The sequence below is a fragment of the Balaenoptera musculus genome, chromosome X (assembly GCF_009873245.2).
Source record: "Balaenoptera musculus isolate JJ_BM4_2016_0621 chromosome X, mBalMus1.pri.v3, whole genome shotgun sequence".
NCBI classification, from domain to species: domain Eukaryota; kingdom Metazoa; phylum Chordata; class Mammalia; order Artiodactyla; family Balaenopteridae; genus Balaenoptera; species Balaenoptera musculus.
Genome location: NC_045806.1, coordinates 126,686,782 through 126,757,683, shown reverse-complemented (window position 1 = coordinate 126,757,683; position 70,902 = coordinate 126,686,782). Strand labels below are relative to the sequence as shown.

The 70,902-nt window shown below is 46.5% G+C and overlaps 2 protein-coding genes across 4 annotated transcripts; one reads left to right on the top strand and one right to left on the bottom strand.

Moving 5' to 3' along the window:
- Nucleotides 1-20,745: 20,745 nt before the first annotated feature.
- On the bottom strand, nt 20,746-47,541 carry NSDHL (NAD(P) dependent steroid dehydrogenase-like). Of its 3 annotated transcripts, none has more exons than XR_005018416.1 (9): nt 47,444-47,541; nt 40,826-40,940; nt 36,980-37,138; nt 30,108-30,254; nt 26,770-26,898; nt 24,269-24,411; nt 22,925-23,027; nt 21,716-22,106; nt 20,746-21,147 (listed from the first exon to the last, which is right to left on the bottom strand). XR_005018416.1 is itself a non-coding variant. In XM_036840759.1 (9 exons), the coding sequence occupies exons 3-9, from the start codon at nt 40,895-40,897 to the stop codon at nt 21,774-21,776; spliced, it is 1,086 nt and encodes a 361-aa protein (XP_036696654.1). In that variant the 5' UTR covers nt 40,898-40,940; nt 41,917-42,009; nt 47,444-47,537; the 3' UTR covers nt 20,746-21,773. The 3 variants fall into 3 exon arrangements, 2 of the variants coding, with proteins under 2 accessions (XP_036696654.1, XP_036696653.1); XM_036840759.1 differs by adding an exon at nt 41,917-42,009 and having other exon boundaries at nt 20,746-22,106; nt 47,444-47,537; XM_036840758.1 differs by having other exon boundaries at nt 20,746-22,106.
- A 201-nt stretch (nt 47,542-47,742) lies between these two features.
- CETN2 (centrin 2) lies at nt 47,743-51,796 on the top strand. The gene is made up of 5 exons (XM_036839068.1): nt 47,743-47,845; nt 48,706-48,864; nt 49,123-49,251; nt 50,599-50,736; nt 51,170-51,796. Exons 1-5 carry the CDS (start codon nt 47,747-47,749, stop codon nt 51,257-51,259), a joined length of 615 nt encoding a protein of 204 aa, XP_036694963.1. The 5' UTR covers nt 47,743-47,746; the 3' UTR covers nt 51,260-51,796.
- The last annotated feature ends 19,106 nt before the right edge of the window (nt 51,797-70,902 follow it).

Sequence of the window (70,902 nt, the reverse complement as noted above, 5' to 3'; positions counted from 1 at the left end):
GCCCCAGGCCAGGCCTCCGGAGCACGAGTGCACAAGCCGAGCCAAGGCCTCGCTGGCAGATAATCCCCACATGCCCTGAAGAATGGCTTTTTGCTGCTTTAAGAATCATCCACAGATCGGAAAAAGAATGTTCTAATTGGAAAACCTCCCCGCCATGGTTTTCCGGAGTTTTAGTACAGTTGGCCGGCAAGGAGGCTCCTGGGATGAGGAGGAAGGGAAGTCATGAGGAGGAGAAAGTGGGCTGGCTGCCCAGCGCCCCCTCGTCCCCCGAGCTCAGCAGCCTGGGGAATCTGGAGGCTGTCTGGTCCTGCTGGGAGGCCCTCCCCCGAGCCGGGCCCACGCCCTTTCCCCCAGGGACCCCACTGTTGCCCCAGAAGCTGCCCAGGCCCCCAGGACCCTCTGGCAGGACCGATGCCCACTGGGCATTGTGAGCATGGGCCGAGAAGAGGAAAGGTGTGGAAGCAACCATCTGCTCAAGAAACAGGAAGGTGCCCCAGACCTGACTGGGGCCCTGGGCTGCGACACCTAGCCGAGGATGCAGGATGCATGGGAAAACTGACTTCTGAACAGCTAGATCTGTCTGGAGAGGGAGGACTCTCTCGCTCAGGGGCCCTGCTAAGCCTGGCCTGGCTAAACCACTCGTGGCGGGAGCCGAGGCCACAGCGACCTGAAGGGCTGTCCAGCTCCAAGAGTTGCTGATTTGTTCCTTTGGGTCAAGCATTGACCTTGCCCTTGGGCAATGCCCACCTGGGAAGGGGAAATGCAGTGGATCCTTGAAACTCCTTCACACGGGAGCGCCAGGTTACTGAGACTCACCTTAGTTTTCCCAGAAACCTCCCTGTGTGCTTAGACAGTAACCTGTACTTGGGGACTATGAACTTGAGCACATGGCTCTAGGCTCCCTGGCACTGTGCCCTCCACCGCTCCCCTTTCTCCCCCACTTGCCCCCTTTGTGACCTTGAAGACTGCAGCTCGCTCACCAGCACACCTCTGTAGAGCTCCACTGGCCACACGTGGCTATTTAAATTTAAATGAATTACAATGGAATAAAATTGAACCTTCAGTTCTTCAGTCACAATAGCCACATTTAGCCCCATGGGGCCAGTGGCCCCTGGAATGGACAGCACAGATAGAGAACAGTTCATCACCGCAGAAAGTTCTATTGGACATCGCCACTCTAGCTGCTTCACTTCTCCTTAGAGGGAAGCTCTCAACTTCCTCCTTAACTGAAGCCGGGGTCCCTCCACTAAGCGAGGTGCCCCCGTAACCTGACCCAAAGGACGCATTTCCTTCTCCCATACCGCACCTACTTTGGGGTAGACTAGTCTGTCCTTGGATGAAAACCTCTCCTCCTTCGAGGCTCAGGCCAACTGGCTAACGCACTCTCCAACATTCAGTCAAGTCTTTGCAGCGGGCTCATTCTTCTTTTCCACCCAGAGGTCACTGCATGTGAGAAAGTGATTGGGAGAATGGGACAGGACAGCAGTGATGTGGCCTCCCAGTTCTTCGAACCTGACATCTCTGAAGACCCTGTCAAGTCCACTGCAGCTGCCTCTTCCCACAGGCGCAGCCTACATCTTGTTGTCGCCTCTGGAGACTCTATGCGGGGCTTCCACTTTCTGACCCCTGTCTCCTCTCTTTCTGCTGGGCTTGTTCAGCTACCTCCTGATGAAAGATACCACCAACTGTCTTTCCAGCTCATGGGGACCTCCTGTCTGTTGGTCTGCTTTCTCCCCATCCATTAGCCCTTACTTCCCTTCCTTTCTCTCCCTATCCAGCATAGAGTCAATGGCCCATCACTTCAACACCTCTTTTGCTAACATCTGAATTTCCCTTGCTTTGCTGTCCCTCTGTCACCTCCACCTGACACTGCATCGAATCTGGACAAATCTAAACATCTGCTTTCCTCCTGCCTGCCCCAAGGTGATGAAGGTGCTGGCAAAGTTCACACAATCATGCAGAATGGTGCCAATGTAAATTCCTGGATCCCACCCCTTCTCACCTCCGCAATGACTTTGTCTTTGTAATTATCCCTTTCTCTTCTGCATCATAAGAAGGTCCATTTTATTTGGAGAAGAAGAGTCTCACTTGACCCCACTCCCACCTCCAGTTAGTGCCCCATTTCTCTGCTCCTCTACTGAGCAGAACTCCATGAAAGAGTTGTCTACACTCTCTGTCCCTGCTTCTTCTCATTCTCTCATAAACCCATTCCCATCAGGATTTCAACCCTACTGCTCCCTTAAAATCGTTCTCGTCAAGGTTACCAGTGATCTCCATGTTGCCAAGCCTGGTGCTCACACCTCTGTCTTCGCTTAACCTCTAAACCACAGTTGATCACTCCTTCATTCTGGAAAAACATGCTTCTCTTGGCTTCCCTGACACTCCACTTCCCCAAAGGTATTGAAGGTTAGGAGCACAAACTCTGGAACTGGACTGTCTACGTGCAAATCCTGGCTGTGCCAATTAATAGCTGTGTGACCTTGGGCAAGTTACTTTCCCTCTCTAGGTTTCCATTTCTCACCTGTACAAAGGACGTGAGAATACCAGCATCTACCTCCTGGGGTTGTTGTGAAGGTTATACTGGTAACAGATAAAAGTACTAACAATAGAGCTTGTTACATGGAGAGATGCTCAATGAAATCACCGCATGGCTGTTGATGGGGTTCAAGACACACTACCCCCAAACATGGCACCTTGGCATGTTGACTATTTTAAGATGAAGGAGTTTGAAAAAATGGCAGAAGCAAGAAGGTCTCTCTGACCTTCCCCACACTCCTGCCCTTCTCCCTGGAAGCAGGTCATAAGACCCTCATGTGAGAGGTGCCCTCCCCATACCTGGAGAGAAGGAGTATCTTTATCTCTAAGACAGGGGTAATGCCAGGAAGAATCCACACAAACAGGCCTTGCTAAGTTCCCCCCAGTTTACTACACTTTGCTCAAACTCTTCATCAAACCTAGCATCAAAACACTCAGGATTAACCATTCCTTCAGGTCTTCATTTCCTTATGAAGGCTCCCAAGCTTATGTTAAATAGATGTGTGTGCTTTTGTCCTGTCAATCTTTCTTTGTCAGTCTAGTTTTCAGACCTAGCCGGGGACCCTGAGAAAGTCGAGGAAACCTTTTTCCTCCCCTACAATGTCCAAGGGTTGACTCAAACTAAAGACATACAGATAGAGCTCTTGTGCCCTATTCCACACCCTCCAAACCTCTCTTCTCTAGGTCTTCCTCATCTCCATCAGTGGCACCTCCCAGATGTGCACGTCCAAAGGCCCAGGTGGCAAACTTGATTTTCTTTCCTTCCCTCATCGCCTACATCCCATCAATCAGCAAGTCCTGATCCCGGCTCTACCTCCAAGATATACCCAGAGCTTGACCACTTTTGCCCACTTCCACTGCCACCACCATCCTAGTCCAAGCCATCACTCTCACTCACCTCCTCCCTCGTCTTCTGGCTTCCACTCTTGCCCCGCTGCATCTACTCTCCTCGAATCAGCCAGAGCAATCTCCCCCTGTGCTCTCAGTCTGAGCGATACGGTGACTTAATTCACCCAGCTCTCCAAGCTGGAAATTGGGGTACCATCTGAGACTCCTCTTTCCCTCTCTCCCTCCAGCCTCTTCTCCCAACTCTCAAGCTCCAAGGTCCCGTCACACTGGACTTCTTGCTGATCCCCACATAAGCCTTGTTCTCTGTCTCCAAACCTTAGTGTTGACTGAGTTCTCCCTGCCCTGGTTAACTCCTACTATGTGCACACCTCTAGCACGAAGTCATCCCTAACCACCAAGACCCAGCACTCATTACCCTGCAGTGTCACTGTCTCCTGTCTCTCTCCTCCCTTCCACTTGGATGTAGGAAACATGTCTCCTCCATGCTCACCTGCTCACCCAAGCACCTGGTAGGGTTCCTGAGCGGGCACACAAGAAATATTTGCCAAATGAATGAAAAAAGGGATAAACGTTCATGTCAAATGCGGTGTATTATCAAATAATGCACTGGCTTTTCAAATCAGTGAACTAAAAGTGTATCACTCAGTAGATGACGTTGGAATGACTGGCCATGTGGAAAAACAAGCTGGATTTCCTACCTCATACTCCACACCGAAATAAACTCCAGATGGCTCAGAAATTTCATGTAAAAAAAAATGAAACCATAAAAGTACTAGAAGGAATCCTGGGGTGGGGACGGCCTTTCTAAGTATGTCATGAAAACCAGAAACCATAAAAGAAAAGACAGAGAAATTAAAAACTTCTGTATGGCAAAACCCATCATAACTGTAGTTAGACAAATGACAAACAAAGATGAGTTATTTGCACTGCATGTGACAGGGAAAGACTTAATTTTCCTAAAATAAAAAAGGGCTCCTTTCAAAGCGAGGAAAATGGGCCAGCAAAGAAGGGAACAGACAATTCACAAAAGAAGACTTGCGGGAGCCTCCATTAACATCATGTGAAGGAAATACAAGTACAGTCTCAGAGAAGTTCAAGTTAAATTAGATCTGCAAAACCCGGGGTTACCTGAGGTGTGGGAAAATGGTCACCCAGGGGCCCTAGAGGTGGGAGGATTAATTGTTGTGACCTTTCTAGAAATACATAACAAAAAGAACGTTGAAGACTCCCTTTGACCTAGCAATGCCAACATTCAAAAATTCCTTCTGGGACTCCCCTGGCGGCCCAGTGGTTAAGACTCCGCGCTTCCACTGCAGGGGGCACGGGTTCGATTCCTGGTCCAGGAACTAAGATCCCGCATCCTGCATGCCGTGCGGCGCAGCCAAAGAAACAAAACAAAACAAAATAAAACCGATTCATTGTGCTGTACACCTGAAACTAACACGACATTGTAAATCAACTAGACTTCAATAAAATTAAATTTAAAAAAAATTTTTAAAAATCTTTTTATTATCTGATATATATATAAAATGACATATATGTATATTATATAAAATGTGATGCATCTAAACATCTACCCACCAGCCAGTGCCATTATCTACACCTTCTGCCCTCTGTCCTAGTACTTGGGATGACCTGTCCTGGCTTGGGCCCTTGATTCCATCTCCTGCCACCTAGTCATTCTGATCAGCATGCAAACATGCTGTAATTCTTCCCGCCATCAAAAAGCTTTTCCTTGCTTGCATCTTTCCCTCCAGCTACTCTCCATTTATTTCCCTTGTCCGTTTCTCCGTAGCAATCCTGGAGAGAACTACCTACACTTCCTGTCTCTGACTCCTCTATCTCACGGCCAGCACTTCACAGAAATGGCTCTTGTCAAGGCCACCGGTGCTCTCCATCTTGCGAAATCCAATGGTCAGCTTTCAGTTTTCATCTTACTGGATATGTCAGCAGCATTGGACACAGGAAACACTCCTTCTGGAAACACTTTTCACTTGACCCCTTCTCATTGTCCCCACCCTGTCCAACCTCTTCACTTTGGAGGGTCCCAGGACTCAGTCCTTGGAACTCTTCTCAATGATATTCATTTTTATGGTGTTTTCTATCCATCTTGTGCCTTTAAACACCATCTGAAGACTGGCGACTCCCAAATTTACATCTCCAACTCAGGCCTTTCCCCTTAATTTCAGATTCCTATATCCCAAGACCTATTACAGAAATGAAATCACACTATACATGCTGTCACGTATCTCATGGAAACTGCTTTTCCCTATTCTATGCATGCCTATTAGGCACTGTACTTGGTGTCCCAAATGAAACTCCTTATCGGCCCCTCCAAACCTGCTCCTTCCACAGTTGTCCCCACCAAAGTTAGGGATACAGAAATCTGGCCACTTTTCCCCATCTCTTCTATTTGGTGGTTTTGCTGTTAAGAACAAGGCTGCTCTGGAATTCTTGTACACATCTGACCACCTGAGGGCCACGAGAAGGGGCTATTTCCTCCTCACAGTAGCCCCTCTGAGCTACTGGCCACTGCCATGTCAACACACATGGCTCAGTCCCTTCACAGAGCACGTCACGTGGTGGTCGTGTGGTTTGCCTCTGTTTCCCCCACAGCCCGTGAGCTCTAGAAGGCAGAAACCAGCTCCCATTCATACCCCTCCTCTTCGCGACAGGCCTGGGGCCTGGCACACAGTCAGTGCTCAGTAAGTGTTGGGTCAACGGAGTGGAATCATCTCCAGTATAGAAAGAAAATGGAGATGCCATTTTGCAAATGCTCAGTTTCAAAAGTCAAGGTAGAGTCACAGCTGGAGGTGTCCCAGCGTCACTGTCCAATCCGTCAAGTGGGGCCCTCCCCAGGGAGTGGCTTGGAGGAGGTGACACTCTCTTGGACATATACCTTCTCCTTAATAGAACAGCCACACAAAACACAAAGCGTATGGGACTTCACAGTGCCCACCTTCCTCCCCTCCCCCACTGTGGGCGGCAGGTACCCAGCCTTCAGCTGTCCTTGCATGATTACTGAGTTTGGCCACTCTGAACACTTGTGTGAGGATAATATTTGTAGGAGCCCAGTAAATACTTGGTATGTTTTTTAAAACAGGTTAAATTGTGCTTTTTCAAGTTACATCTTAAAAGTCATACATACTTGCTCTAAAATATCAAAATTGCGTAGGATTGTATGAAGTCGCCCCAGAAGGTGATCCTGGAGCCTCCTCCCCTGCCCTCTCCCCATGACACAGGACAGAGGGAAATGACATTGGGAGGCAGGCTTCAGGTGGCCTGCACATTTGTCTCGTACGGGAGACAAAACTGCAACAAGTCACTGAGTCCTGAGGCAAGAACTAGTGCCAGTTGGGAGGGGGCAGAGGGCTGTTGGGGGAAAAGTGAAAGAGATGGTCGTGGGAAGAGTGGACTTCAGGGGAGCCTGGCCACGGCAGAGGCCCATTTACAAAGGAGTTCCAAGCTCCCTTGAGCCTCAGGCCTCAGGGAAGGAGGAGACAGAGATGGCAGGTGAAATCATGTCCTCCTGGGGTGGCAGAGAGCTCCTTCAGGTCATAGGTCTGGGCCCCTGGCTACACCACAAGGGACATGGGCTGCTCGGTCGATGTTTGCAAAAAGATGGAGAGAGGGAGAAAGGGAAGGAAGTGGGAAATGTCCTGTCGATGAAATGCCACCAGCATCAAGGTTCTTTGCTGTTTATTCCCTACATGTAAAAGCTGGACTCACAGCAGCTTTTCCAAGCCCCCCCTCACTATGAAATCAAGACTCCATGTAAAACTAAGTAAACGTGGAGTCACATTTGTCCGTCTTCAATTAGCTCATCTTGTGGCCACTTTGGTGCAGGTTTCTTGCAGCAGCAGGAACATTCCTATGTGGCTGGGATAGACTTTCATCTCCTCTTTCCCTGGCCCCCACTCCCAGCTTTGACAAGGGAGACCGCCACCAGCCCTGTCCTCCCTAGGTTCAGAGGAGCTGAACCGTGTGGCCCATCCACAAAGAGAGAGGCAGGTGTTTGGGGGCATTAGAACAAGAAATGGGCCGAGCCCAGAGGGAGTTTGGGTCGGGAATGGGAGAGACACAGAGAGGGTGCCTGCTTGCTTCAGTTGCTTGCGCAAATGTTTTATTTGGGACTTAGAGAAGCCTCGTTAAATAATTGAGGAAGGGCGTGAGACTGAGGGGCCTGTGCAACAACCAGGTGGAGAAGACTGACTGACACTCAGATATTACAGGGCTGGGGCTCGGAGGCACTGTCCAGGGTGGAGGCCAAGCGTCTGCGGGCAGAGGTAGCTTGCGATGGCCGCTGGGCAGTAGGGGAGGGTTGAGTGTGTAGAATGATAAGGAAGGCCAGGGAGGAGCCCCACCCAGCTAAACTGAAAGGGAGCCCCCATGAGGAAAGAGCCTTTGAAGAAGGGGTCAGAGATCAGGCATCGGCAGCCACATTTGTCAAGACTCATCCAGCTGTCAGGAGCAGCATACTCAAGGCAGCCTGAGCAGAGGGGAACAGGATGCCTGCAGCTCTGACCTGCTTGCTCCCAGGGGCTATTCGCCAATGATTGATTTGTTCCCATTAAGAGCCGGGCACTATTCTAGCCCCCCGCTGAAAATGAAACATGCGACATTAAGTGTCCTCACAGTCTAAAGGCATCCACCAACAGTGGCAGCCAGATACCTTCCACTGAGATGTTCAAAATGTGGCAGTACAGGCCTTGCCATTGTCACCAGCCACTGCCACAGCCCCTCCCCACCCCCCAGGGGCTGGCTTGCCCATGACAGGGGACTGACAGTGGAGATGCTCCCAAAGCACCCTTAAAAGAACTCACAACACCTCCCCCCGCCCATGAAAGCGCCAGCATCCCTTAATTTTCCCAAAGAGGGTACAGTGGCAGGAGGGTCTCAGCCAGCCAGGGTCTCAGGGAGGATGCACTGGGCGGGAGGTGGGGAGGGGAGAGTTAAATCCAGTCTGAGATTGACATTTTAGTCTCCTCTGAATTTCAATAACCAAAAAGGAGAAACTTCTGAAACCTCACCTCTGAGGGCAATACTATGATTATCCCCATTTTACAGATGAGGAGACCGAGGTCCAAGGTCACACAGCTAGTGCATGGTAGAGGTAGGGTTTGAGCCTGGGCTGTCTGCAGAGCCTGGACTCCTAACTTCCACATCTATCACCTCACTGGGTTCAAACAAATAACCCTGGAGGACTGCGTGGGGAGTTTCAGGAAGTTGGAAAGGATACCAAGGATATGAAGGTAATTGAAGGACGTGCATTGAGTTCAAATGCATTTCATTAGAAAGTTTGACTGTTGGTGTGCTACCAAATTGAATTTCATTATTTATATTAATATGAATTGGCCCTGCAAGACCCAGTGTGCAACTGCACTCTGGTGCCAACATGCTTGGTCATGATATAAGATCCTTTGACTGTGGCCACTTGGCTAATATTTTGTTGAGGGTTTGTGTGTGTGTGTGTGTGTGTGTGTGTGTGTGTGTGTGTGTGTGTATTTATGGCGAGTGGGATCGGTCTGTCATTTTTCTTTTCCATTCTGTTCCTATTAGGGAGCCTTCCTTCTTTTCCTAGTCTCTGGAAAGTATTGTTTTTGTCAGACTGGAATTTTTTTCTTGGATGGTTGATAGAATTCACTACTGAAACCATCTTTGCCTGGAAGTTGTGTTTGGGCGGGGAGTGTATCAGTCAGGGTTCAACCAGAGAAACAGAGTCAGTAGGAGATATATAAAGATACGTATTGTCAGGAATTGAGGGCTGGCTAGGAAGCCCAAAATCTGTAGGGCAGGCTGTGAGGAAGGACAGGCTAGAACTCTCTACTCTTAAAGCTTTTCAATGGATTGAATCAGGCCCACCCAGATTATCCAGGATAATCTCCCTTAAAGTCTACCGATTATGGGCTTTAATCACATCTATAAAATACCTTCACAGCAACACCTAGAAGAGTGATTGAGTAACTGGGGACTGTAGCCTAGTCAAGCTGGCACATAAAATTGGCCATCACGGGGTGGGGGGACTTCTAATTGCTGATTCAATTTTTAAATGGTTCTAAGACTATTTGGACTTTTCTAAGTTGCATTTTTTTCTATGAATTGTATTTTATTTCAAACTTTCTGTTTTTGCTCATAATTTCCTCTTATTATCATTTAAAGTCCATAGCATTTAAAATTACAGCCTCTTTTCTATTCTTGTGCTTTCTGTCTTTTTTCTTGATTAATCTCACCAAAGTTTTGCTAATTTTATTAGTCTTTTCAAAGAGTAAATTTTGGTTTTGTTGACCCTCTGTATTGAGTTTTTTTTCTTTTTAATTAATTTCTGTTCTTATCTTCATTCATTCATTCTTTTGGGGGGTTTATTTTGCTCTTCTTTTGCTAATTTCTTGAGGGGAATACTTAGCTCATTAATTTTAGCCTTCTTTCTTTTTGAACCACACACATCTGTGGCTAAAATTTCCCTCTAAGCACGACCTTGACTGTATCCCACAAATTTTGGTATGTAGTATTTTCCCTATCAAAACATTCAAAATATTTTCAACTTTCTATTATGAAATTTTGACCTACAGTTATTTAGAAGCATGTTGCTTAATTTCCAAACATGCCACAATTTTTCCAGCTATTTTTTGTTACCAATTTGTAGCTTAATTGCATTTTTGTCACAGGGTATATACTTCATATGATTTCAGTCCTGCTCCCTGTAGATATTTTTCAAGTTTTTCATTCATTTCCTTAAACATAATAAATGTAGTTCTTTTATAGTATGTGCCTGATAAGTAATGGTGTTTGGGGGGTACCTGCCACAGGGGAGCCTAGGAAGATGGGCAAGTATCATACTGCGGAGGATATTGAATATCTCACTACGAGCTAGAACATATTATTGGAGGTCAGTATTGCCCACCCTTTAGTCACTTGCATGCTATTTTCACCAATTTTTGCCATAAAAAGAAACATTACAATAAAAAGGAAATAATATGACAAATCATCTAAAATATTATTATCTGATGAATGCTTTAAGGCTGAGGTCTGCTCTCTTATTGTTAAAAATAGAAGATTTAGCAATCTTCTATTGTTTGAGGACCTAGTGAAACGCTAGCACCACAGTGCAAGTCAGTAGGAAAAGGATGGATTTTCCAATAAATATTATCTGTAACATGACATTAAAAACACTTTTCTCAACATTTTGCAAAATCATCATTGCAAAAATCATCAATGGATGCTAAATATAGGGGAGGGGGCAAGTTTCATGAAAATTATTTGCATGGTCCTGAAGTGTCTCTTGCAGATTGCTTATTAGTTGTAAGGGGGGAAAGTGTAACTACACAGGGGAGAAATTGGCTATCACTTTGACTGGGCAATCAAAATTAATATCATCTAGATGACACACTTATAAGGACACAACGTCACCTAGTTGTGTATTCATACGCAAAAAAATGCTGATGAATCCCCACTGCACATCACATAAAAAAATTAGTTCCAGACAGGCTACAGATCTAAATGTGAAAGATAAAACAACAAAGCTTTTTGAAGAAAAACATAGGAGAATATCTTTGTGAACTTAGAGTAATCAAGGGTTTCTTAAACACAACAAGAAAAGTGCAAAGTATAAAATAAAAAATTGATAAATTGAACTACTTGAACATGAAGAACTTCTGTTCATCAAAACACACTGTTAAGAAAATGAAAGGCCACCCCCAATATGGAAATCTTCACAATACAGAAATCCAGCGAAACACTCGTCCAGAATATATTAAACAAATAACTACTATAAATCAACAAGAAAGACAGACAACCCAATAGGAGAGTGGGTAAAAGATCTGAACAGGTATTTCACCAAAGAGCCTAACCAAATGGTTCAACATATGGAAAGGTGGTCAGTCTCATTCATTCTCAGGAAATGCAAATTAAAACCATGAGATCTAAAATTAAAAAAGACAGAGAATACCAAGTGTTAGCGAGGATGTGAGGGCAACTAGAGCACTCATGCGTGGCTGGAGGGAGGGTAAATGGGTACAAGAACTTTAAAAGACTGTTTGACCTTGTCTACTAAAGTTGAATATGCATGTTCTCTGACTGTTATAGAAGCTTGACGTTTTCACTCACCATACCTCAGAATGTGACTGTAGTATTTGGAGACAGGGTCTTTACAGAAGTAATTAAGTAAAAATGAGGTCATTAGGGAGGGCCCTAGTCCAATATGACTTCTTATGAGAAGAGGAAATGAGGACCCAGACACACAGAGAGGGAAGACCATATGAGGACACAAGGAGAAGACAGCTGTCTAAATGCCAAGGAAAGAGGCCTCAGGAGGAACCAGCCCTGTCCACACCTTGATCTCAGACTTCTAGTCTCCAGAACTGGGAGGAAATAAATTTCTGTTATTTAAGCCACTCAGCTTGTAGTACTTTGTCATGGCAGCCTGAGTAGACTAACACAGTATACATTCAACACAACTGCATATATATGTGCAACAAAAGGCACACACAAGGAATATCCATAGCAGCATTATTTATAATAGTCAAAAGCAACCCAATGTCCATCAGAGCATTTCTACAGAACTACAAACGTATGGATGAGGCTCTCAAACATAATGTTGAGTGAGAGAAGCCAGACATATAAGAGCACATACTGTGTGGTTTCATTTATGTAAAACATAAAAATGGGCAAACCTAATGTCTGCTACTAGATATCAAGAGAGTGGTTCCCCTCAGGGAGGGGACATGGCAGATGGACTTGTGGGGTGCTGGTAATATTCTGTTTCTTGATCTGGGTGCTTTCGTACAGATAGTGTCCTCTTTGTGAGCTGACATCAAGCTGCACACTTATGTATGATACGCATATTCTTTTCAGTGTCTATTTTGCTTCAGTACAAAGTAAAAAAACACAAGGGCACCAAACTTGGAGTTTTTGGTTTTTTAAAAAATAATCTGACGGATTGGAAGAGAATTGGGCAGGGATGGCCTTCCTTCCTTTGTTATTGGACAGCGATGGTTTTTTACCACCGATGGTGTCCCAGGGCACCCACTGGGACACACCTGTGAGGGCAGCAGGAAGCCTTTGCCTAGTGTTTGGTGGGGATTGGCAGGAGCCCCTGGTTGTTGGGTGGGGGACAAAGGGGAGCCTGTGCGGAGTCAGGGAGACCTGGGCCAGGGCTGCTTCCCTCCTCCAGGTTAATCAGTGGCGTGCCCACTGTCTAATCTATTGGGGCCCCCAGTGCTGCGGGGACAGCCCCAGCCCTGCCCCTCCCTGCCATGCCCAGCGGGCCTTGGTCTGAGTTTCTCCCCACTGACTCGGGGCAGGCTCCTGCCTCCAGGCCTTGCAAGCAGCTACTTGCCCGGCTCAAGTACTGATCGCCCGCTGAGGTCCTGAACATAAAGGGTGGAGGGATTCTTCTCTTTGGTTCAAGGCAGGGGGTGCCCAGACCCTGAGGGTCGCAGAACAACAGAGGGCCATCCTGTGGTGGAATACTTGAAGGTACACCTGAGTTTTTGTAGGCTGTTGTTTAGAACCTCCAGTAAGACCATTTCGGTGATGTGGAACAGTGCAGGGCTGTGTGATTCTCTCTCTCTCTCTCTCTCACACACACACACACACACACACACACACACACACACACACGTTTAATCACAGAAACCACCTGGGTCACATGTGCTTGACTGACCAAGAGTGCCCACAGCTGGCCGTTTTCTGAAGCCCGTGGAGCTGAGGGGTAGAGGGGCCTCCCAGAGTGCTGTTCCAGGGATGGTTGTGAAAGGCACAACATGTTACCACAAGATGAAGCTCACAGCCCAGCAGTCACCAGACTTCACTTGTGGCTAGATCTGGGCACAGAATGGAGATGATGTCATTAGAGCTTCACATTATTTCATCCAAATTAGCCGAGAGTTAATTAGTATGTCCGGAATGCTTTGAAGCCGAGGAGTGCTGTTTATTCACGATGAGCAAGGCTTCTGTCCCTCACTTGCTGTGAGGCCACTAGGAGATAAGCGTCAAAGCGCGTATAGGAGTGTCCTGGGGCTGCCACAATAAAGTGCCATACACAGGGCAGGGTGCGGGGGAGCTTTAAACAACAGACATTTACCTTCTCAAAGTTCCGGGGGCCAGAAATCTGAAATCAAGGTATGTGCAGGGCCGAGCTCCTTCAGAAACCTCTAGGAGAAAATACTTCCTGCCTCTTCCAGCTTCTGGTGGCCCTAGGCTTTCCTTGGCTTGTGGCCGCATCACTCCCACCTCTGCCTCCGTCTCCACATGGCAATCTGTGTCTCTCTTTCCTCTCCTCATTAGGACATCACCTTATCGCATTAGGGTCCCCCTGAATGCCCTCGTCTCAACTTGCTTATGCCTACTAAGACCCCATTTCCATATCACGTCACGTTCACAGGTACTGGGGGTTAAGGCTTCAACATGTCTTTTGGAGGAACACGAGGCAACTGGTGACAGTGCCCATCTGGTCTCCAGTGGCCAGTGAGAGCTTTATTCCAGTGACTTTCCCTCCCTCACTACTTTCCTCAGCACAGACTTCTAGAAGGAGCTGGATAGAAGACTCTAGGATGGGGTTATTGTTGTAATAGCTATTCTTTCATGAATAGGCTTTTCTTCTTAGACTAATCTCAGCCCTCCCTGAGTCTTGGCCCCTTATCTGAGCAATGAAGGGGCTGACCTAGGTGCCCTCACTCAGTTCCAGACCCTAGAGGAGGAAGCTCAGCCGACTGGGTGCTGGACTCTGGCCCCTGAAGACTGCTAGGCAGAGCCTGGCTGTTCCCAGGCAGTCTTAGGCCAACTTGGACTCATGGCACTTGGGTCCTGGAGAATTCCTTCAGCCCTGGGTAATTACTGCTTTCTCATTACTGTATTGCTGGGCTTTCATGCCAGCGGCCTACTACAGCAGAGGCCTCCTCTAGCTAACCCCCAAGGCAGCTTCTGCCTTCTCTTCAATTCCATTTAGCTCAGCTCTGTGGAACACTCATGCTGAGGTGGGGAGACGTAGGCTCCAGGGTGCCAATGCCTGTACTGGCAATTCAAGGGTCACAGGGAGGTTCTGAGTGGGCCCTGTCTTGGAGGACTCATTAGCCTAGAGGGATGCAGGTATAAGAGCCAGGAATCTTGGGCTAGTGCCAGTGGTAGAGGAAGCAGGCACAGTGGGAGCTTGGGGGAGGGCACAGCAGGACCTTCAACCGGCCAGGCTGCCAGCCCAGGCAAAGGGGACAGGAGGCATTCCAGAGAGAGGCCCTTACATGCTACCACGGGTCTCCCTCTAAAGCTCCTGAGCAGAGTGCGCGTGGAACCCCCCGGCCGTAGATGTCAAAGGTTACCTTGGGCCCCTCCACACCGAAATCAGCCTCTCAACATCCAGTGGTCTGAGCCAGAACTGGTTTGGAAAATTGAGCAATCAGACAGTCATGTAAACAGGACAGGGACCTCTGGAGCCCTTGGCGCTACAGGGCCCAGTCTCTACAGGTTTGGTATCAGCACCACATGGGCCCATATTGGGAGCCCCTTTAGTTGGCTATGGCTAGATGGCCTTTGGCTGGTTGGCCTTAGCTTAGCCTCTGAGCTTCATTCCCCTGAGTGCTAATCCCAGCCCCAGACAGGGCACAAAGGGCATGTCCAAATCCCAGTCCCTCCCCTACTGGGACCCAAGGCCCAGTCCAGGATCAGAGGCCCTGGGCCCGGGCCTGGAGGCAGTGCTGGAGCAAACACTTGCTCACCTGGGCCACTGGATTCTCACGCCTTTCTGAACCCACCCTACAGATCCACCCACATTTCTCAGCACCTCCTAAGCCAGTGCCATCCTATTAGTGACCTCTGTACAGGTTTTACAATCATCACTTGTGCCAAACTAGCCCAGTGAATGATCTGAATAATATTTGGCAGACAGGGCTCCAGGGATGTAGCAGTTTGCTCAAAGCCCTTGGCCCAGCAGAGGCAGGTTAGACCATTAGGTAGGCAGCCCTTTGGCGCTTTACCCAGGGCCTCGTCTCTTCCAGCCAGCTCTGCAGGAGCTGCCCCACACTGGATTCATGGCTGTTGAGCCTATCAGGACTTGTCTTCCCTTTGGCCCCCTCTTCCAGCTGGAGGCCTGCCACATACCTGGGCCCCAGTACCTCCCATGCCTCAATGGCCTGCTCAGCACCCTCTGTGTGCATCTACCCATAGTGTTGCAACTCTACCTGGCCGCCGCCTAAGCTAGTTGTCTCACTGCCTTGCACTTGGGTTCAGACAGAACTTCATGCTTGACTGGTTTTGCCAGACGAATCTTAGAGGACCAGGACACTCCTACCCTACTGACCACCAGCCCAGAGGAATCCCTTTCTAGATCCCACGTACCTCATTAGCCACTGTGGTAGGTTGATTAATGGCTCCCAAAGACGTCTACATCTTGAGGAGAACGAGATGTGGCAATGGAAACAGAGACTGGAGTGAAATAGGCAAGAAAATGGATTTTCCCCCCAGAGCCTCCAAAAGCAACCACCCTGTTGACACTTTGACTTTCTGTCAGTGTAACTGATTTTGAACTTCTGACTTCTAGAACTGTAAGAGAATAAGTTTCCATTGTTTTAAGCCACTAAGTTTGTGGTAATTGGTTACAGCAGCCACAGGAAACTCATACATCTAGTATTCCCATCCAGTGCAGGGGTTAGGAGCTCAGGCCACTCAGGATTATCCTGGGAGAGTGGAAAGCCATTGGGGAAAAGAATGTTGGGCCAGAGGGCAGCCAGCCTGGGGTTAAGGCACAACTGTGACTCCATCAGCTGTGTGTCTTGAGAAAACCCCTCTCCCCTGCCCAAGGCTTTGGGCTTCCCTGTACAAAGTGGGGCTCAGAATAAACAGGATTGTCGTGAGGATCAAAGGAGAGAACACTGATCTGTGTGTCTGTTCATCCGTATATTTGGGAATGTGCTGGCTGAGGAGGTGCTGAACAAAAGCCAGCCCTCTGCCCTCCTCCCCAAGACCCTGCTCCTGTCATCTTGCTCTGCATTCCTCTTTGGCCTTTTCTCCAGCCCCCTCCTATCAAAATCATTTAACAAATCTGGAGTGTCACTGGTGTGACTAGCATCATCTGGGTCAGGAGCTGGAGGGTTCTTTAAAGTCAAAGAAAATCTGCCCTTGAGAAGACGACCATCAAAGAAGAATATGGAGGGGAAGATGAAGGAAGGATTCGAGTTGCATGAGCAGGACATGGAAATCTGCCTTGGGTACAAGAGTACCACTGACTGACAATGCTTGCTGCCTCAGGCTGTAGCTTCTCTGTGACCACTGAGCCCAGTTGTAATGAATTGTGATTCTGTCATTAATAACTACCTCTTCCTCCCTCACCAGACCGTGAGCTCCATGTCACTCTCCAGGGGGCAAGAAAGTCAAAGCTCCTTGACCCCTGCAACCTCATGTCCTACCATTTCTAGCCAGAGCCCACGGTGGTTCCCTTAGCCTGGAAGGTGGAATGCTATTCTTCCTCAAGTTGGCCAAATCGGTCTCATTCTATTTTGCTTTGTTTTGTTTTGTTTTTCTGATAGTAGCCATCCTAATGGGTGTGAGGGGATATCTCATTGTGGTTTTGATGTGCATTTTCCTAACGATCAGTGATGTTGAGCAGCTTTTCATTTGCCTGTTGGCGTATTGGTCACTCTTAAGCAGAGGTTGGCAAACTTTTTCTGTAAAGACGAACTATTTTAGGCTTGTGGGTCACATGATGTCTGTCATAGCTGGTCAACTCTGCCGTGGTAGCACAAACACAGCCATTGACAATATGTAAAAGAATGGACGTGGCTGTGTGCCGATAAAACTATATTGACCAAACCAGGCAACAAGCAGGATGTGACCCTGACTTCACAGTTTGCAGACCTCTGCTCTTGAGGCAAGGAGCATTTGAGTTGTTACTTTCTCTGTGGGACCCACTGAGAGTAAGGGCTCTACCTTGGTCACTTCTGTATCCCTTTGGACTTAGCAGGTGGTCAGTTAATATTTTCTGCATTGATGGTCCCCGACTTCCCCCGCCACAGCCAATGGCACCTGTGTCTCCTAGTACCTGCTAGACAAGGCATATTGCAAGAGTTAGTTGGGAGACAGGCTGCAGTAGAGGACAAAAGGAGGGACCCTTTCCCCTCCTTTTCTCCCTTACCCAGGTCACTCTAGAAAGTTCTGTGGGCTGAAGCAGCTAATGTGAACAAAACTCCTGGGGCCGAGTGGGTGCGAGGCAGACACAACAAAGGCAAGTCTAATTTGTGTCCATCATAATTTGGAGTTTTCCGAGATCGACAACTAGGTAGTGCTTATGGAAAGAGGTGAATGCTGGTGATGGAAGGTTCTAGTGTCTCCCAATATGCCTCTTTTCTTTCTCTCCATTCCTAAATATCTGTTTGTGCCCTTTGAGTCCTTCACTTTGGAAAGCCTCAGATGAGAGCCTGTGTCCCTTTGTGGTGCGTTAAGCTGCCTGAATCTAGATGGTAACATGGGGTGCACTGGCCTGGGGAATCGGGAGCGCATGGTCCAGCCCTGGCTGTGCTCAGTGCCTGAGTGCCCTTGGCTGTGGCTGCTTCTCTCTGGGGCTCCCCCAGCTGGTCAGTGTGGGTGTTACTGGCTTTCTCCTCTCAATGCCCTTCCAGTCTGGTGACACTTACTGATCACCTTCTCGGGAGTAAGCACTACACAGGACTCCAGGGACAGAGAAATGAATCAAAAGCCCCTGGCCCTTGAGCAGTGTAGCGGCTCATAGGAGATCTGGGCAGCTGAGCCAGTGATTCCTGTATGATTGAGGAAGTGCTCAGACGGCAACGCGGGCCAGGATTTGTAGGAAAGCCAGAAGAGAGAGATCCTCATGGGGGAAAGCTGCGAGGAGGAAATGATGCTGCAGGTGAGGTTTGAAAGAAGAGGACGCGGGCCCAGCGGTGCAGAGGAGTGCTGCTGAGGAGACGCGAGGAGCTTAGAGGCTAACTTGCTGGGGTTGTGTGGAGGGAGGGAAGGCGAGCGAAGTCACATCGAGAGGCATTTCAGTTCAGTAGAAGGGAGAACTTTCTAGCACCAAGGCTGTCTCACCCAGCAAGTAGAGAGGAAGCCTAGAGCTCCTTGTCAGTGGGGAGAAATGCACGCCAGAGTTTAGAGGGCTGTGGCCAAAGGCCTCAACCATTCCTGTCCTGTCTGCTGAGCCAGCCTCTGCCTTGGTTCCAGTGCTTCCCTGGTGTGGAGTCATGGGCCCCACAGATGGAACAGCTGGCCACAGGCAACCCCTGTCCCAGGAACACACGCAGACGGGGATGCCCATGATGCCTGGGAGCCCCAGTCTGGGCCCTGCCCCCTCGGCTCGTCTCTCTTGGACCCTCCATTCAGGGCAGGCTTCTCTGCAGCTGCTGGCGCCCAGCCCACTGGCTCGAATTTTGTGTTGGGCCACAGTCATCTGTGAAAAGCTGATGACAGCTCTGTGCCTCTCCTGCCAAAAGACACACACTCACAGATGCCCCAAAGGCCATGTCCAATTTATGGGGTTCACAGACCTCCCGAGTCCACACACGCGTGCCAGGCCTGGAACCTCTGCCCCAACTAGGCCCGTTGGCTGCTGTTCCCCATTCCTTGGACTGTCTCCTCTGCTTGCAGCTGTCCCTCTAGGATTCTAGGCCAGGCAGGTGCTTACCCATGCTTCCTGACCTCCCCTCTGTGCTGTGGGGACACTGGTTGCCTCTGCCTCCAAGGAGCTCCTGCCTGGTGTGGGTAGGAGAAAGCACACAGAGGGAATACAGTAAACGACGTAAAGATCGAGAGCCTCGGGCTGGGAGCCCAGAGGAAAGAGATGGTTTCCAGTCGGGAGGATCGGGGCAGGCATTGGCGGGGGAAAGGGAGCTGGCTATTCTGGACTCGGGGCCATATGGGGGAGAGGACACTGCAGGCGGCGGGGGCAACCTGGGCAAGGGGATGGATGACAGGGCCAGAGAAGTCTGCCTGGAGCACAGCAGGTGGGAAGCCCAGGGGAAGAAGCTGGCAAGGCGGACCCGCTGAAGTGTTTTTGGCAGAGGAGAGGCAGGATCTAGTTGTGTTTTAGGAAGGACACCTGTATGGGCGTAGAGTCTGCATTGGAGGGGACAGACAGATCAGCTCAGCCGTCCCAGTACACCTGACCCAGGTGCGCACGGGGCCATGTGTGGAACTAGGTCAGCATGGATGGGGAGGTGAGAGGGCCTGAAACAAGAGAGCTCCCCAGTGAACATGCAGAACCGGGCCTGGGCTGGTAGCTGTCCCCAAGCTGGGAGACAACGGCTGTCCCTCAGGCCTGCTGCTGCACAGGGGTCGGTTATCCAGCGTGTCATTTTAGGGGCGTGCACCGCAAGGCTGTGGTCGGCAGGAAAGGGACACGGTGGGAAAGTGGAGGGAGGGCGGTGGTCCAGGGGTCCGGGCAAGCTCAGTCTTACGGGGGCTGACGCGAGGTTCTAGCTGTACTCAGTGACCTGGTGCGAGACCACTTCAGTTGTTCTGAACCATTGGGGGGCTTGTGAAACAGAGTGCCAGGCCTGCCATCCAAGTCTCAGTTCAGGTCTGCGGTGGGGCGCCAGTGTCTAACAACTTCCCAGGGCTGTGCAGGGTCTATGCTTTCCTGGCTGTCACACTTTCTTCAAACAGGTGGGGGGCCGAGAGCATTTTGGTCCTCGGTGCTCCTCAGCGAGACCCGCCAGCTTCAGTCTTCCCGGCCTGAGACCCTCCTTCCGGTAGCTCCAAAAGCGGAGTCTTCCCTTCAATGCCCTGGCCTCCTCCTCCCTCTCACTCCCCAGAGGAATCCTGACTCCTTTCCAGGCCCTTCCACTAAGGCTCCATTTCTAGTTCCATGGACAGCCGCATCATTGCTCAGAGTTTTGTTACTTCCTATCTGGTCTCTCAGGCTCCACATAGGGTGGCTGGCATGAGTTTGTGGGTTTTTGCTCCCCATTGCTGGAACTGTCAATGGTCTCCCAGGCCTACCAGATAAAGTTCAGCTCAACCAACCTCCAAGGCCAGCTGGACCTTTCTGTACTTCATTGAATCTGAGAGACAACACATTGCTAATGAAACTATGACAAGCCAATGCCTGTGAACCTTACCTTTTACCTTGAAACGCCATCTAGGGGCCTGCACCTACTTACTCTTTATCCATCCTTCAAGGCCTTGGCTGGAAGCCACGTATCCTTCCTCTGAACTTACACCACCTCGTCTCGAGTGTGTCTATCATTTCCTACCTGCTATTATAGGGGCTTGTGAACGTATCTGTCTTAACTCCTCTGTTCTAACTGCCTTAGGGGCAAAAACCCTGTTTTATTTCTGTTTGTGTCCCCCCCCCACCCCAGTAGCTCAGTTTCCCCCCAGGTGGGGGTCAAGTTCATATCACACAAACTGCACGGCATGTACAATACTTTCACTTTATTCCAGTCTCCCCACCCTTGCACAAAGGCAGAGAAGCAAACAGAAGTCTTTAAGGTTACATTTCAATGAGTCTGAGAAGAAACCAGATTCTGTAAGCAGAACATCAGAAAATAAAGAACGCTGAATCACTATATGTGCTGACTGTTGGAAACTGGCCTGAAGGGTTCTATGCGCATGAGCTGCAGGGAAGTAGCCCTTTCTGCATCATCTCGTGCTGTTTCTGCCCAAACTCCAAGCGGATAAAGGAGGCACTCTTCTCTCTGACCTTTTCCATGGCTTACTGTCAAACTGCCCAATGTCCCATGCTAGGAGAGGTGCTGAACAGCTTGAAACGGCATGCCACTCGGGCAGACCACCACCTTGCCATTAAAAGGACACAGGGCTCTGTGGATAGAGAGAAAGGTGTCCATGAAAGAATGTTGTATGAAAAAATACTGCAGGCAGGCACACCAGCTGTACCTGAGAGAGAACTTGGGAGCATGTAAGGAGATGAACAACCGGTAGCTTTTCTCCCCAGGGATTTGGGGGGTTTACAGTTATTCAAGCTTTTTAAAAGTTTTTGCTCTAAACTCTGGGTCCATTTAAAATGTACACTTGAAGCCTCACCATGTGTTTATAACTTCTGCTTTTCTCTAGGGTATCTGTCATCTGTGGCTCCTTGAACAGTCTGCATGGAAATAAGTCTAGGACCCCCTCCTCAATCAGCAAATGGCTTGTTTCTTCCCTACGGCTTGACTGTTTACAAAGCCACTGGAATAAGGAACCCAGGAGGAAGCGGGTGGGGGAGAGGGAGAGAATACAGAACAGTAGACTAGGAAGCTGCCCTATTTTAAGAAATCCAAATCCAGTCCTACGAAGAAACGTCTGCTGATTTCGCTGATTTTGCCACCCTCGGAGTCACAGAAGGGTGGGTGTGCTCTCATAGAACCGGCCGGAGGAGAAAGAAACTCACTGGAAGGAAAGAGTCGTCGGCTGGGGAACGCGTGGAAGGGCCCGGGCTCCAGGCCGCCTCACTCGACCTTCCGCAGGTGGTGAAAGCTCCGCACAGTCCTGTCCACGGCGTCATCCATGCTGACCAGTGGCCGGTAGCCCATGACCTTTTTGGCTTTCTCACAGCTGTAGTAGTGGAATGTGCCAGCCAGCGCGACCCGCATGGGTGTGAAAGTGGGCTGAAGCTGGATTATGGGACTGATTACCGTCACCAGGAGGGACACCAGGAGGGCTAGGTAGTAGGCCACCCAGTAGGGGATGTGGTACTTGGGGGCCTCGTAATTGAGGCCTGTCAGGATGCGGGACAGGAAAGTCCAAAAAGGGATGGGCTCATCGTTGGTGATGTGAAAAGCCTGCAGGGGGGAAGGAGAAGTTAGGAACTGCTCCCCAGCAGGATGGCGCAGCAGGCCATGCTTGGAGCTTGGAGCTCAGCCAGGACCAATATTTTGAGAAACCAGTGGCCACTCCCTGCCTGCCCGCCCCAGTTCCTTTGCAAGGCAGCTCAAAAGTGAGGCGGTTATTAAGCCTACACAGATCGCAGCATTTCACGTGGTCCTCAAATCTGCAAATATGAGCCAGTGGCTGACAGGCCTTTTTGATTTGCAGCTGCAGGCAGCTTTCAGGCGATGACAGGATTTCAAGCGAAGCTTAGATTGCACTTGGGAAGGTACATTTGTTAATTTAATAATTGTGTTAATCATGGTAAATGCAGTAAATCATCTTATCTTCAGATGCAACGAACGGGTCATATGACACTTCTGAAATGTGCTGTCTTTGGTGTAAACTAAAAGCCATACCCACCATACCCCCGCCACACTGAGAGTTACAGGAGTGGGAAAATGGCAGAGGTCCAGGAGAAAAAAATGAGGCCCAAATACGGGGGATTCCAAAGGTAGGAGTGAGAAACAAAGAAGACGGGGGCCCTAGGAGTGGGAGTGAAACGAGCCCGCGTGTGCTCTCTCATCTCTGCGTGAGAGCTGACCTCACCCTACCAGAGGGGCGCAACCGTGGCCCCGTGGGATCCTAAAGCAGGTTTGCCAGGATGCAGGGTCACAGAAGCCATTTGCCAGTGGGTCCGATCGCTGGGAGGAGAATTGTGAAGGCAGGCGGACACACGGGGCAGGGAAGGGTGGGCCGGCTGCTGCCGAGCAGGCAGAAGCAGGTGCCTTACCTTCCCACCCAAGGCTGTGTCTCTGGAGAGGTGCTCTGCAGCCAGGATGTGTCCGTGGACCACGTTCTCCACGAAGGTGAAGTCCACCAAGTTCTCCCCGTTCCTGCAGGTGCACAAGGAATGGGTTCCCTGCACCGGGAGCACGTAGCTGCACACCTGGTAGAGCCCCTGCACATGGACCCAGGGCCAGGGCCCGCCTTGGCAATGCCGGCCCCTGGCACACCTGGGCATCCACAACAGTTGAAGATGTGCAGGAGGCCAGGGCTCCTAGGCCCTCAGGGCCAGTGGGATATTTAAGGGCCCACCAATGAATCTGCAAGTCTCGTGCCCTGCGTGCTCCATCCCAGTGTGGCCAACACTGGTATTGTCTGCTCTGGGCTCTAATTAGGGCAGCAGCTCTGAACTCCCTCCAGGGCACTCTGGGCTAATGCCTTGCTCTGGCCTCAGAGTTTTCTACTATCTCTTTCTAATCCCACCGCAGGGAAGCCAAGTGAAAGGCAGGGAGGCAAAGTGGCAAGGCACAGGGATAAAGGGGGAAAGAAAGGGAGAAAAGAGAAGGAAGGAAGGAAGGAAGAAAGGAAGGGAGGGAGGGAGGGGGGAAGGAAAGGTATACTGGGGACACAGTCCCAGTCTCATCACCTGCAGCGGCCCTCCCACCTGCACTTGCCCAGAGGAGGAATATTAACACCTCCCCCACCTTCCTAGATGCAAGGAGAGCGAAGGGCTTGGCCCTTAACCCTGGGCCAATTGTTTCCCCTCTGAGCCTGTTTCCAGAATTTCCAAACAGGGACACAAATATTTTCGCAGCCTACCTGAGAGGGTTCATGGGGCAGAAGCGTGTCCTGCCACAATCCATGTCTCCCTGGAACTTGTGACTATGACCTTATCTGGAGATAAGGTCTGTGAATATGTAATTAGTTTAGATGATGTCACACTAGAGTAGGGTGGGCCTTAAACCCAATGACTGGTGTCCTCATAAGAGAAGGGACGTTTGGATACAGACACACAGAGAAAAGAATGTCATGTGAAGATGTAGGCAGAGACTGAAGTGACGGGTCTACGAGCCAAGGGACGCCAAGGGATGCTGGCAACCACCCGAGACTGGGAGAGAGGCCTGGAACAGACTCTCCCTCAGAGCCTCCGGTGGGGGCCAACCCTGTGCACACCTGGATTCTGGAGTCCTGGCCTCCATCACTGGGAGTGAATCCATTTCTGTTGTTCTAAGCCTCATTTGTTGTGGCAGCCCCCGGAAACGAACAGCGGGCAGTAGAGAAGGCCACGGAAGGAAAGAGCCGACTGTGTCCAGGGCGGGGGGTGCGGGTAGGAGGAGAGCAGCCAACTTACCCGATCATGAACTTCATCTTGCCTTTCCTGGCCGCCTCGATGAGAATGGGGACCAACTGGGGGTCCCTTGGGCCAAAAATGCCATGAGGGCGGATGGCTGTGGTTACGAAATTCTGGTCAGGATCGTTGGCACCCAGGACCGCCTGCGGGAGAGCAAAGGGACCTGTGGGCTGCAGACATGCTCCCCGGGGGACAGGTCCTCGCACGGGGGCACGGACGCCGCCCACTGCCCTGGGCTGCAGACCCACGTCAGCGACACTTACAATTCGGAACTACTTCTGTACCCCTTTCCCCACTCCAACACCCAAATCTGAAAACACAGGAGAGAGCTGGGTCGAAACCAGTAGAATCCAACAGAAAGGCCTGGGTTTGGGTTTAAACACTAAAATGCATGAATGCAGCAGTTTGTGGAAAATATCTGAGAGATCCAGTTAATGAGTTAGCTGGGGGCCTTCAGTAAGGCTGCTGCCACCAAACCAGCTCCTGACTTAAGCTCCATGTGCCAACTGTATGTTTCCACCAGTCCTGGGTTGTTGTGGTCAGAACTGAGTACCACCTCCTAGGAAGGGACTCTGATGAACCCAACTGGGCCAGGAAGAAGGGGCTGAGAAGGTGGAGGGTGTGGGAGAAACAGGGCAGCAACTCAGTAGCTAAACAGATGAACCAACATGTCGGGTGAATCCTCAGAGCCATGTTCTGTGTGGCTTAATGTACAAGCTAGAACTTAAGGGTTTCAAGTACAGAGAAACAAGTTTTGTCTCAAAGGGAACAAAACTTCCCAAAGGATCTGATAGGTTGTTGTTAAAAATGGGGATCACGATGGTACTACTGCCAGGGCTGTGTGCTGCTGAAACGAGATGGCCCACCTCACCTAGGATTTGTACTCTGTGGTGGCAAAATCCTTGTTCACGTTTTGGTCCAGTGAGCTTAAGCTACTTGTTGACTGCATTCACAATGATCGGAGTTACCCGAAGGTGGAGCTGCCTCTCCTCTCCCCACCAGGCCCTGGTCCCCACAGCGACGGAGGAAATGACTAAATAAGCCTTCAAATGCCCTCTAGCCGAGGCTCATCTCTGTTACTAAAGAGAAGAAAGCTCCAGGAGTCCTAGGTAACACCACACTCCATCTATTATCTGTCAGCACGTTTGAGAGCCGACAGCGGCTTGACATCTGCCGCCAACTGGAGGCTCCAGGACAGTTACTGCCAGAGGCGTTTACAGGCTTAGCTTACTGCCAGCAGAGCGCCCAAGAGTCAGTGCAAGTGACATGACGATGGTCTGAACCACAGCTGCCACTTGCAGCACCTGAGCCCAGTGGGCGAGAGACCCAGGAGCCCTGGAGGAGGGTGCACGGGGCCCAGTGGAAGCTTTAGCGCTCCTTGGGTCAAGTCTGAGCAGGTGGGAGCTACGTGAGGCTCTCTGTCCTCCAAGGAGCAGGCGGGCAGACCCAGGACTGGAGCTGGCAAAAGGCTAGGCCTCCATCCGCTGCAGTGGGAAGCCCTTGGGTCTCCCGGCAGATGAGCTCTTTTGGGACTTTCTGAGTTGGAGTAATAGCAAACAGATGGGAGGCGGCTGACACACCGGGCCGCGCAGGGGGACTCTGGCCAATTTGGCGTTAAGCTCTGGTTCCATACGTACCGGCTGCGAAAGAAAACCTCAGTAGGCGTGGCCCGCTGCCAACAGGTAATATTCTCCTGGACGTTAGTCCCGGAGCTGGCTACTGTCACAGCCTCTGTTACTGCTGCTACAGCCAGGGGCTCCCTGGTGACGCTGGCTTGCCAAGTGGAAAAGTACTTTTCCTTAAAATAAAGCAAGAGCCTTCCATTGTTTAACTTCAAAAAAAAAGGAGGGAGGGTGGGAGGGAGGGAGATGCAAGAGGCAAGAGATATGGAAACATATGTATAACTGATCCACTTTGTTATAAAGCAGAAACTAACACACCATTGGAAAGCAGTTATACTCCAATAAAGATGTTAAAAAAAAAAAAAAGGACAGGGGGTGCAAGAGTGCCACTAGGAAGGTGTGTTCAAATCAAAACACACTTGAGTGTTTAGCCTGAGTTCTGCCTGCCACTTTGGGTCGTCATAAATTGTCTGATTTCTGGAGTAGTTCAGTAAACTTGCATGGTATAGATGTTGAGTGCAGGCTCTAGAGCTGCGCGACCTCAGGAAGCTTCCAAATCTCTCTGCACCAACTGTCCTCCTCTGTAACCTGGTGACGATAACAGTACCTGCCTTACGGGGTCATTGCGAAGTTTAAATGAGGCAGCTCCTCATAAAATACACAGAGTAGCGTCTGGCCACATTAAGCTATTATGTTATTATTTTTTCTGTTACTATCTTTGAAATTGAATTCCATCCACAAATTTTACTTCCCAATTTACATATTAGGCTTCAGAATACTAACTTCCTATGTTCATAAACATTCTTCTTAAGAATCTAAATTCTGTAGACGTTCATGGACCTCGTCTGTCACTCACTCAACCAGTTCGCAGGTACGTACTCTCTCCTGTAAGATCTTCGTCTCCGTGTAGTAGTCAATGGGTTTCATGGCATAAGGGAGGTCTTCGGTTCCATTTTTGATGTCGACACCCTCAAAGATGACACTGGCACTGCTGGTTAAAATGAGTTTCTGGCAGAGGAGAACAGAAGATTTAAAAATATGAGTCAGGAACGATCGCTGTTTAAACACCACGATGGTCATGTAGGAAAGAGAATCAAATGGCACGTGTTCACAACCCTTGCCCCATACAGATTCTTTACTATGATGCCTTCCCTTTTCAGGCCTTCTTAAAATAATGCAAAGATCACCATCTTTTGCAGGTATGAGGATTTGAGACACATTATGGTATCACACTCTAAAACAGTGAATTTCACATTTTCCCCCCTCTTATCACAACCAAGGGATAGAACAGACTTCCATTATTCATGCTATCTCACTATGGGAGTGATTCTCCATGGGGGAAGGATAGCCCACAAACTTCGAGGGAGATGCCTGTCTGCAAAAGACCCTGGTGATTCCGATCCCAACCTTGGCACGTCAGCACACACGAATGGGCACATGCACATGCCCACTGGTGAAATGCTATTTGAAAGGAAGTTGCTTTCTTACGAGGGTTCCTAGCTTCTAGCTATCTGGTTAAGGGCAGCCCATCCTAAACTGAACACCATTAGCTCGAATCACATCTTTATCACTTTTATTCAACATGGTCCTGGAAGTCCTAGCCAGCATGGTAGGATAAGGGAAACAACAAAGTATAATGATTTGAAAAGAAGGAACAAAATTATTGCCACTTACAGGTGTTGCAAATGTCTACATACAAAGCACTACGAATATACAGAAAATATTAGAGTTCAGCAAAGTTGCTGAGTACAAAATCGATATACAAAATTTAACTGTGCTCCTACGCAGTAGCAGTTGAAAATGTAATGTGAAAGATATTTCAACCACCAAAAGCAAGGTACATGGAATAAATTTAACAAAAGATGTACAAAACCTTTATGAAGTAAAGTATAAAGCTCTATTGAAAGGCATTAAAGAGAGAGATAAATAGACATATTATGTATGTATTTATGGATACGGAGACTCAATATTTGAAAGATATCAATTCTCTCCCAAATTACCTTTAGGTTTGAGGCAATTACAGTAACATTTCCAACAGGCTTTATCAAGGAACTCGACAAGCTGGTTCTAAAATGTATATGGGCGAGCAAAGGGCTAAGAATACACAAACAAATTATTTTTTTTTTTTAATTTTGTAAAATATTATATTTTCATGTTTTAAAACATCTTTATTGGAGTATAATTGCTTTACAATGGTGTGTTAGTTTCTGCTTTATAACAAAGTGAATCAGCTATACATATACATATGTTCCCATATCTCTTCCCTCTTGCGTCTCCCTCCTACCCCCCCTATCCCACCCCTCTAGGTGGTCACAAAGCACCGAGCTGATCTCCCTGTGCTATGCGTCTTTATTCCTGTCCAGCCCCTAGGTTCTTCATGACCATTTTTTTTTTTAGATTCCATCAAGGGACGACATCTATTTGTTTCATTGGTCTATTACTTGTCCTTGAGCCATGTCTGTTGCTCAATAAATGAATGGAAAAAAGCAGTTGTTCCTTGGAGAGTGGCATGGACATATATACACTACCAAATGTAAAATAGATAGCTAGTGGGAAGCAGCCGCATAGCACAGGGAGATCAGCTCGGTGCTTTGTGACCACCTAGAGGGGTGGGATAGGGAGGGTGGGAGGGAGGGAGATGCAAGAGGGAAGAGATATGGGAACATATGTATATGTATACCTGATTCACTTTGTTATAAAGCAGAAACTAACACACCATTGTAAAGGAATTATACTCCAATAAAGATGTTAAAATAACAAAACAAAACAAACAAAACAAAACAGAAAAACAAAAACAGCAGCAGTGTAATTCACAGAGCTCCAGTTATACAAGCATGGTAGAGAGTAGTAAGGAGTCTGGGATTCGGCATCAGAGGGTCTGATGTCTCAGTCTGGTTCCTCACATATTAAGCAACATTAGTAGCCCCTGGTTACCTATGGAGGAGCAAATCAGGTGACAACTGCAGGAGAAAGGGTCTTGTCATTTGCAAAGCGTAAGGGGTCACGATTACTATAACTGATCCTTTCCAGGGCACCGAGCCCCAAAGAGCTCCTTTCCCGCCTGTTCTTGTTATGCCAGCTGGCTCACTTCAGTCTTTTTTCTTGTTCACACAGCATCTGTGGCATATGTCACTGTGAGAGTTGGGGGTTTGGCTGATAGGAAGCTGTTTTGTCCAGTGGCTGGTGCCCCATAAAGGTGATCCAGAGAACCAGGGTTTATAACAATGCAGCAAGCTACAATGTGGTGGACACTGTACCCTCTCGGGGCTGAGTTATAGCAGGTTTCTATTGGCTAAAATGAAATAGTTTGTTTTCCTTTGAAAATATAAGCAAAGTCTGGAAAATAGTATGATAGTTCCTTAAAAGGTTAAACACAGAATTACTGTATGATCCAAGAATTCCACTTCTGGATATTTATCCCAAAGAAATGAAAGCAGAAAGTGGAGCAGATACTTGCACACCCATGTTCACAGCAGCATGATTCACAATAGTCAAAACTTGGAAACAGCCCTGGTGTCCACCAAGGGATGAATGAAGAAACAAAATGTGCTCCATCTCTACAGCGGAATATTATTCAGCCTTGAAAAAGAAGGAAATTCTGACACCTGCTACAGCATAGATGAACCTTGAAGATGTTACGCTAAGTAGAGTAAGTCAGACAGAAAAGGCCACATGTTGTTTGATGCCACTTCTATGAGGTTCTTAGAGTCAAATCCACAGTGACAGGAAGCAGAATGGTGGGCGCCAGGGGCTGGGGGAGGAGGGAACTGTTAGTGTTTAATTAGTACAGATTTCAGCTTAGGATGATGAAAAAGTTCTGGAGACGGAGGATGGTGGTGGTTGTACAGCAGTGTGAATGTGCTCAATGCCAGTGAACTGTACACTTAAAAATGGTTAAAATGGTAAATTTTATGTTTTATATATATTTATATTTTTTATATATATATATATATATATATATATTTAAGCCACAATAAAAAAAAATACAAGCAATTTCTAAATTTTGTAGCTCTTTAACCAAGACTAATAAACCTTAGCGTCCTCAGATGGTCTGTTCAGATGCTCAGCAGGTCCCAGGGCTGAATTTCTAGGCTCTTCACAACACTTTAGGAAGCAAGCCTGGCTAGGCCCAGGAAGAGAACAGAGCCCTGGTCCCCACACACTTGGAAAGGGCCATCACACGTTCCTGACAGCACTCATTCCAGCCTTCCCCTTACCTGAACCCCAGCCTCTTTGCAAGTTTCAATGACATTCTTGGTGCCAACGTAATTTACTCTGTAAAAGAGTTCCTTGTTGTTACCGGATGGTGGGGGCGATGCGCAGTGGAAAACTGTGCTTACACCTTTCAGAGCTGGGTACAGATCCTGGAGAAGCAAACAAAGACCAAAAAATCACTCCTGCTTTACACAAGTAAACACCCTCCTCACATTACCACTCTCCAATCTGGGGCATGTAGGTGTCTTGCCCTTTAATAATTCTACAATCAACACAGAAATACATTCTCATTGTAAAAGAGTCAAACAACACATAAGTACACGGCACAGAAACCATATTGTCCCTTTAACCGCCCCCCTCCCCATTACCTGGGCCCAAATAAAAACTGGTTTGGGGCAAGAGAAGCCTGTGGGATCCAGAGAAAGGCAGCATCTTTGCCTTTGTGCCTCATGGGTGGTGGGTGGGTGGGGCACAATTCAGGGCACCTGGAGTTAAAGCTCCTGGGGAAGATGAGCCCATAGATACACATTATGAATCATATGAAAAGACAGTGTAAATCCCCAATACACAGCAGCATTCCTTTCTGTGAAACTAGACATAAAACAGTAACCTGAGACAAAAACATGTACGTTCAATTTATTGCTACAGGGAAGCAGAGCTCCTGAGATCAATGGCTGATTGCAGATCTGGGGCAGGAAACAGACAAGATGAGCCAGGAACACCTTGTCGCACCAGAAAATAATTCCTGTTGAAAGGACTCGAGAGCCAACCTGAAGACGCTCCCACTAGCCAAAAAAGAAGGGACAATTTGATCCCCAGTAAGAGTAAGAATTCCTTTTGCAAAGTGGCAAATAAAGGGAAAGAGTCAAGCATTTAATCTGCACAAGGTACAAAGATTTGAGCTAAGAAATAAAGAGAGAATAATAGCATGTCACCATTTTGTGAAACCTTAACTAAGTAATAAGATCTAGGAATGATCAATAGATACTAACATCACCAAAAGAAAGACAACCATGAATTATGTGCCTAGATCCACCGATTATTAGCATTTTGCCACAATTCTCTCTATGTAGACATGATGTTTTTCCTTGAAACCATTTGAGAGTAAGCTGTAGACATCATGCCACTTAGCCTCTCAAGTCTTCACCATCCTCCTAAATAACCACAAAACATTGATTGTATGCAAGAAATGTAACAGACAGGATACTCCTATCCAATAATTAGTCTCTGTCCAAACTTCCCCAACTGTCCCAATAATGTCCCCTCAATTTGGATTAGTCTTTTAGATTTAATACTTTTGGCAAGAATGTCACACCAGTGACATTATTACCTTCTCAGGGCATCACCCAGGAGGAGCAAGACGGCTGTCTGTCCCACCTTTGGTGATGTTGATCCAATCATTTGGTTAACGTGATGGCTGCCAGATTCTGGCCATCAAAAAGGTACCTTTCCCTCTATGTAATCCACTACTATTATACTTTGTGAGGCTCAAAGTGTCCCAGATTTGGCCAGTGGAGGCTCTTCAAATTGGTTCCTGTGTCTTTTTGACATATTCTCATTAGTTTTTGAGTACTTCCTTAATTTTGTCCTAAGAAAATATTCCAGGCTCACCTTATACTACCTACCCCTGCCCCAGAGTCCTGCATAGGCTATTTTCCCAAGAAGCCCTGGCTCCTATTATGGGCAATGGCGTATAGAAAGCAAAATCTGAGCACTAGGTGTGCTTATGGCTATTGGGGTATCAATCCATGATGCCGTAAAGGAAAAAAACCAAACCAGAATCAGATGCAGTCTTTACTCCACTAGAAATATAATACAAAGCATAGATATGACTTCAAATTTTGTAGTAGCCACATTAAAAAAGGAAAAAGTGGGAATTCCCTGGCGGTCCAGTGGTTGGGACTCTGTGCTTCCGCTGCGGGGTGGCGGGGGGGGCCTGGGTTCAATCCCTGTTCGGGGAACTAGGATCCCGCGAGCTGTGTGGCACAGCCAAAAAAATTAAATAAATAGAAGTAAAAAATAAAATAACATAAAAAAGTAAAAAGAAACAGGTGAAAATAATTTTAATGTATTTAATATAATCTACACGGACATGTTCAACAACACCACGGGGTTGAAATCTGCAAGATCCAGACCATGGTTTATGATAAGCATCCATTATTCAATGAACAATCTAAAGCTTTAAAATGTGAAAGGGAACTTATAAATTAGGAGAGACTTAAACACTTCATTCCTGTCCTGCCCCTTCAGTTGACTGCAATATTCCTCAACCTTTTTGGTTCCTTATTTGGAAAGACAACTATACAAAAACATTGTGAGACATTCAGAGATATCTGAACACTGGTTAGAAATTTAGGAATTGTCAGTACGTTTTAGGTGTGGTCATGGAGTTGTGTTTTTTAAAAGGATTCTTATCTTTTAGCAACAAATACTGAAATATTTACAAAAAAAATGACAAGATGTCTAGGTTTGGCTTTAAAATAATCTGAGGGTGCGGAGGGGATACAGATGAAACAGGCCTGGCTGTGAGTGGATATGGAATAGAGGGAATCTATAAAATATTATAAAAACAGAAGGAGAAAGAACACATGGAGGAGAGACTAAGAGACATGTAGAATATAACGAAAGACTTTACTGTATGTCCAGTAAGGCTTCCAGAAAGAATGGGGGTAGAGTCAATATTTGAAGAATTTTCTCAAAATGAGGCCCACTAGGTGCTGAGTAGGATTCTAAAAGAAAACTAAAATTCAGACCTAGAGATATTCTCTACAGACCATAAAGGACAAAAAAGAAAATCCTAAAAGTCATGAGGAAAACTCAGCTGACCTACAAAGGAACGATGCTCAGATTGAGCGATGGGGGGAAAACTGTGAAACTAGAATTCCACCTGCAGCCAACTAGCATTTATGAGTGAGGGGAAAATAGAGACATTTTCGGGCATAAAAGGACTCAGCGAGTTTACTGTGTACAGATATTCGTTGGGGAGAATGCTACAGGAAATGCTTCAGCAGGAAGAGGAAGGAACCTGGGAGAGAGAAATGGGATAGGAGACGTGCTGATGAGTGGAGACTTCAGTCCATCCCTCCCTCGTCCCTCACCATCTTCAGGGTGAAGAAAATCTGGAAACGAAATACTGGCAACGATAGCATGGGAGTTGGGGGGAAGTGGTTTGGAGGGGAGCTGAAGTTTGCTAAGGAGCCTGTCTCCTTTGAGGGGACATGTCAGTGATCAAATGCAACCATATCCCTGCCATCAAGGAGGGTACATTCTCTGGGCGGGGGGCACAGATACCTAAGTTTACACAGAGTATATCAGCTAGTGCCAAGTGTTACACAGAAACACAAAGCAGAGTAAGGGAGATCCAGAGGGGCTGGATGCTTAGCATAAGGTGCTCAAAGACTTACAGGAATTTCCCGAACAAGCTCTGCGGTTCACGAAGAGCATTCCTGACAGAAGGAGCAGCGAGTGCAAAGGTCCTGAGGCAAGAACTCAGTTGGTGAGTTTAAGAAGCAGTAAGGAGGCCTGTGTACCTGGACCAGAGCAATGAGGGGGAGTGTGGGAGCGGGTGAGGTTGGATCACGCAGGGCCTTGTGGGTGATTATTTAGGTCTGTATGTTTGCTGTAAATAGGACTGGACACTCCTGGAGGCTTCTGAACAGAGGAGCCCTGAAGTCTGATTTATGCGTTAAAAGGGTGGTGGCTTGGACCAGGGTGGTAATGGAAGGGGTGAGAAGTTGATGGATTGGAGATCTACTTTGAGAGTGGAGTCAACAAGATTTGGTGATGGATGGCATCGAGGGTATGGAAGAGAAAGGAATCAAGGATAAATCTAAAGTTTCGGGCCAAAGCAATCCGAAAGACAGAGTGGGCATTTATCAAGATGGTGAGGACTTTAGTAGGAGCAGGTTGGCTGTGGCGGGGGAGGGGGCCAGCTTGTAGCAGGGAGCCAGGAGCTGAATTTTAGATACAGCACAAAGAGAGATACCCAGCAGGCAGCTGGATAGATACGAGGCTGGAGATCTCAAGCTTGGAGCTTATCAGCTTCTAGACTGTATTTAATCTGTGAGCCAGAGTGGATTCACCAGGACACTAAGTGTGCTTGGAGAAAAGAGATCTAAGGAATAAGCCCTGGATCCTGCCAAGTTTAGAAATTACAGAGGTAAGGAGACTGAGGAGGGGCAATTGGTGAGGCAGGAGGAGAAATGAGCGGGTGGTGAGTGAAGAAACTATCAGATGCTGCGGAAGGGTCCAGGCAGATGAGAAGCACGGTGTGGCCACCAGATCTGGTCACTTCCAGGTCCCTGGTGGCTGCGTCAGTGGCTGTTAGGTGAAGACCTAGCTGGAGTGCTGCTATGAGGCAATGGAGGGAAGCAGTCAGAGGTGCTGAGAACAAATGGCCACGAGGGGAAAGTGGGGCAGTAGCTAAGGCCGCATCAGGGTGTTCTGTTTTCTTAAGACGGTGATGCTGTGCTGATGGCTGGGATCTGGTAGAAGGACAACCTGCTGATCAAGGAGAGAGGGTGGAGAATCCCTAGAGGAATCACCAAGTAGGGGAGAAGACACGGGCTCTAGCTGCTGCCTGGACCATTTCCAGGGCTAAGCACGTGCAGAGTGTAGGTCTGTGGATATGGTGCCGGAAGGTACATGGGCCGCTTGAAGACCACGACCGTGAAGAAAGAGGCAACAAGCTTGTATTTTCTTCTCCAGCCTCATTTGGCTGCACAGAGACCCCCCCCAGGGAGGTAGAACTGGATTTAACCAGGGCTGGGGTTTAACCCAGGAAGTACAGCATGATGGGGCGGTTTATGTGTCCATGTGCTGTCTCCATTTTTCCAGCAGACACTAGTCCAGGGGCTGCTCTGAAGATATTCTGTAGCTGTGGTTAACATCTACAATCAGTTGACTTGAAATCAAAGGAGACTATCCTTGATAATCTGGGTGGGCTTCATTCAATCAGTTGAAAGGCCTAAGAGTAAAACCTGCGGTTTCGGTAAGAAGAAAACCTGCCTCAGGACTGCCTGAGCTTCCAGCCTGCCTGCCTGTCCTGCAAATTTCAGACTTGCCAGCCCCCACAATCCATGTGTCCCTGGTTATTTCTCTGGAGAACTCTGACTGATACGTACAATGAGAAGAAAAGGGTAAGAGGGCTGAGAATCATGCAAGAGAAAATCAGCCATAGACTTGGCAGGGAGGCTGTGAAAGGGGTGAGGGATAGTGGGAAAGGGCCAGATGCCTGGGTGGGTCACAGACCTGGTAGAGTGGAGGTCTTAGAGGACACACTTACTGGGGATGACCGAGGTCTGGGTCTAGGGAATGACAACAGGAGTGGAGGTCTTAGAGCCTGTGAACTGGAAAGGCAGGAGCTGGGGCTCACAGTGCAATGCCTGTAAGTGAGATCACGGAGAGGACACACTTACTGGGGATGACCGAGGTCTGGGTCTAGGGAATGACAACAGGAGTGGAGGCCAAGGCGAGGGTACTGACAGGATCATATGTGTGAATGCTGAACCTGCCAACAATTATGATGAGGTTGACCTTGGCCAGGAGCTAAAATCACTGAGAAATGAGATGGAGTCACCTGGGAAAGGGAGAGGGTGGCTGTGGGTCATGGCCACAAGGAAGGCTACTGGGGTATGTACAGCCTGCTGGTATTACCTTCAAAGCCGGAGGGACCTCACGTCAGGGTCAGAGAAGCAGTGATGACGAACAAGGAAGACTTCTACCCCATCTCCAGGCCCACAGGTGGGGAGGGTGGGGTAAAGAAGACAGCCTGGAATTTGACAGGGCTGCAGGGGAAGCCATGGCCTTAAAATCCAAAACAAACAAATAAAACTATAGCCAATGATGCCGAAGCCAAGAAGAAGAGCCCAGTGACAGGCTGAAGGAAGCCACGGTGATACATACAACAGGCAAAGCACTGTCTCCAATAGAAAGGGATTACACGTCCCTAGGGAAACAAGGTGAAGCCAAAGACAAATGAGCGAAGGTCACCGACACGCATCTCAGCCACCCATGCAGGGAGGACACGTGACACTAAGCATCGCTGAGGTAGCACTTCACACTCTCCAGAATGGCAATACCAAAAAGTCTAAGAATACCAAGTGCTGGCCAGGACATGAGCAATGGGGATCCTACCACATGGCTGCTGTGAACTTAAATGACAACATCTTAAAATTCAAAATATTAACACCCTTATAACTCGGCTAAATCTTGAAAACATTAAGGGAAAGAAGTCAGTCACAAAACGACAAATATTATGATTCCACTTATGTGAAGTGTCCAGAATAGAGATGGGAGATGTATGGTTGCCAAGGGCTGGCGGGGGGTGGGGAGGACAGGAAACGGGGAATGACTGCCAGCAGGCCTGGGGTTTCCTTTTTGGGTGATGACAATGTTCTGGAATTACGTAGTGGTGAGGGATGCGTCACTTTGTGAACAGACTAACACCCACTGAATTGTGCACTTTAGACATGTGAAATTTATGGAATGTGAATTATATCTCAATTAAAAAAAAACTCCAGCAATTGCACTTTTGGATACACACTCTGGGGCCGCAGTCGGCACACTATGGCCCGCGGACAACTTTTTGTAAATAAAGTTTTATTGCTACTCAGCTACACCCACTCATTTATGTATTGGCCACACTTACCTTCGAACTACCAGGGCAGAGTGGAGTAGGAGTGACAGAGATGACAGTTACTCATTCTCACTAGTAACAGTGTGGGTGTGCGTTAAATTCTTTCCTATAACTTTACAATTTTTCAAAAAAACTTTTCTTTTGGAAACAACAACTTGGCTGGCCTCTGAGCAGGGTCAGTCTGGTAGTCTCCCTTCAGGGGCCTGGGGCAATCGGCAAGGCTGGGTGGTCTGTTACCTGTTGGCTGCAGAGGTCGCCCAGGAAGAACTGCACGCGGGGATCGTCGAACCCTTGCCGAATGTCAAACACGTTGACAGCGTAGCCTCTTGCCAGCAGCTGCTCCACCATGTGCTGCCCCAGGAACCCAGAGCCTCCGATCACTGTGCATTTCATGGCCTGCAGAAAAGGAGGGATGGCAGGGGGGATGGGTGTGCTGAGAACTGGAAGCTATTGAGGGCCTGGACTCACAGACCCTGAGCCACTGCGATGGCAGGTCCATCGCTTAGTTTGAAACTCTTCTTGAACCAAGTTGGAAGCTTCATATAATTCTGGTGTCCTATCACCAATGCCAACCTTCTCTCCTGGGATCAGGAGAGACAGGATAGCAAATGATACTGAGGCAGACTTTGGTTAGACAGGACAACCTGAGGGGAGTGCCCTGGCGGTCCAGTGGTTATGACTCGGTGCTTTCACTGCCGTGGCCCGGGTTCAATCCCTGGTCAGGGAACTAAGATCTCACAAGCCGTGCAGTGTGGCAAAAAAAAAAAAAAAAAAATGACACCTTCTTGCTCCCAATAGCTGATCCATGGGCACTTCTAAGGCAAAAAGCAAACAAACAAACCAACCAACCACACACATGAACGGAAAAACAAAACAAATCAAAACATGCCAGCCACTCAATTGACAGTGTGCACTTAAAATATCAGAAAGAAGAAAGCAGAGTTTCCTTACTTGCAGGGGAAAGTCAGCCCCCTTTGCTCCCCAACCACTATAGGGCTGGCTGTGCGGCTTTGGGCTCGTCACCTAATCCCTTCTCGCCTTAGCACATCCATGTAAGTCTGTGCTGTCGCCTGATGGGATCTCCTGGTGGGGCTGCAGGGAGGATGGGTGAGCTGTCCATCAGCCAGGCCCAGGGCTTTGCTTCCCCTTCCCTGAGCTCTGAGGAAGTTGACAAATTAGGGGAGAGCTATGGTGTTTACATTTCAGTTTCCGCAACACGTGCACTCTTTTGGCTAAATTCCAACTCTGGTAATTGGGGATAAAGGAAGGACAGTGCACCACCTGCAGGCACTTAAATATTCTGACTCCAGGGAGTCGATGCAAAACTGTAGCTGGTGTACGCTGATGAAGCTGGCTATAAGGGTCCCCGATGAAGGACCTGTTATATCCCTCCTCCCTGGGGTCTTTGGAAAACCATATCTGGGCTTCCTTAAGATGACAAACCCCCATTCTTCCCTGAGCTCATGTACAGTAAATCAAAGTTGGTGATGGTAAGTAGAGATCTTAAAGAAATTCTGCTCCTGATTAAAAAACCAACCAATCGGGCTTCCCTGGTGGCGCAGTGGTTGAGAATCCGCCTGCCAATGCTGGGGACACGGGTTCGAGCCCTGGTCTGGGAAGATCCTACATGCCGCGGAGCGGCTGGGCCCTGTGAGCCACAACTACTGAGCCTGCGCATCTGGAGCCTGTGCTCCGCAACAAGAGAGGCCGCGATAGTGAGAGGCCCGCGCACCGCGATGAAGAGTGGCCCCCACTTGCCGCAACTAGAGAAAGCCCTCGCACAGAAATGAAGACCCAACACAGCCATAAGTAAATAAATAAATAAAAATTAAAATGGAGATTTCTTTAAAAAAAAAAAAAAACCAACCAACCAATCAACCTGCTATGTATGCCTTAAATGCCTATATAATTGAGACATGCAGGAGACTACACGGGTGCCAGAGCCTCTTCTGTGGATCTGCCCCTCTCAACCTGTCGTCCCATCTGGAATGGTATTGTTACTGGAATCCACCAGGCCATCTGTAGATGGCTCTGTAGCTTTAGCATCATTTGTTCAGGCATTTGTAATCTCCTGACAGAGTCAGCCTCACTATGCCACCCACCCCCCACCAAATTATCTTTTAAGTCCATTCTTGTCTATGCTTCAATTACTGCCATATACATGTAATCATAGCACGCTACATTATTTGCACCTTTACTAAAATTTCTAACACACCCCCAGGTCATAGGCAAATGAAATTATACAAATCCCACTTGATCCCCCTTTCGGCAATCCCTTCTCCTCCCACTCCCCCCAAGTCAGCTGCACAGGCAAATGCAGTTTTTTAGAATAACTCTGAGCCTCCTTGCTTCCCAAGCTACTTTTTCTTGGTTTAGTAAAAGTTTGCCTGAGCCCAAAGAGAGTCTGAACTAGACATGTCTAAGGGCATCCCAAAGGATTTCAGAGTCTCTTGTTTATATTATCTGCAATCTCTAGTTACAGTTGTTTCAAAAGGTTGATAGTCTAACTTTAAAAAAATCAAATAACCTTGCTATTATGTCCAGTGCAATTTCGTTTCATGATTTTAAGTGTGAGCAATCCGTACTCCTCTCTTTGACAGTGACGTGGATTTTTTTATTGTATTGAAATGTTGCGCCAATACTGCCTGGGAAGCGTGGGTCAGCAGCTGTGCCACAGAGAGTTTTGTAATGATGAGAACAGAGCTGGCATTTACCCCAGAGAAGTCAGATGTGGGATGGAACCATGGTATTCGGTTACAGGAGATCATGTGAAATAACCACTTAACTTTTCATGGCCATGAAAGATGGTATGGGGCAAGTGGGCCCAGCAGACAAGAAGGAATATGCACTAACAAGTAAGAATGAAACTCCAGACTGGAAACAGGTAGCGAGACTCAAGAATGGGTTACTGCCGGGAGTTATAAAATCGACATCTTGGAGACAGTTTTAAGAATAGGAAAGAAAGCCATCCAGACATACTATTTCATTGCAATATTATCTTGAGATAAGAGAATGCTCCAGGTCACTGGGTTTATTCCAGCCTTTTCTGTTTTCCCTTGTCTTTCGCCGTGGGCCGTTTTCTCAGAGAAGTCTTACACAGAATGTATATATAAGTTAGGGTGAAAGTGTTCTTTTTATTTTAGTACTTTGTGTAACTTTTACTTCCTATAAAGTCAATCAATGAGAACGAACAACCATCCGAATCCAGATTGTTTTTGGTTGCTGAGTATCAGTAAAATCCTGATTCACACAAATAATGAACTACAGATGGCAAGGAGCTCTGGTGGTTTGTCTGAGCACTAGAATCTCAGATTAACCCTCAACTACGGAGGCATAGAGAAGGCCTTACTCTGAGCTGTACACTAAAACCAGGGTGATCTGGTGACCTCTGGCAACCTCCTGGGAATCCTTAATTTACTAACATTTGATATAAACACGTTTTTTATTTTGGTGTGATCTCATTTCTGAAGTGTTCGTTCAGCAAAAGTGAATCCAACCCACCCTTTGCAGATCTTTATGGAAAAATCTCCAAGAGGCCTGACAATTCCTTCAAGTCCCTTCTGACACTTGCGATGCTAGACTTTAGGAGGCCTTGCTACCGCCCTTGTTGGCCCTGGAAAGGCTTCTGCCATTCTACCCAGAAGCACAGTCTAACCTGCTGGAGGCCACGTGAAGGCAAACCGAGGCACCCAGCTGACAGCCAGCAGTTACTGCCATGTGTGTGAGGCTGCCTGGAACATACACCTCAGGGTCCCCACGAGAGCGGCTGCGAGAGCAAGCCCAGGGGAGACCCACCAAGGAACCCCCGCCCCCCGCTGGGCCGAGCCCAACCGGTAGAATCGTGAACAAAGAAATGGGTGTTGTTTTAAACCACTACATTCTGACAGAGTTTGTTACACAGCAATAAATAACTGGTGCCTTAAATAAAGATATATATCTTCTATAAAGAAACAATACTCAACATTGATTTAATAAATGAACCAAATACGATTTTTAACCCATAGCTACATATCAATGTCTTGTTGGTATGTATGTGCTCGACTTTCCCCTTGCCTGGTTTTGGTTAACCCTTTTCGTACTCACTTTTGGAATGTCTTCTGTCAAATGTGTCCATGTGCCCTGGTCTCGTACTGGCTCACCAGCTGCTTGTTCCATTTCAGCTGCAAATTTGGCCCTGTCTGCAGTCAACTTTTCTCTCCTTAAAGACATATTTAGAGACAGACATGTTATATAAACTGAAACATCTTTTAGCTGTTAGTGTTTTGTGTGGATGTCCCCCCGCCACACATACACACACGTGGAGTTTTCACAAAGAGCTCAACCACAGCTTCAGCTGCTGGATGAAGCACTAGCGAACATTCCTGTGATGCAGGCTGCCCTCAGAGAAGGGCCTGACTGGGCCCATAACTCACTGTATATTTGGCTACAGGCAGAACAGGAAGCCCGTTAAATAATCTCATTCATCAGTTACAATGAAAAGAACATGTCTAACATCCCAGCTTTTCCCACAGCACTTCAATTATTGTCTATTTCTCTCGTGTCGATCAGTAAACTAGTAGACGGTGGCAGCGCAGTGGGAAAACGCACAGACCCGGGGAGGCCCGGGTTCCAGTCCTGCCACTGTCAGAAAGTGTATCAATCTGCTCAAGCCATGTCTCTTGGCTGCAGCTCAATAAAACAGACTCAGTGCTCATGCCCACGGTGCCAGGGCATGGGGTGCTGGGAGGAGGAAGAGTAAGAAGAGACAGAGCTCTCCTTCCTGGTGGGATTAAAGCCACCCTGACCACACATAGAACTCAGAGTGTCTGGGGCCATCAGAAACCCTCGGGAAATGGTCAGAGAATGGTGGGGACCCAGCAGTTCATAACCAGGAGACAGTAGCGAAGCATAGCAGGTGATAAAGTCCCACAGCAAGACCAAACCACTGAATTGCAAACAAAGAGAAGCCGTTCAATTTGGGGTTACAATGCATTCGGTCTTGCATCTGCTTTCTTGGCAGTGGTCAATTCACCTAAGTCACAGATCCCCTAACACCGGGGATGACAAAATCCATGACAAAGAAAGTCTAACTGCTTGCAAAAGGCTAGATTCAGAGAACACTCTTCAGTGAGGAGGTGGCAGGCAGGCAACCCAATTACACACACACACACACACACACACACACACACACTCACTGCCATGTGTCCCTGTAGGAGCTGATTTTGTGGCCTGGAAATGGATGTTAGGATCCTCAATGTCTGATGGAGCCATTTTGGGGAAACATATTTCTGCAACCATAATGGAAGTTATCAGGAAATATATTTCAAAACCTCATTTTTCACAGAACTTTTTAGAACGCACATTAATGAATAAGCAAAGTTCACCTGTAGTTCTATGCTTATCCCGTCTGTCTTGTACACCATAATCCTCTTTGTGTTGGCAGATGGCCCTGTCATCCGTTCTCCCTAAACAGATGTGGCTGGTGAACTTTTATTCATTTGGTTCAATGTGCATCAGCCAGGGAACAAGGATCTGGGCGCCTGCACCAAGGCCTAGCGAACAGTGTGCCTAGAGGTCCTGTCTTGCTCACCACTATATCCTGGCCCTCACACATCCACTGGACTCATGAATACACGGTGTGTGTACGCACCCGTGCTTTCTGCTTTCAACCGCATACACACAGACACCCATCTAAGATGCAGGAGCTTCACTGGGGGCAAATGGGTTTGTTATTTTTCTGGTGGTGTTACACCCACCAATACCCACTGCTGGTTTCTTACTCAATCTCTCCTGACACTCAGGGAAGCATGAGGAAATGAGAGGGCAGACAGCATTTGGAGTGCTGTGGTCACAAGCCCAGGGACACCTGGAGCCCCCAGAAGCTGGCAGAGGCAGGAAGGATCCTCCCCTAGGGCTTGCAGAGGGAGCCTGGCCCTGAAACCTGGATTTCAGACTTCTAACCTCCAAAACTGTGAAAAAATAAATCTCTGTTGTTTGAAGCCGCCCACTTTGTGGTACTTTGTTACAGCAGTCCTGAAATCCAGTTAGCACAGCCACCAATTCCACAGCTCCCCTGTACTACTACAAAAGCAAGAAGCCTTAAAGCCTGTTCCCTTCCTTGATCTCTAGGGGAAGACCTGGGAGGTGAAAGAAGAAACCCTTCCTGCTCCCGTGGATCCATAACATAACTTTCAAATAACGCACATACAATTCTCAGCAAACCAGCCTCCTGTAAAAACAAAAACAAAATCAAATCTAATTTGTCTCAAATTATATACAAATTATTTTAAAGTTTGTAAATACTGTAAGCCAGATAAGAATTTTGGTGATACTTTAGTTGTCTCTAGAGGCTGGGTACCCAGGTCTAGCCTAGGGAATGAATCAGATCCCACTGGCAGCCCCCCTCCCCTGCAACCTAAATCCCCCATGTGATATATGTTGCCGTCCAAATGAACACCAAGAATAGTTGTGATTTAACAGACATTTCTCCAAAAGAGATATACTTGACAGATGACCAATGAGCACATGCAAATATGCTCAACCTCACTAATCATCAGGGAAATGCAAATCAAAGCCACAGTGAGCAATCATCTCACACCTGTTAGGATGGCTATTATCAAAAAAGCCCAGAAAACAGAAAATAACAAGTGTTGACAAGGATGTAAGGAAACTGGAACCCTTGTTCACTGTTGGTGGGAATGTAAAATGGTGCAGCTGCTGTGGGAAACAGTATGGTGGTTCCTAAAAAAATTAAACATAGAATGACCATAGGATCAAGCAATTCCACATCTGGGTACATACTCCAAAAAACTGAAAGCAGGGATTTGAACAGATATTTGTACACCCATGTTCATGGCAGCACTATGAACAGCAGCCAAAAGGTGGAAGCAAGCCAAGCGTCCACTGATGGATAAATAGATAAAATGGAATATTATTCAGCCTTAAAAAGGAAGGAAATTCTGGCAACTATGGAATGGGAGAAAATATCTGCAAAACTTATATCTAATAAGGAGTTAATCTCCAGACTGTATTAGGAACTTCAAATCAATAGTTAAAAAAAAAAAGAAAAAAAAAACCCAACCCAAACTAATAACCTGATTAGAAAATGAGCTTAGGACTTGAACAGACATCTCTCCAGAGAAGACATACAGATGGCCAACAGGTACATGAAAAAATGCTCAATGTCATTAATCATCAGGGAAATGTAAAACAAAACTTCAATTAATACCACTTCACCCCTGTCAGGATGGCTGTTATCAAAAAGTCAAAAGGTAAGTGTTGGCAAGGATGTGGAGAAACTGGAACCTTTGTACACTGTTGGTGGGAATGCAAAAACGATACAGCTACTGTGGAAAACAGTATGGAGGTTCCTTAAAAAATTCAAATAGAACCACCAAACCACCATATGATCCAGCAATTCCAATTCTGGGTATATATTCAAAAGAGTTGAAGCCAGAATCTTGAAGAGATATGGGTACTCCTAAGCTCACTACAGCACTATTCACAATAGCCAACATGCAAACAACCTAAGTGTTCATTGATGGATGAATAGATAAAGAAAATGTGGTATATACATACAACGGAATACTATTAAGCCTTAAAAAAGGAGATTCCACTATATGAGACATGGATGAACTTTGAGAACATTATGCTAAGTGAAATAAGCCAGTCACAGAAGGACAAATACTGCATGATTCCACTTATATGAGGTATCTAAAGTAGTCAAATTCACAGAATCAAAGAGTGGAATGGTGGTTGCCAGGGACTGGGGGAGGGGGAAAGGGGGAGTTACTGATCAATGGGCAGAAAGTTTCAGTTAAGCAAGATGAGTAAGCTCTAGAGGTGTGTTGTACCTATTGTACATTCAAACATTTATTAATATGGTGGATCTCATCTTAATTGTTCTTACAACAATAAAATAAAAATGAAAAGAAGGGACATTCTGACACATGCTACAACATGGATGAACTTAAGCTAAGTGAAATAAGAACCTTGGAGACATTATACTAAGTGAAAGAAGCCAGACACAAAAGGACAAATACTATATGATTCTACTTACATGAGGTCCCTAGAGTAGTCAAATTCATAGACACAGAAAGTAGAAGGGTGGGTGCCAGGGGCTGGGAGAAGTGGGAGAATCGGGGAGTGATGCTTAGTACGTATAGAGTTTCAGTTCTACGAGATGAAAAGAGGTCTGGAGACGGATGGTGGTGATGGTTGCACGACAACGTGAACATACTTAATGCCACTGAACTGTACATTCAAAATGGTTAAAATGGTAAATTTTCAGTTCTGTCTACTGTACCACACATACACTCACACAAACAGCTGTAAGTGAGAAAATAAGACCCCAAAGAGCAACGTTCTAAGGGTTGGCATTGTTAAGGTTCACACATCAGAAGCCTCAAGTCTTTTTCCTTTAAAATGATAGGTCTCTGAATTAAAACCAGTACGTATGCCCTTGTTCCTCTATACACACTGGGACAAGGTCTTAGGCTAAAAAGAATCTAGGAAGAGAACCATCTTCTATTAGGGAAACTCAAGCGCCTGGCTCCACTTCTGGGCAAGGGGGAGGAAGGCCACTGATAGGATTAGATACAGAGAGAAGGGAGTGAGCCCATCACCGCCTTCCTGCTGGGGACAGTCCCCAGCTAGTGAGTCCTGGGGACAAAAGGACGGGATAGTCTGTCCATTTCGAACCAGATAGAGACAAGTGTTCCTTCCTTCGCAAACGTGGGAGACCAGGCTCTTTGTGAGGGGGAAATCCAGAGCAGCTCAGAGGGGTGTGTTGGGGTAGTCGGGGCCTGGCCTGCTGCTGTCCACAGACTCAGTGCAGGAAGCTAAACTGTGGCCACCGCGAGCTCGGTACCCTAGTCTGTGGAAGAACGACGCCTGTCTGCGCAAGAAAAACGCCAACAGCATCCAAGGCTTCCCACCACTTCCCCCAAAGTCTCAATCAGCTCAATCTTGTCCTTTCATGGATCTGAGGTGTCTCTGTGCTTCTGTCAGTCATTCATCTCTCTGCTGGTCTATTTACTTTTAGGACCCAGAAAGGCCCTGATTTTGAATTCGTGGTGGCCACTGACAAAGCCAACAGCCTGCCTGAGAGCTTTAGCTTATGCTGTTCCCTCCACCTGGAATATCCCCCTTGTCCTCTCCATGGTGAGATGCTCTGCTCAGCTGTCACCTCTGTGACACCTCCTCCCCCTCCCCAGGCAAGGTTAGCAGCTTCCTCAGAACAGGTTTCTGTCCTCATTCCAGCATAGCACACAGCTTTAGGCTTTCTCCCCGCCACATCTGTCCTGGCCCGCCAGGCTGTGAGCCCCTGGAGGGCCAGCAAGGACCCTGGAATGGAGAGTATGGGTTGAACTGTGCTGCTGCGGCTGGTCTAAGAGGCCTCATCTGTAGAGCAGCGATCCTTCCCACAGACTTCAGAGTTGCTGTAGGGCTGAAACAAGCCCCAGGGGTAAAAGGAGAGCTGTAACTTGTCAAAAAGTTGTAAAAAAAAGCACCCTGGTGTCAGCTCACTCACTCATACATTCCCTCGTTCACAAGGCCATTGCCAAACAGAACCTTGCACAGCACAGACATTCAGGGAGTCCAGCATCTGGGGTGGGAGTCAGGCTTAGCAGAACATTGCAGAAGTGCCTTTGACTTCCGATGAGGGTAAATCCAGGCGGGGAGGCGATCCCTAAGTCAAGTTCTAAGGCCCTGGGGGCGTGAGTCAAACAGAGGGGGTGGTTGTCTGGCTTGTACTCATAGGGAGGCTGCTGCTGAAGGCCTGAAGTGGGAGGGGAGCAGCAGAGGTGGGAAAGAGAAAAGAAACGGCATTTAAGGGGGAAAATGGATAGAACTTGGAGGCTGGTTAATGGGAAGGGGGCACGAAAAGAGTCAAATATGACTGCAAGGTTTTGGACCTGGTTTATGCTCAAAGAGGAAGAGGGTAAAGGGCAGAAGGTCGGCGAACACTCTCGTTTAACGAAGGTCAATAAACCTCAGGCTTTTTTCAGCCTGAGAAACTTATGCTCTGTCCCCTGCCCAGAGGGGAAGCAGGTAAGGGCTGAGAGCCAAGAAGTGCCCTTACACTGAGCTGGCTGAAGGCAGACCGTGGACCTCCAGCTCCACTGCCGCAGCAGCTCCGTCTCATCTCACACCCTGGCGCACGTCCCCTTGTAACTCTCCAAGCAGGTCTCACACTTCCAAAACTCCTGTGACTTTGCTCAGGAGGTGTCTCCGCCTGCAATGCTCCTCACTATCCACCTTGAGTGTTTGGGTGTCAAAAAGAATATATTTTGATGACCTGCTCCCTCTCACGCTCATATCTGCTTCACTCCCTTCGAAGTCCGCTCCCAGGCCTCCAGCTCACTTTCCTGGGCTGCTTTTAGCCAGGCGAGAACTAAAGTGATCCTGTCTTGGAACCTACTTGAGAGGCAGGGGGCGCTCTTGAAGGGACACGCTCAAAGAAAGAGCCTCAGCTGCATTTGGCCGCTAACTCCCAGACGTCCGAACCTCTGCGACAAGGCTTGGCACGTCCCTTCCCTTCTCTGGGTCTCAGTTGCCCCGTTAGTACAGTGTCTGCTCCAACACGAAAGGTCACGGTCTTCTCTGGCCTCTCTGACCCTAACTCAATCTCAGGCCAGACCAGAGAGTCCCCGACCCGGATCGCCCCACCCAACCCTTCCAGTCCTGTCGCCGATACAAGGACGAGGTCGCGACCCTTACCCGTCCGTAGGCGGCCCCCTGGCTGTCCCCAGCGCGTCCGCGGCCTGCACGCTCACAGCTCCAGCGGCCTGCAGCCACCCTTTTCTCCCCGCCCACGTGAGCCGAGGATCTGCCGAGGCTCTTCCACCAAGGGAATTGGCTCGGTTCGGTGCTGGCTCAGCCAATCAGCGCTCGCGGCGTGATCCAGCCCAATGAGGCCAGGCCGCGAGAGCACAGCCCCCCGCCCTGCGCCGGGAGTTCTTCGCGTTAGCCCCACCCATTCCAGCCCTGTGCCAATGGGGAAGAGCAGCGAGCGGTCCGCCAATGGGGAGAGACGCCGTGCGCGCGGGGCGGTGGGAACGGAGCCGAGTCACTGTGTACGTCGGTTGCCGTAACAACGGGAAGTGGAGTCCATCCGCGATGGTGAGTGCGTTCCGCCGTCTGGAGCCCCGCGTCCGGAGGCTGAGCCCTTCCCAGGCCTTGGCAAGGCCCCGCCGCCTCTCCTGCGCGGTTCTCGGCCTTGGCGCACTCCTTCTTCCTCTGAGAGCTTTCCCGGAAGGGTAGGGTAGAGATGCCGGCTGCCCTGCTGGGCCTGTGCTTCGTCGCTGTCTCCCCTTCAGCCACAGCCGCCCCCTACCCGCCCCTCGGGTTCCCCTGGCCTTCTCCAGCCCCTTCGGTGACCGTCCCTGGGCAAAAAAGACTCGGATTCCCCCCAGGCCCCGACCCCTCTCTGACTCTGGCCTTCTGGCCGCCTCTACCAAAGTTTCCACACAGAGCTGGGGGGCAGTTTATTATGTTTGATTGTTAATGCATTTAAAATGTTAAATATAGGGACTTAGGGTAACGCCTTGAGCTTCTTGGAGAGGGCTCAGATGTACCAAGGGGATTGAATTTTATTATTCGATATTGACAGAACATACATCTTACCTTAGTAATATTTGGCCTAAATCTAGAAGTAATCAGAAAATCGGAGAACTTAGGGTGAAGCGGAGTAGCGTTCTAAGGACATTTTTATAATTAGTCCCCAGATTCAGGGAGAGCTGGTTATCTGTACAGTTCTCCCTAGTCAGCTCCTTGGCTAGCTCTCTTTTGGGATGATTTTTCAATGAGACGTCCAAAAGAACAAGGGATCTCCTTGCTTCTACAAACAATAGTTTGTTAAGCAAAGTTTTGGAATTCGTTGGTATGAACTATCTTAAAATGCGTGTGGTTGTAACTATTTTATGTAAAATGTGGACTCTATTACTTAATATTGTGCCTCTGTGTTTGTAAAACATATAAAGGCCTCTAACTTTAAGAAGGCAAACGTGGCATCAACTGCCCAGCGAAAAAGGATGAGTCCTAAACCGGAGCTTACCGAAGAGCAGAAACAGGAAATTCGAGAAGCTTTTGATCTCTTTGATGCTGACGGAACTGGGACAATTGATGTTAAGGAACTTAAGGCAAGCCTTATACATTCCTGCTCTGCTGCCTTGACTTTTCTCTGCCTCTTTGTCTTCTGTGCTGTGTTTTCCTGTCTTTACTTACCTCGAGAATTATTAAATAAAATTGAGTGCACATATCAATTTGCTGAATGTTATAGTGTTTCCTAGTCATTTGAACAGTATTGTGGCAGATGCTGGCTTAACCCCCTCAGCGCTGTCATTGTTTCGCTCCTGGGTTTAGATGTGCCTATTGAGATGATCCTCTTTTTGTTGTAGGTGGCAATGAGGGCACTGGGCTTTGAACCCAAGAAAGAAGAGATCAAGAAAATGATAAGTGAAATTGATAAGGAAAGGACAGGAAAAATGAACTTTAGCGACTTTTTGACTGTGATGACTCAGAAAATGGTAAGTTAGCTAAGATGATCAGCATATTTGCCACCAATAATGGTGGACAAATTTGAATCTCGATATGGAAATGTCTTCATTGAAGAAAAGTTAATACAAACTGGAGCGTTCAGATAAAGGAGAGTATTTGTGACTGAGAATTAGGATGTTTAGGTTCTACTTGGCTTTCTTCAAGGCCACAAAGTCACAGGAAAAGTCATTTTACCCTCTGAAAGGAAGTAAAAGTATTCCTGCTATCATGTTTTTTTGCTATTACCTTTCTCCAACCGGTATGTCAGTGTGATAACCACAAGCAGTAAAACTTTTAATGACAGCAACAATATTACAGTGTCTCGCATTTTGACAGGACAAAGTCCATGTATTTAAAGTTTGAAATTCTTTTCTCTCCTATTTGTCGTTATTCTGGGCAGCCTCAGCCTGAGGCTGTGTTTTTACTGCACTGAGGATTTGGTCTTTCACCACTTCCAAGGTTGAATTCACCCATTTTCTAGTCTCTTGGGTGTCACCCTTTTAAAGGGTCCAAATGGTCCAGAGAGACTCTAAAATGACACCTTACCAGTCTACCTCAGTCCCCTGAGTGTCCCACCCAGGAAAGGTGTTCACATTGGTCCATTTCTCTTTTGTTGACCTCCTGGCTCCTCCTTAATGTGGCTCAGCTATGTTCTACTGGCCTGTGGAAAAGTAACTCCATCAGTGTTTCAGGTGTGCTTCCCAGGGCACAGGCCTGTTCCTACTCTAATAATCCTGTTGCTTTGAAATTATCTAATCACACCTATATTTTTCTTCAGGGACTAGTTTAAGAGTTCAGGAAGTTTAACATTCTGTAACAACCTAGTAAAGCTGTCCCACATTCAAGGTTGATTCCCAGATTGCTCTTATTAGAGGCTCTCTCTATCTTTAGCTACCTTTCAGGAATATTTGGACTTGGAGCTCTTGGAGATTTTACTCTTTTCCTCTGTTAGAGTACTTGGGATCCCAGTAATGCTTTGTGATCTCATAACAAGTGAAATAGCCTTCTCTTTCCTCCCTTCCCCTCCACCCTCACCACGAGGATCCCTCCTCCACCAGCTTAAGCAGTATATTTCCCCTAAATTTAACTCCACCATCTGCTCGTACATCTTAAAAACAAATCTACTTTCTCTTTGGTTTATACAGAAAATGTTTTAAATACAATCCTTTATATTTCCTTTTTAGTCTCTGGGTTTGTAATAATTTCATCGTTTGTCCCCTTTTTCTACCCTGGTTGATGTGTGATCTTCTGTGATCAAGCCCCTATGGTCATGAAGGCTGTTACCAAGATGTCTGTGCAAGGCACATATTCATGTGTTTTATGTTCTACTTGTTAAGTCTGAGAAAGATACCAAAGAAGAAATCCTGAAAGCTTTCAAGCTCTTCGATGATGATGAAACTGGGAAGATATCGTTCAGAAATCTAAAACGTGTGGCCAAGGAGTTGGGTGAAAACCTCACCGATGAGGAGCTGCAGGTTTGTGACGCATCAGCCTGGAGCCCTGTGTGACTTTTCTGAGTTACATTTTCTCTGGTTACATAGGAAGGAAAACTAGTGTGTTCTCTCGTCGCTCTGTTGACCACTTAGTTTCTCTTTCGATAGTGTGACAAACCTATGGACGCTGCTCCCAGAAAAATACACACGTGAACAATTTTACTTACTATTTTAGGTTTTAGGAATCTCCCTAGTCAACATGATCGTTGAGCTCCCTTCTAGGTGATACACGTGTGGCAAATTATGGCTTGGTTTTCAAATGACTTTTCAGGAACCAAGCCATTATAAAAAGCAGCACATTTGCATCAGGTGGACCACAATTGTCTATTCATGTAGCATTATAAAAGCATATTACTTAGTCACATTTTCATTTCATTTATGAATTAATCTAACTGGAATCTTTTCTGTGCTGCAGGAAATGATTGATGAGGCCGACAGAGATGGAGATGGAGAAGTCAATGAGCAAGAGTTCCTGCGCATCATGAAGAAGACCAGCCTTTATTGAGATCAGTGTCATCTTTTATAACGCAAGCACGTGGAACTCGATTTCGTGCCTGCTGTTGTGTGAAGCCTGGTTTTTGAGAATGTAAATTATTTTTCCCCCACTGATCTCTCTATATGACCTTAGTAATAACTCTGAATCTATTTTCAACTTTTGAAAGTGTTCTTTGAAATTGAGGTTCTTTGTAAGGTGACCTGCTCACTGCTTTAATTCCCCAGGGCAGAACGAGAGCACGTTAGAGTGGAGAAAAGAGTCTTTGAGCTTTTGCACACCTGCTATTCTGCCTTGTATCGCTTAACTCTTGTCCCGCATTCCCACATTTATGCCACCGCAGAACAACTTCTTCACAAGCACATGTTGTACTTGTGTCACCACAAGCAGGGGGCATCTCTTCAGTGGTTCCAATTTTAATTGGCACCTGAGTGCAGCTTTCTCTTTTATAAAACCCAGTGAACTCTCTTACTTGCATTTGGATGTGTGTGGGTGTGTGTGTGCGCGCGCTATTTGTTTTGTCTTCAAATAAAATCTTTCTTATTTTGAGCTCTTGTTCTCTAAGGATGACTTCTTTAGCCTTGACTATGAGTTCAGCTTCTAAACCATTTCATTGAATGTAGCCTGGTAGATCCCAAACTCCTTGCCAGCCCGTGAACAGAAAACAAAATGATCCTTTACTATGGACGTGAATTGTTTTTTGCCCTGGGAACCCATCAGTTTCTAAAATTAGTTGACTGTTTTGCATAAGCCTAAATGATGCCCTAAAACATAGTTTTGGCAAAGTGTACAGCTGGAAAAGAGTCTTATTGGTAATTTGTGCTTGGGACAAATTGGGGAAAGCCAGGTGATTATGACAGTAGGTTGAGCTTAGCCAACCTCTGGTCAGTTTATTTGCTGGATGGTGTCTCAGAATCTCTGTGTGGTTCAGGTCCAGTGACCTTGTCCAGCTCCCTCCTGGCCCCGTATGGGATGACCTATAAGAGAAATCCTGGCAGATGGCGTTAAAGTCTCTGCCCCAGGCTGAGGGTGAGGAGCAAGAAGGGATGAGGAGGAATGGAAAACTGATTAAGCTAATTTCATACCAATTTTTTTTTAGTGCAAGTATATCCCATTTGGACATTTTGTTGTTTATTCATTGTTGGTCTGAAATTCAACTTTACCTGGGTGTCCTGTATTTCAACTAGCAACCCTGTGTGGGGTGCATGTTAAAGAGGTGTGACCGTGGGCCTCATCTCTGGACACCGGCATCCTGGAGGACTTGGGGGTCCCCTGGACAAGTCTCCTGCAGAGGGACTTCTCCTTGAGAAACACTGAGGTATGTGGGGGGACCCCAGAGTAGCTTCAGACCTGGGGTCTCACAGGGGCTCCACCACTTTCTGGCTGTGTAATTTGGGGCAAGCTGCTTCTCTGGGCACCTCAGTCTCCTTGTCTGTGAACAGGGAGAAGAGTGGTGCTTAACTCAGAATCGCTGGGGAGGGCCAATGAAAACTTAACAGAAAGGGCCTGGATTTACAGTGCCAAGAAGGAGGCATTTCAGGAGTATTTGTTCTCACTCATTCCTTTGGTATGGTTGTCACAGAAGCTTTTTGTTAAATGTGGGTCCATGAAGCTTTTATGATTACTGTCCCCAAGGTCGAGTTGACAGCATTGCCTGTGAGGAGTTGACCTTTGTCATATTGCTGTTTTTTAATAAGAGGCATATGATCTGATAAAAGATGTACAATATTGGAAACGAGTGAAAAAACAGGGCCCTACTTCCCATTTCACTGTTAACTGTCACCCTGGAAACATTCTTATCTCCTCCTGCTTAACGTTCTCCTAAATGAAATAAAGTCAGAATCTCTTGGAAGGAGGGAGAGTGGCAAGTAACATGTTATCCCTAAGGATAAGGACAGACATAATGTGCTTGCCATATCTATGCCTGGCAGCCATTCTAAGATAGGTTTGCACGAATCAGTGGATGTGGCACTGGAGCAGAGTCACAGGAGGGTCGGGAAGATGGGGATGGGGGAGGATCTGGAGCCAGTTCACTGGAGGCAGAAAAGAGCTGCAAGGGGGTGGGGAGATTTGGATGGAGAGGAGGCTGGGGTCAGTTCATGTGGGGCTGGATCAGATAGACTGATGGGATGGGAAGGATGGGGAGGGAATGGTAGGCGAGGCTAGCGCAGGTGCAGTTGATGCAGAGGGTGTAGGGTGAGTGTAGGGTCATGAAAAGGGAGTGGAGTAGAGGTTGGTTCATGTGGGGCTGGACCAAGAGATGTAGGCAGAGTGGTTGGGTAAACTCGGCAGTGTGGGGGTGGATAGGGAGGGAGAGACAAGGTAGGTCAGTCCTCGAGGATGGATGGTCTACAGAGCTGGAGGGGGATGGTGGGGGATGGGCAGGGAGAGAGAGGGAACGGGTCAGCCCTTGTGGGTGGACCAGAGATGTAGGGGGAGTATGGCGGGGTGCACTGGGAGAGGTAGCCGAGGTCAGGTCAACTGGTGATGGAACAGAAAGGTAACTGGGGACTGGGAAGTAAGGGACTGAGGTCCATCCATGTGGGTTGGAAAAAGTGATGGATGGGGAAAGGAGAGGGAGAGGGAGAAAGGGTTGGTTTCTGTGCAGACGGATCAGGGCTGTGGGGGCTTGGGGGTGATGAGGAGGGGAAGGGAGCAGGTGTTAGATCATGTTCAGCTGGAACAGAGAACTATAGTGGGATTGGGGTGATGGGGAGGGAAAGGATACATAGTTCAGTTCATGTTGGGCTGGACCAGAGAGTTGTGGGAGAGTGGGGGCAGGATTTTGATGATACAAGAGTTTGACTGGTTTGCAGGAGGATAAACCAGAGAGCTCTATGGGAGTTGGGGGAAGGGGGAGGAGGGACCAGGGGTTCCTACATGTGGGGCTCGACCAGAGATATGCAGGTGGAGTTGGGGGGAAGGGAAGCAGAGGTTAGTTCATTTGAGGGTGGAGTAGAGAAGCATATGGGTGTGGGAGGATGGTGAGTGAGAGAGGGCATTCCGTCTTGGGCTGGGTACTGGGAAGGAGCGGGAGCTGAAGTTAGTTGATGTAAGATGGACCAGAGAGAATCATAGGGAGGTGGCAGGGATGTGGGTGGAGAGGGAGCAGAAGTGCCTTCATATGGGGCTGGAGCAGAGAGGTGTGGGGAGATGGAGGGGCGGGGATGGAGAGGGAGCTGCCATCAGTTCCCATGAGGATGCTGTGGAGAGATGGGGGTGGTGGTGGGAATGGGGTGGTGGAGAGATGGGGGTGGGATGGGAGAAAAGGTGAGTGGGATGGGGAGGGAGAAGTCAGTTCCTGTTGGGCTTTGTGGGCCTCCCTAGTAACTCAGGGATGTACTAAGTTTCCTTGAAATAACTCTCCAGGGGATTAGTCTTTTCTTTGCTCCAAAGTGTTCCAACTACTAGGAACAGCCGGATTCATCAGTAGCCATACTCAGGTTTGATATAAGTAGAATCTAAGGAAGTTGTTTAAAGAAAGGAGGAAGCTCAGTTCCTGTCCTTTTCAACATGGAAGAGCTCCTGGACCCAGAATGTTGACCAGGCATCGAAGGGTGAAAATGCACATTGGGTGCCCTAGGGGGCCCTTTTGAAGTCCTTTCACCCTCTGTCAGATTTTAAATTCTTGTTTTTGTCACGCTTTCAAATAGTAGGGATTTTGGAAGCACATTCAAAGGGAGAATACACTCAAAACAACACTTTACATACAATTACAGCTCACTCACATTTCTGTAAAAAACAGCCAGTAGTCATTTCACTACACACTTAATCACCCTTCTGTTTGCCTAGACCTGCTTACTCCCTGATGGCTCACCCCACGAGGCCAAGTGCTGCCACAGGCCAGGAGATACCCTTTTATGAGCCCTCCACGGCCTTCGTGATAAGTGTCTTGCAGCAAGTGGCTCCCTTCTCCATTCCATGTCTCATGACCTGCTCAGCTCAACATCCTATATTCTTGAAGTCGCTGGAATATTGTGCATCTTCACTTGTAGCAAAAGTTATCAATCTTCATTGATTGCAGCTGTGGAGCAATGACGCCATCCTGGTGTGCCATGCTGTGACATATGGGACATATTTAGTGACCCAAATCCCTATCGGCAGTGCCCAAAACTCTCACAGGGGCTCTGAGCCCAATTCTAAAAACATCACCATCAGAACTTGATGTATCTGGAAGCCAAGTCACCTCTTGTGCTTTTCCCTGCTGACCCTCAGTCTTCTAAGCCTTTCCCCTTTTTCTTTGTGATTGCCATGGTTTAGAGGCTTGTCATTTTAATTGCCTTTCTCCTCTTTGTGCTGAACATCTATTATGTCACCAAGATTTCCCTACAGTAGTCACTCTGATCCTCCTCTTCCTTTTTCATTTCTGAAGCCACCACCTCAACCCAAATTTGGAATGCTGTAATGTCCTCCTAGTTGCTTTTTCTGTCCTGTCTTTTCCCAAGATGATCTGCGGTACCATCTTCCTTGTGCCACTACCTTGCTTAGGGAAGGAGCCTGAGCCTTTAGACTGAGTCATACCTGCTTCAGATCTCAACTCTTCTACTCAGCAGCTGTGGCCCCGGGGGACATGACTTAACTGTGTTTTTTTAATATAAATTTATTTATTTTTGGCTGTGTTGGGTCTTCGTTGCTGCGCGCGGGCTTTCTCTAGTTGTGGCGAGTGGGGGCTACTCTTCATTGTGGTGCACGGGCTTCTCATTGCGGTGGCTTCTCTTGTTGTGGAGTATGGGCTCTAGGCGTGCGGGCTTCAGTAGATGTGGTTCGCAGGCTCTAGAGCGCAGGCTCAGTAGTTGTGGTGCATGGGCTTCGTTGTTCCGCGGCATGTGGGATCTTCCCGGACCAGGGCTCGGACCTGTGTCCCCTGCATTGGCAGGTAGATTCTTAACCACTGCGCCACCAGGGAAGTCCGTGACTTAACTGTCTTGAGCCTCAGTTTCCTCCTTAACTTGGACTGTTCTGTCCTTAATCAGTGCCTATATATGTTCTCCTTGGTATAGGGTTAATTTCTATATATGTACTTATGCCCCTGCCATCGTCCCTATTGAAATATAGCCCCCATTTCCGCCCAAATCTGTATTCTTCTCATCTTGTGAAACTCGACCTAAGAGTCCCCTCCTTCCAGAAAAACTTTTGTTTGACGGTAGGAGTATTTTTGGGCTGCTTCCTAGCTGGAATTGAGAATTGAGACAGCAGCCTTGCAGATATGTCCCTTGCCACTAGGTGGAGTGCCAGGACAGAGAGGCTCCAAGGCACCGAGTCACGTGGAGTCCAATGGTTCAAGCTGGATCTTCTCAGGTGCCCTGAGAGGGCTGTGGTCCCAAACAGCCTTGGAGTGTGATGGAGAGGATGCCACAGTGTCGAGAATCCTGGCAGAGCTGTGGACCCCTCAGAAAAGCTACCAGGTGCAGACACTGATGGAAGGATGTCTTGTCTGGTTGGAAGCTTGATTAAGTCTAATTAAAAGAGAATAAAGGGGCTCCCCTGGTGGCGCAGTGGTTGAGAATCTGCCTACCAATGCAGGGAACACGGGTTCGAGCCCTGGTCTGGGAAGATCCCACATGCCGCGGAGCAACTAGGCCCGTGAGCCACAATTACTGAGCTTGCGCGTCTGGAGCCTGTGCTCCGCAACAAGAGAGGCCGCGATGGTGAGAGGCCCGCGCGCCGCGATGAAGAGTGGCCCCGCTTGCCGCAACAAGAGACAGCTCTCGCACAGAAAGAAGACCCAACGCAGCAATAAATAAATAAAAATTTAAAAAAATAAAAAAATAAAATTAAATGACGTGTTTGCATTTCTGAGTGTTTGCAGGGAAAATTGTTTACCTGCTACATGGCCTCATTGAGATTCCCCAAGTACACGGAACATGTATCAAGGGAAGGGCACAGATGTGCTTCTGATTTCTTCGTAGCCATGCTTTGTACCCAGTAAAATGCTCTGTTCACAGTCAGGCCTCCTCATTTGCCAGCTTTGTTGATCCTGTAGCAAGGGTTTATTAACTCATTAAAAATTCCAGCATTCTGTGGCTTTTTTTCTGACCACTGTGCCTTCTTATGGCTTGAATTGTGTTCACTTAAAAGATACGTTGCAGTCCTAGCCCCCAGGACCTCAGAATGTGACTATATTTGGAGATAGGGTCTTTATCAAGTTATAATGAGTTCATTAAGATGGGCCCCGATCCAATCTGACTGGGGTTCTCAGAAAAAAGGGAAATTTGGATGCAGGCATGCATAGAGGGAAGACAATGAAGAGACCGAGAGAGACAGTCATCTATAAGGCAGGGAGAGAAGCCTGGAGTAGATCCTTTCCTCACAGCCTCGGAAGGAACCAATTCTGCCAACACCTTGATTTTGCACTTCTAGCTTCCAGAACTGGGAGACAATACATGTCTGTTGTTTAAGCCCCCAAATCTGTGGGACTTTGTCTTGGCAGCCCCAGCAAACTCATACATGTCTCTCTTTTACTGAAAAACTTCCTTTATTCCACCAAGTGTCCTGACCAGAAGTGCACATGGTGATGTCAAGGAAACAAAACTTGGACGTGGGGGTATGCAGCCTTGCCCCCACCCCCCCCGAAAAATTTTTTCTCAATTTAGAGTGTAACTTTGTACATGTTTGTGAGGCCATCTCCTTGTGAGATGTTGTATGTGGGTGAATATTTGTGCAATCCCTCATACAAATAGGTCCAATGATGGCAAACTGAGTCTGAAAAGCATTGGAAAGGTCAGTAACCAGAGGCAGTGTGACAGAATTTCTGATGTTGTTGTTGGTGGATGAACCTGGCTCTCTGAAGAACAGACACCAACCTCTTGAGGGGCACCGTGGAGTAGTGGTGAAATGTCTCTGGAGCTAGACAAGTGAAATTCCATTATGTGACCTCTGGCAAGTTACCTAAAGCCTCAGTACTTCATTGGTTTCATCTGTCGAAGGTTCTTTAAAAAAATTTTATTGGAGTATAGTTGATTTACAATGTTGTGTTAGTTTCAGGTGTACAGCAAAGTGAATCAGTTATACATATACATATATCCACTCATTTTAGATTCTTTTCCCATATAGGTTATTACAGAATTCTGAGTAGAGTTCCCTGTGCTATAAAGTAGGTCCTTGTTGGTTATCTATTTTATATATAGTAGTGTGTATATGTCAATCCCAAACTCCTAATTTATCCCTCCCCCCACCTTTCCCCTTTGGTAACGATAAGTTTATTTTCAAAATCTGTGAGTCTGTTTCCGTTTTGTAAATAAATTCATTTACATCATTTTTAAAAATTAGATTCCACATATGAGTGATATCATATGATATTTGTCTTTCTCTGTCTGACTTACTTCACTTAGTATGATAATCTCCAGGTCCATCCATGTTGCTGCAAATGGCATTATTTCATTCTTTTTAATGGCTGAGTAATATTCCATTGTATATATGTACCACATCTTCTTTATCCATTCCTTTGCTGATGGACATTTAGGTTGCTTCCATGTCTTGCTATTGTAAATAGTGTGGCAATGAACATTGGGGTGCATGTATCTTTTCAAATTATGGTTTTCTCTGGATATATGCCCAGGAGCAGGATTGCAGGATCATATGGTAACTCTATTTTTAGTTTTTTAAGGAACTTCCATACTGTCCTTCATAGTGGTTGTACCAAGTTACACTCCCACCAACAGTGCAAGAGGGTTCAAAGGGGGTTTATTAACAGAATCCACCTCAAGGGCAGTTGTAAGGATTAAATAATCCAATATATCTAAAGAGTTTAGAACAGAGCCTAGCACATGGCAGGCATTCAATAAACATTTGGTGAATGAAAAAATTCAGAATTTGGCTAAAATCCTCAACTGTAGGGTTTGGGAGTTACACCATTCATCCCAGTGGTGCAATTTAGGGAGATACCTTTAGAACAAGCATTCCTTTTTTTTTGTAATGAGAAAACAATTTTTTTTCCTGCTTCGCATGTCTCATTAAACCTGCTTAGTAGAGGAAATCTATTCCCCGTGTCTGAATGTACAAACTCTACTCACTTTTATTTTTATTTTTATTTTTTGCATTGGCAAAGATCCAAAAACCTGGTAACTCTGTATTGGTGAGAATGTAAATTGGTACAATCTCTTTAGTGGGCAACTGGCAAGGTCTATTACCTTTTTTTTTTTTTTTCACACACACACACACACACACACTGTATTTTATTTTTACAAGAGATAAATAGACTGACACCAAGCATTGTACATGGATGACCACAACAAAAGCAACAATGATTGCAATTACCAAACACGAAACACACTCATACTATGTCATAATATTGACATTCAGTCCAGTAATCCTCCACTGTAAGAGCTCCTTTACTTTGCAGTGAAAACTGATTTGTATATTCTTTGCCTCTGAGTCCTTGTGGGATTTTTTTTTAAATTCAAACAGAAAGTCACAAAAATTATACTCATCCTTATCAGTTCACTCAGTCCCATGTAATTAATTTTTTCTTTCATCTTGATCTTTTGTTAGCACTTTTATGAGTTCATCAGTTTTTCATTAGAGTTCTGAAAATGCTTATTCATTCAGTTCAGCAGTACAGTCAGCTACCAGAAACCTGTACTTGTCAGAGTCTTTTCCATGAATTTCTTGAAGATGAAACTCTTTTATAGGAACATATTTGCAAAAGCATCAGAGTACACCCAGAACTGTCTGTAAATGACAAAAGACTTAAAAATGACCACGGTTAAAGATTTGATGAAAGTTCATAATAATGCAGTTGACAAGAAAATTAGTTATTTCTGAGATATACATTCTAAAGTAATAACTAGGATTGTGACTTATAACATTATACCAGAACATATAAGATTTTTAGGAATTTCATGTAATGTCTGAAACATTTATATTAACATATTTCCATACAAATAACCCAATGAAAGTTTAGTATTAGTTATTTTGTTTGTTTGTTTTTTTATACTGCAGGTTCTTATTAGTCATCAATTTTATACACATCAGTGTATACATATCAATCCCAATCGCCCAGTTCAGCACACCACCATCCCCACCACACCGCAGTTTTCCCCCCTTGGTGTCCATATATCTAGAACAAGGATTCTTAACCTGTGACACTTACACTTCAGAGGTCCATGAATTACTCCAAGGACGTTCTTAAATCTCCTGAAATAACATGCACAATTTGAGGGTACAGGCAGGTGGGCAACTTTCATCAGAATTGTTCAAAGACCGTGAGCCTAAAGAGATTCAGACGCACTGCCTTGGAATTGGGCATTGCCATTTGGGGCATGGAGAGAAATACGCAAACCCGTAGCATTGTGTAGTAGTAGCAGCAGTAGTAATAACAGTAGTAGTGTGTGAGACCTAGTTTTGTGGTCCTTTGTCCACACAGGCATTCCCTGAGATCTGTTTCTTGGCTCTGCCCGAGGACCTGAGGCAGCTGCTTTCTTGTCACTTCGGGGTCTGGGAATCTCTACAATGCTGTTTCTGTCCCTGTCTAGACCTCCTGGTGATCCTCCACTCCTTGGAGCCTTTGGATTCCAACAATATCACCACTTGCCTGGGTTTCTGGTCATCTCCTCTCCCAACCCTTTTAGCCTTTTTCAGCTTGAAAATCAATCTTCTTGAAGTAAAATGCCAACAAAAGAGGATTTATTTTCTTTAAGAAGTTGTTCTTTCCCCTCCTTATTACTGTTTAAAAGGCCTTTTACTTATCCGTCTTCAGCAGTTTTCAAAAGCCTCAATCCATTTTGAGGTTTAGCCTTCCTGAAATTGTTGTTTGGGATTCATACCATTGCTTTTTTTTTTTTGAATCAATCATTAGATCTTTTCTCTCCTTCTATCATTTGAATTTATTTATCATTTATTCAGCAATAATGAGCATCTATTCTGATTCAGGCCCTGAAGTAAACAAAATACAGACCTTAGCCTCATGGGATTTACATTCTGGTGAAGGAGACAGAAAAAAAAATCTCAAGAAAATAAAGCAGGAAGAGGAGATAGAAAAGGATGTAGGGGTGCTATTTTAGACAGAATGGTAAGGGAAGGCTTCTCTGTGGGGATGACATTCAAGCAAAGACCTGAAGCCATGAGGAGATCTGGGGAAAGAGTACCCCAGCAGAGAGAACAGCAAGTACAAAGGACCTGAGGCAGCAGTGGGGTTGGTGTGAGTGAGGAACAATGAGGAGGTCCATGTGGCTGCAGCAAAATGAACAAAGTGAAAAATGTCAGGTTGGAGAAGGAGGCAGGGGTCGGGTAAGGTAAGGCCTCGTAAACCCCATAAGTAATGGTTATGTTCTGCAGACAATGGGTTGTCATCACTGAGAGCTGATCAGGAAGGTAAGCTGCCTTGTAGTGGAAAGTCTCACACTGGCAGCTGTGTTGTGAATTGCCTATGGGAGCCAGGGTGGAAGCATATATCTTTTCGTAATATGAGCTCATTTAGAGGTCTCCCTGCATAGCCACATGGCTGACTGTTTTTATTTTTAAATCTCATTTGGATGATTTGAGATTGGGAAATTTCTGGGGACAATTTTTGCTCTGGAATTTGAAGTAATGAAGGCAGATTTCCCCTTTTTAGAATCCTCATCTTTCGGAGCCACTTCCCTTAGAGTCTCTAGCAGTAGGACTGCAAATTGTGTTGCGTGCTATTTTGCTTTCTGCCCTTTTCCCCCTGGAGTCTGCCTTCTCAGATCCTCTCGTCTAAGTTCATGTCTGATTTCCACCCAAGCTTGTCTGCCATTATTATGAACCTCAAAATGTCATTATTATTTTTTCCCAAATTCTGGTCATTTCCTCATCCACAACCAGTTCTTCTCTCTTGCTGGTCAGGTTTAATCAATCAATCATTCTAGGGACAGTGACCTATAACTCCCAGACCCAAGATTTTCCAAACTCTTAGTCCTTTCTAAACCATAAAGAGTTTGGGAAATCTTGATCCTTGAATTATCAGTGTTGGGCAAGGATTATTATTACCCCATTTTACAGATAAAGTAGCTGAGGCTCAGAGTTTCTGACTCTAAAGTTCATGATCTTTCTACTTTATCACTCTGCTCTCTAAGACAACATGCTCCTTGTTTCAATTAGTTTAAAAACTTTTAACTGAAAACTAGATGGTTGAGCCTGTTCTTTTTCTCTCTGGGTTGGTTTACAAGTTTTCTATTCTTAATTTCTTACTTAGAATTTTGATTGCTTGCAACACCCATCAGGGCAATTGCTTAAATACACCACAGCTTCCTGCTCTGGGTTTGGTCTCCAAAGCAGTTCACATGACCAGTCCAATGGTTAATTTTATGTGTCAACTCAACTGGGTCATGCGTCAAACATTCTGGGTGTTTCTGTGAGGGTGTTTTTGGATGAGATTAACATTTACATCTATGGACTGAGAAAAGCAGATTGCTCTCCCTAATGTGGGTGGGCCTCATTCAATCAGTGGAAGGCATGAATAGAACAAAAAGCCTGACCCTTCCCCTGAGTAAGAGACAAAGAATTCCTCCTTTGAACTGGGCTATTGGCTCTTCCTGGGCCTTGAGTCTACCAGTCTTCAGACAGGAGCTACACCACTGGCTCTCCTCGTTTCCAGACCTTCACACTCAGACTGAAACTACACTCAGACTGAAACTTATGCCATTGGCTCTTCTGGGTCTCCAGCTTGCTGACTCACCCTGCAGATCTTGAGACTTGTCAGCCTCCATAATCCTTCCAGTCAATTCCTTATAATCTCTCTCTCTCTCCATATATATATATACACACACACAAAACAGAACCAATAGGAGATTAATTTTATATATATATATAAATAAAAAATATATATATATATAATTAATCTCCTATTCTGGAGAATCTCGACTAATACAGCCAGCAGAGGGCAATGTCTTGTCAAACACTACCTGTTTCCCATTTGGAACTGTTGGACAGTTGTTTTCTTCAAAAGGGAGAAAATCTTTCCAATTCTTTTTTTCCCAGGCAAAGTAAGCGATTTCAGAGAGGGAAAGGAGCATAAAGAGTTGTTGTCATTCCAAAACAAGCCTGACACTTCCTAGGTGATGCATTCTGCATGAGAAAGATACTAAAATTCAGCTGCTAGTGACAAAACTAGTCAACGCAGCTTACTCTTCCAGGACATCAATGACCACATTATAACCAGTGGGATAAGCTATAACATAAGATTTCAGAGGTGGAATTTCTCTAACAGAAAGAACAGTGGAAGTGGAAAGAAAGATAGAAATTGATATTAATGACATAATGCATGTGTATACATTATGTATAATCTTCCATTCAACCTCTGTAAGAATATAAATGCAGAGAACAAGGTGTGGAAAGATGAGCACCAAACTTTTTTAACAGTGGTTTTCTCTGGAGAGAAGAAGGCACTTGGAGGGGGCTATAGTGAAATGGACTTACTCCTTTTAAGCTGCTTTGGGTTTAAATTTCTTAAAACAAGGTTGTATTCATGTATGATTTTCTTATTTAAAAATATTATTAAATAACACAACACATGCACTAGGATGGCCAGAAAAAATGGAAAATGACAAGTGTTGGTGAGGATGTGAAGACAGTGGAACCCTGGTTCATTGCTGGTGGGAGCATAAAATTGTGCAGCCACTTTTGAAAACAGTTTGGTGACTTGTCAGAAGATTAAACATTGAACTACCATATGACCCAACAATTCCACTCTTAGGTGTATTGCAAAAGGAATTGAAAGTACAGACATGAAAAGATATTTGCATACCCATGTTCATAGCAACACTATTCACAATAGCCAAAAGGTGGAAACTCAAGTGTCCATCAGCAGATAAATAGATAAACAAAATATGGTTTATGTAACACAATGGAATATTATTCAGCTATGAAAGGAATGAAAATTTGATATATGCTATAATATGGATGGACCCTGAAAACATTATGCTTCGTGAAAAAAGTCAGACACAGAAGGACAAATACTGTATTTGTCTGCTTGCGTGATGTACCTAGAATAGACAAATACATAGAGACAGAAAGAGGTTACCAGGGGCTGGTAAGATAGGTCCAGTCCTCGCAACTAGTACAGTGCCTGTGGTACTAGGCGATGCGTTCTGCATGAGAAAGATACTAAAATTAATAGATATTTGTTGATTAATAGATATTATTATAATTAATAGATATTTGTTGATTAATACTAAAATCAATTGATATTTGTTCAATGAATAAATGAATTTCTGTGACTTTAATCGACTTTAAAAAAAATTCTCTGTCCTATCATTTTGGGCAACCATTGTCAATTATCTGATGCACAATGAGAAATACAAGCCCAGAATTCGTATATTTGATTGTCATTAGCATAGAGGTGGTGTATCAGTTGGTGAGGGTTAAATGCTGTATCAAACAATCTCTGTATCTCAGTGAGCTGACTTAATAAAGGAATATTTTTCACTCATGTTATAGTTCAAAGTCAGTGGGGATGGGTTGGGGTGCTGCTTGGGCTCGACTCCATACAGGCTATTAGGGACCAAGCTTCCTTCTATCCAGTAGCTCCAGAGGGCCCTAGGCACATCGAAATCCCCACTGACTTCTTTGCACATGGCTGGAAGATGAGTGAAGAGACCGGTCTTGGAGGACCACGTGTGAGGTTTGAGTGGCCAGACCTGCAAGTGTCATAGTCTCTTTCCTCCACATTCCACTGATCAGAACTCAGTCACATGACTACACTGAATCAGGAGGGATTCTGGGAAATGTGGCCTAGCTGCAGGCAAAGTTGGAAAAGGAAATGGTGTTTGATGAATATGTAGCATCGTCTGTGTCACAGATAATATAGATGTGGGGAGCACTCCTAGGGTAACTGTGTCATGCGCATGCTGAGTAAGAGAAGGCTGCCCAGGACCAAAGTCCTGGGATATTCAGTGTTTAGGAAATGGGAAGAGGAGGAGAGGCAAAGCAAAGAGACTGAAAATAAGGAAAGTGACTGCAGGAAACCTAAGGGAACGAAACGTCACAGAAGCAAGGGGAGAGTGTGTCAACAGACAGACCTTAACAACAGCAATTTCTGTGGAACCCAAAATGTGGTGGCTTAGGGGTGAAATGTTTGAATGTTTAAAGGGAAGTAACCATAGTAAATAAAACCAGTGTGGTATAGGGCCAGGAAAAAATTGGACTATTGGAACAGAAGAAATGGGCTTGAAACAGACTTAAGTGTATATGACAGTTTGGTTTATGTCAGGGATGCTGTGAAAAGATGGACTGTTTCTGCTGCATGTATGTATGCGGCTACCTATGTATATATTTTTCTTTTTTTCAGAAAGGATTTAAGGATACTTGAAAAGATACATTCTGGTGACAAAAATAAAACAAATGATTAAAGAGGGAGAAAATGACACGCTGGCACAATGAGGTGAAACATGCATTTAGGTTTGGTAACTTTAAACATCTCTGACCACTTTAAACATCGGTGCTAAGCTGATTTTAGATACCTTGATCAATTTGTGGTGAGATCTATCAGATGGATAATTCCATTCATGTAACTTGCTCTGCAATATCACTTGTCAGGCAGAGACTCGCATTTATTCTGAACGTTGCTATGAGAATCATGCAGTCCCTGGTCTTTGCCCTGTGTATTGTACAACAGCATTTGACAGCAAGCAATAAAACCTGGCATGAACATTAGACAGGCACTGACTGTTCTGGCTTCAGAAACAGCTTCTAAGTCACGCAAGAACCTTGGGTTCATTTCTCTATAATCATATCTTCTTTCTGACCCCAAGTGGCACCCTATGAGCCATCCTATGCTGTGTTTACTCTGATGCCTTTCTCCTAAGCTGTTTGATACCCATAAGCCTTCACATGTCTTGATGCCTACGATGTCCCCTTATTTTTTCTCTTCCCCAGCAGACTCATTCTTATCCTACAAGATCCAACTTACTTGTCACATGCTCAAGGGGAATCTTTCATGACTGGCCTGACATGGATCTGTGGTCCTCTCTGTGCTTCCCTAGCCCCTGTCCTCTCTGTCATAGCTCTGGTTCTACAAGATTAGCAAGGTCATCAACTCCACTGACCTTGTGCTTCAACTCTGCATCCTTGGGGCCCAATACCTGGCATGATCAGAGTTGTCACACTATGTGTGGACAGCTTGTAGTAGACAAGTGGGGATTTCCACTTAAAACCACAACTACCATTTCAATCTGCATGATGATTACATGGGAGTACACATTTGTCAAATTTCTCATCAAGTTTTACACTTATGATCTGTGCAATTTTTTTTATGTACGTTGTACCTTGTTAAAGCACTGTTAAAAATTTTTTAAAAGAGAAAAATCCATCCCCTTAACCACCTGCAGTTGCTTTTGCTTTCCAGGGGAGAGGCATGGTTTTCTCTGGGTAGATAGTTCTTTGCTTACGGAGATACTTGGCTGCCTCGGGGATGAAAGGAGAGAGTCACAGAGAGCTGAATTGCTGAATTTCTCCCCCGCATGAAGGCGACAGAATCTGGAATTTCCTGGTGCAGCCACTTTAACACCAAAGGAAAGTGTCCCCTAGTGTTAAAGGGCTTAGGGACCACATGAGACTGCTACTTTGCTTAGTGACACTTTTCAAAGGCCTTTCATATCCACTCTTTTGTTTGTCTTCAGGACAGTAAATGTCAATATGGCCTCAGGGTCCTTCTGTGAAAGGATCCATCCAGGGTGATCATCTCAGCCTGGGGCACAGATGCCAATGACCAGGAAGTTTTGAGAAACTGGAACACTGGGCAGAAGTGTGCTGGTCATGGGCCCGGGGGTAAGAGAGTCATGCCAGAAGTCCCTTAGCCCACAGGACAGCAGAAGGAAAGGGATCTGGATGTTCTGAATTGGATAAGCTGGGGTGCAACTCACTCAGGCTTCCTGAGATGTAAACACTGGTTTGGGGGTCAGACTAAGCTGAGTTGAGCCCTGGCCTGGGCTTCGTGGTAGCTTGTGTGACCCTGAGCAAGGTAATTAACCCCTCAGAGTCGCGGGTCCCTCCTCTGTGAGATAGTCATAGTCTTTACCTCACACGAGTGGGAGCAGAGAAAGATATTATATTAGTCTATTGGGGCTGCCGTAACAAAATACCAGCGACTGTGGGGGCTTAAACAATGGAAATGTATTGTTTCCCAGTTCTGGAGGCTGCAAGTCTGAGATCAAGGGGTCAGCAGGGTTGGTTCCTTCTGAGGCCTCTCTCCTTGGCTTGTAGATGGCCATCTTTTCCCTGTGTCCTCACATGGTCTCCCCTCTGCCTGTCTGTGTCCTAATCTCTTCTTCTTATAAGGACATTACTCACATTGGATTAGGGCCCACCCCAATGACCTCATTTAACTTTAATCACCTCTTTAAAGACCCTATCTGCAAATACAGTTACACTCTGAGGTACTAGTGTTGGGACTTCAACATATGAATTTTGGGGGACCACAATTCAGCCTAGAGTAGATATCATCCCAGGGTCTGGCCAACAGGAAGTCTCACTAAATATGTGTGTACTGTTGCATGGGGCTTTCCCTGTTACTACAGAAGTAGTGCCTAGGGGATAAAGAAATGGGAAATGTCCACTTTCTAAAGGATCTAGGGTGATATAGGAAGCAGATAGCCTCTCCAGACTTTTCTAAAATATGGGCAGAACCAGCGCTGCTACCAGCAACCATGGACTCACTGCCACCTCAGTCCTTATTCCAATTGTATCTCCTTAATGCTGGCAGTATCCTCTACTAGACTGGGAGCTCCCCCAAAGCAAGGCTTGGAGAAGCCTTGCTTTCTCCAGTTTTCTGTTGAAGCCCTAGAACAGGTGAGGGGACCATGACTCTAGCCATCCCTATCTTCTTGTCATGGGGATCCCAGGGGTGCCTTCTCATGCTGAATGCCTGTTTGGGTCAAACCCTTCCAGCTTCTGGTGTCTGAAAGCAGCTAAGGGAAAATATAGTGGCCCCTAAGGTGTGCTTTCTGACACGTGAGCTTGGGTAAATTACCTCTACTCCCTATAGGTCAGTTCTCTCTTTTGTAAAATGGGGGTTACAACTAGGACTGGCTACATAACTTGCGGAGCCCACTGCAAAATAAAAAATCAGGGCTGCTTGTTTAAAAATTAAATTTCAAGATGGTGACAACAGAGCATTATACCAAGTATGCAGAACCTTTCTAAGCATGGGGCCCTTGGGGACCGCCTAGGTGGCACACCCTCATCCATGAGGCTAGCCTTAGTTCTAACCTTGGGCTTTCTCCTTAACCGAAGCAGGTGTGTGCTATGTGCTAATCTTGGGGAAAGTGCTTTACAAACAACCAAGTGCTAGACTTGAAGATTGAAGAGCTTCCTGAAGCCCAGCGTCTTCCAGTTCTTGGCATCTTTTGAGCTCATTTGGACTTTTCTAATTAGTTTGCTTACCCCACTGCACTCCTTTCTCATTCCCCTCTCAAGACCTCTTGCCCAGTGTGCAGCCCCCTTTCACTTGGCTATGGGCCATGGTGACCTGAAAGGACCAGAGTGAGGGGGTACCATCCATTCCCTGGGGCTCAGACCTACAGCTGTGCTCACGTCTCTGCCCTTGGGCTAGAGCAGTCTTGCTCTGTGGCAGCCTGGGAAATCCCAGCGTTCCCTAGCAACAAGGCCGAACCAGAGCTGTTGCTAGGGAAACCCTGGGATTTCCATAGCTACCAAGAGCTCAGTGAGCATCTCCATTCCCACAGCTGAATATATTTGTTGTTAGCAGAAGAGCAGAAAGGAGAGCCGATGGTCTGCTGCCAAGGGGGGCAGGGTCGGTTCCTCTGAATCTCATTACCTGCACAAAGAGGGTCAAAAAAGTCACCAGGGGCAGGATAACTCCTCCAGGCTCACAAATGGATGGTCTCTGCTTTTACATAGACCTCCAAAAAATGGCTGGTCTGCTTGGAGTTGAGTAGTCTGCTGGGTTCTCACAGTGCCTGGTGCCCCTGGCACAGAAGTCACCATAGTATGTTGCATCTACACATCTGTGTGCCCTCCCACTCCCAGTGCCTGGATCTTACTGAGACTGTGTCATGGGCTGCTGTGTCCCCAGGGCCCAACATAGGGCAGGGCTTCTTAACCTCCTTGCTCATCTGGGGGAGACTGGCGGGGTCTGTCTGAGAATAGCGTTTTTGAATGCATGAAACAAAATAAGTAGGGTTACAAAGGAAAGCAATTTTATTGAAGTACAGTTATCAAAATATTTTAAAAACACAATTGTGATATTGTAAAATATATGTGCATCTTCATTGATGCATTAAATAATACGACTGAGTAGTATGTCTAATAATTACTGTAATTAGGAAGTAGTGACAAGGGTAAAGAATATTTGGAGAGAGCTGATGCCATGGTAACATGATATAAAAATACCAGGGATTTCTCCTGGTGACAACGTTGCAGGTACTGCTAATCTTCCTGTGGTTGGTTGCCTGCATTAGTGAAAATAAAGAATATTCTTCCCCCATCTAATACCACAGAGCTTCCTAAATTCTACTAGGTTGTGGGCTTTAAGTTTGGACACAGCAAGTTGTACGAATGAATGAATGAATGAATGGGTGATGAAAGAGTAGGAGCTAAGTAAATTATCCAGTTTCCTTGAGAAAGTGAGTGGCTCAGCGAGAGGAAGGACCTTGTTCACAGTCATCCAGTCACCTTCAGACACCCTGCTCCTTGTCACTCTTCCTTTAAGAGCTGAGGAATTTCAACAAATGGTTTTGGAACAACTGGGTATCTACATGCAAAGGATGTTGAACCTTCATCTTACACCATATAAAAAATTAACTCAAAATTGATCAAAAACCTTAACATAAGTGCTAAAGCTAAAGCTCTTATCAGAAAACATAGAGGAGAAACTTCATGACATCGATATGGCAATGATTTCTTGGATATGACACTAAAAGCACAGGCAACAAGAGGACAAGTAGATAAAGTGGACTACATCAAAAATTAAAACTTCTGTGCAACAAAGGAAACAACCAACAGAGTGAAAAGGCAACCCATGGAATGGGAGAAAATATTTGAAAATCATATATCTGATAAGGGGTTACTATCCAGAATACATAAAGAACTTTTAAAACTGCACAACAACAAAACAAACAACCTGATTAAAAAATGGGCAAAGGACTTGAATAGAAATTTCTCCAGAGAAGATATATAAATGGCAAATAAACGCATGAAAAGATGCTGAACATCATTAGTCATTAGGGAAATACAAATCAAAACCACAATGAGATACCACCTCACACCCATTAGGATGGCAACTATTTTAAAAACCCCAGAAAATAACAAGTGTTGGCGAGAATGTGTAGAACTATCATACTGATCCAGAAATTTCACTCCTGTGTATATACCCAAAAGAATTGGAAGCAGGGTCTTAAAGAGATATTTGCACACTCATGTTCTTAGCAGAACTATTCACAATAGCCAAGAGGTGAAAGCAAATCAGGTGTCCATCAGTGGATAACTGGATAAGCAGAATGTGATACATACATACAATGGAATATTATTCACTCATGAAAAGGAAGGAAATTCTGACACCTGCTACAACATGGATGAACCTTGAAGACTTTCTGTTAAGTGATAGAAGTCAGTCACAAAAAGACAAATACTGTATAATTCCACTTCTATGAGGTCCCTAAAGTAGTCAAATTCATAGAGACAGAAAGTAGAAGGGTGTTTGCCCAGGGCTGGGCGAGGGGATGGGGAGTTAGTGTTTAATG

Bases quoted from the DNA above. Each gene is read 5' to 3' on its own strand.
- CETN2 (XM_036839068.1), top strand. From the start codon at position 47,747: ATGGGGAGAGACGCCGTGCGCGCGGGGCGGTGGGAACGGAGCCGAGTC. The intron at 48,865-49,122 runs GCAAGCCTTATA...TTTTTGTTGTAG, and splicing joins TTGATGTTAAGGAACTTAAG to GTGGCAATGAGGGCACTGGG. The intron at 49,252-50,598 runs GTAAGTTAGCTA...CTACTTGTTAAG, and splicing joins CTGTGATGACTCAGAAAATG to TCTGAGAAAGATACCAAAGA.
- NSDHL (XM_036840758.1), bottom strand. From the start codon at position 40,897: ATGGAACAAGCAGCTGGTGAGCCAGTACGAGACCAGGGCACATGGACA. The intron at 23,028-24,268 runs GTAAGTTGGCTG...GTGCACCTGCAG, and splicing joins AAGATGAAGTTCATGATCGG to GAACGGGGAGAACTTGGTGG. The intron at 22,107-22,924 runs GTAAGGCACCTG...TCCCCCCTGCAG, and splicing joins ACACAGCCTTGGGTGGGAAG to GCTTTTCACATCACCAACGA.